General features: G+C 42.0%; 1 protein-coding gene across 7 annotated transcripts; it reads left to right on the forward strand.

Annotated features, from left to right (window-relative positions):
• Positions 1-7828: 7828 nt before the first annotated feature.
• On the forward strand, positions 7829-29024 carry PEX5 (peroxisomal biogenesis factor 5). 7 transcript variants are annotated; one of them, XM_041736622.1, is made up of 17 exons: positions 8063-8392; positions 8425-8457; positions 8614-8776; positions 9106-9141; positions 9425-9557; positions 9768-9899; positions 15737-15842; positions 16401-16491; positions 16836-16946; positions 17193-17285; positions 17675-17770; positions 25402-25545; positions 25753-25823; positions 26216-26428; positions 26769-26934; positions 27265-27422; positions 27596-29024. In XM_041736622.1, exons 3-17 carry the CDS (start codon positions 8630-8632, stop codon positions 27795-27797), a joined length of 1899 nt encoding a protein of 632 aa, XP_041592556.1. In that variant the 5' UTR covers positions 8063-8392; positions 8425-8457; positions 8614-8629; the 3' UTR covers positions 27798-29024. The 7 variants fall into 7 exon arrangements, with proteins under 7 accessions (XP_041592554.1, XP_041592556.1, XP_041592558.1 ...); XM_041736619.1 differs by having other exon boundaries at positions 8065-8392; positions 17651-17770; XM_041736621.1 differs by having other exon boundaries at positions 8065-8364; positions 8429-8457; positions 17651-17770.
• The last annotated feature ends 26881 nt before the right edge of the window (positions 29025-55905 follow it).

Consider the following 55905-nt stretch of genomic DNA (forward strand, 5'->3'; position numbering starts at 1 on the left):
TTTTAAACTATTTTTCCTTTTTTAAAAATATTTTATTTATTTATTCATGAGAAACACACAGAGAGAGAGGCAGAGACACAGACAGAAGGAGAAGCAGGCCCCATTCAGGGAGCCCGACGTGGGACTCGATTCTGGGTCTCCAGGATCAGGCCCTGGGCCGAAGGTAGGCGCCAAACCGCTGAGCCACCCAGGAATCCCCTAAATTATTTTTCTTTTTAAATTTCATTTTTTCCATCACCAAACAATATTTCATTGTATGACTGTATCATAGCTTATCCATTCACCTACTAAAAGAATCTTGTTTTTTTCCAAATTTTGGCGATTATGCATAAAGCCACTATAAACATTCATGTACAGGGTTTTGTGTGGACAAAAGTTTTTGGGTCATTTGGTTGAAATCCAAGGATTACTATTGCTGGATTGTATGGCAAAAGTATGAGTTTTATAAGGAACTTCCAAACTGAGTTCTTTCTAAATTTTGGCCACCATTTTTTTTTAATCAAGTACATGTTTTGCGAAAATTTTCTCCTAGTCTGTGACTTCTTCTAATTTTCTTGAAGTAATACTTTTTAGAATCAATAAATATAGAAGAGGTCTCAGTGGAAGTCAGGTTGGGAAGATGGGTGGCATAGAATTCTCCTAAGGGCAGGAAATGTATGTGTGTGGTGGTGGAAGAGGGGTAGGTAAACTTAAATCCGGGAGGGGATTTAAAGGTAAAGTAAGTATCATGGTAAATACCTAGTACCAGTGTCAATAATAAGGAATTAAGGAATTAGCATAAGGATTTGAGCTCAATACCTACTTGCTGAATTAATTGACTGGCTTTTATACTGGACATTTGATACTACTCACTGCATGATAGTCACAGATTTTAGAGATGGAAATCTTTTAAGAGATGTAGTGAATCCTATCCTCCCTGGTTGTAAATGAGAAAATAAGGTGTCAGGCCAAAGTTAGTGTAATTCATAGATGGTAAATATAACTAACTAGTGGGAGGCTGTGATTCAAATTCCAGGTTTCATGCCTTTACCTAATGCTTATTTCACAAAACTAAGAAGATATAACATTGCTTCAACTATCAAACATATTTTAGAAAACTCAAGCAAATTGTATTTGCCCATATTTTTGCTTACTGCTATTTCTTTTTTCATGATGTTGCAGGTTTTAAAATTTTGTTGTTTCCCTTCTGCTCAAAGAACTTCCTTTAGCCATTCATTTAGGGAAAGTCTGCTGGTGACACAGTCTCTTCATTTTCCCCCATTGAGAATGTCTTGATTTCCCCTTCATTCCTGAAGGATATTTTCATGGGGTAAGTTGCAGAATAATGTTCCCCAAAAGATGTCCATGTCATAATCCCCAGAACCTGTGATTATTTTAGGCAAAATGAAAGTAAGGTTGTAGATGAATTAAGATTGCTAGTCAGCTGAATTTAAAATTATCTGAGTGAGACCAATATAATCACAAAGGTCCTTACGAGGACCTTTAGAAGAAGGAGGCATAAGTGAGAGAACTAGAGGACTGGCAGGGTGACAGGAATTTGGCCCAACTTTGCTGGCTGAAGATGGAGGAAGGAGGCCATGAGCCAAAGAACGTGAGTAGCCTCTAGAATCTGGAAAGACAAGGAAACAGATTTTTCCCTAGAGCGTCCAGAAGGAATATAGTTCTACTGACACCTCAGTTATAGCCTGATGAGACCAGTTTTGGACTTCTGACCTCAAAGATTAATAATAAATCTGTGTTGTTTTAAGCTACCAAATAAGCGATGATTTGTTATAGCGACAATAGAAAACTAGAGTTAATGTATCCTAATATCACAGTATTCTGGGTCAATAGTTCTTTTCTTTGAATATTTGAAACACATTGTTCTGCTTCTTTCTGGCCTTCTTGGTTTCTGATGAGAAATCTGCTATCATTTGTTGTTTTTTCCTCTATGGGTAGGTTTCATTTTTCTCTGGCTCATCTCAAGCTTTTTCATTTGTTTTTAGTTTTCAAAAGTTTAATTATGATGCATGTTAGTGTATATTTCTCTGGGTTAATTCTGTGTGGGGTTTTCTCAGCTTCTTGAATCTGTAGGATTATATCTCCTGCCAAATTTGGGGAAATTTTGACTACTTTTTCTTTAAGTTCTTTTTCAGCCCTTCCCCTCTTTCTTCTTCTGGGACTTTGATTACACAATGTTAGATCTTTTGTTATAGTTCTACAGACCCCTGAGGCTCTGTTCTTTCTTTCCTTCTTTCTTCTTCTTCTTCTGGTCTACTTTTTCCTTTGTTGTTCAGATGGGGTAATTTCTACTGTCCTATCTTCCAGTTCACTGATAGCTTTTGCCCCACCCCACCATCCTATCCATTCTCATGTTGAGTTCATCCACTGAGCCTTTTATTTTAGTTATTGTATTTTTCAGTTTTAAAATTTCCATTTGGTTCTTTGTGATAGCTTTTATTTCTTTGCTGAGGCTCTCACTACATTTCATTTGTTTCAAGTGTGGTTGTAATTGCTTGTGTATTTATCATGTCTGCTTAAAAGTAATTCTAATATTTCTATCTTGGTGGTAAGGCATTTATTGGTTGACATTTTTAAAAAAGATTTATTTACTTTAAAGGGAGAGCATAAGTGGGAAGGACAGAGGGAGAAGGAAGGAGACCCTTAAGCAGACTCCATGCTGAGCTTGACTCAGACTCCAGACTTAACCCCTTGACACCGAGATCATGACCTGAGCAAAAACCAAGAGTTGGATACTCAACTGACTGTACCACCCAGGCACCCTTAGTTGACATTTTTTTTTAGTTGACATTTTCCATTCAGTTTGAGATCTTCTTGATTCTTGGTATAATGAGTGATTTTGTATTGGAACCAAGACATTTTTGCATTATGTTATGGAATCTGAATCTTATTGAAGACTTCTATTTTATCTGAATTTTTTTTTGGACACCACTCCTACAGAGAAAGAAAGTACAGCATATCACGACTGCCATGTGGAAGTAGAAGACCAGGTTTTCCATTTGGTCTCTACTGACCCATGAGAGGCTAAGGCCTCTCTTAACTGATGGACTGGGTAGGGGTACTAGTTCCCACTCCCCACGTGGTGTCCATTGACACTGCAGGGGGATGGGGGAGAGCCTCATTACTGGCCTGTGGGAATGTGCTCCTTATCTGGCCTTCTTTGACCACCCCATAGTAGGCATTGGGATATCTTGTTACAGCCTCATGAGGGTGGAGGTTTCAGCTTCCCCTCTTGGCCTTTGCTGCTTTGAGTGTGAATGGAGCCACAATTTTTTATTTAGTGTTTTGCTGGAGCAGAGTGGTTGTCTAGAGGATTCTTTCCAGGCTACCTCTTTCCTAGTCTTTTGGCCAGAAAGAGCAGGGCTTTTACAGGGCTTTTACTGGAGCTTGTGTGTGTGTGTGTGTGTGTGTGTGTGTGTGTGTGTGTGTTGGTATTTCTAGGTTGCTGACCTTTCTAGCAAAAAAGAAAACTGTAAAACTCACTACCATTTTGTTTCTTGGGTATTGAGGTCCTTACATAGTCTGCTTTCTTTTTTCCACCTTTTGGAATCTCCTTATGTTTATTTTGCATACAATGTACAGGGTTTTTAGTTGTCCTTGGTGGAAGAAATAGAGAAAAGTACATCTACTCAATTTCTCTGAGAGCAGAAGTCTTCCTGAAAATTAACATACTGCGTATCTATGTAAGCTATGGATATTTGGGGGACAATTCCTGAAGAAGGAGCAAAACTCATTTGGGGAAAGACTCTCAGGTCAAAAACCTTGACTTGTTTTTTCTTTCTTCTTTCCATTCTTTGAGGGAGAGAAGATCAAAAGGTCCCAATTGGGTTTTGGCAAGGGTGACATATTCTGAAACTTCTCTGGACTTCTAAGGAAAATCTGATAAAATTCTGCTATAAGCTGGGGTAAGAGGAAATATGTACTATAATCCTTGTTGCTATCTGGGGAATTCCCTGCTGTATGTTCAGGAAATGGAATTAGGTACTTTGCACCTAAAGCTAGGTTGGTAGTACTGGATACGCCTAGGTATATCTAGACCTCACTATTCTGAACACTTAAAGCAAATTAAGATTTTTGTTCAGGTATATTTAGATGCACCCAGCTTTGGGATTTGCTGTGCCTCACTACACATATAGCTTTCTTCCTCTGCTGAGTTATCTTTCAATTATATCTCAGTTATCTCTTCCTCTGCCAGTTATGGTACTGAGGCTGAAAGAAGGATGGATAAATCATACCCAACAAGCCCTGCCAAACGTACAAGGATAAAGACTGTAACTTGATTTGCAATTTCCAGAGCATGGACAGTTCCATAACTCTACATCTTATGTCATTAAAAAGCTAAAGAATCCAACTAAATGAGGTGGTTCCCCATTTCCAACTACTTCCCCAACAAAAAGAAATATAGACTTCAACCCTTCTACAATAATTTGTTTGCTCAGTGAAGTTGAGAAAAGAAATTAGTTGCACCTGAGCCAACAAAAATTAGGCAAAATTGTAACCTGTGAGTCAGGTATCATAATAGTTGAAGGAAATGGCCTTAGGGACTACGATACAGCAGACATAACTCATCTCTAAAATTGGGCTGAGAATGTTTGCTTGTTATTCAGATAGCACTGTCTTGGGAATATGTAGCTTCTAAGTCTTGTGCCTTGGTCTCTAATCTATGACTTTTAAGGACCTTTACTGTGGTTCCAAATTTAGCCTAGGAATCTTGACCTACCTGAGTCAGTAAATTTACTTTCCAGAGGTATAAGTGACTTTATGAATTAAAATATTTGATGTTTAAGAGAATCCAATGTATTAGCCTTCAGTTTGGGAAGTAAAATTTTAGACTTGAGAGTTTAAGAGGACTAAGGGAATTTGATAAGTATTTATAAGTTTGATTTATTAGATGTACAGGGTTTAATAAATTTAGAAAGGTTTGGCCTGATAGGGTTGTTTGTCAAGGCTTTCAAAATACTTAAAATACATGTATATTAAATGCCACATAGTTAAAAATATTTAAAGAAATTTAATTTTTATTTGTAAAGAGGGGAAGTCTAGCATAATGTTTAAGAGCATGGACTCTGGAACCAGATTATGTAGGTCAAGGGTCAGCAAACTATGGCCTGCTGCCTGTTTCTGTACAGTCTGCAAGCTAAGGATGATTTTGACATTTTTAAGTGGTTAAAGAAAAGTCGAAAGAATTCTTTTAAGATGTGTGAAAATTATATAAAATTCATATCTCAGTGTCCATAAAAATATTAATGGAACATGACCATGCTTGTTCATTTGTGTATTATCTTTGGCAGCTTTCATGCCACAAGAACATTGCTGAGTGGTTGTGACAGAGACTGTGTGACCTGAAAAGATAATATTTACTGTTTGGCTCTTTATAGATAAAGTTTGATGACCCTGGCATAGGTTCCAATCACAGCTTTGTTATTTATTAGAATGAGCTTGGGCCAGTCATTTAACCTCTCTGTGTCTCGGGTTTCTCTTCTGCAAAACGGGGAGAATTATAGCTGCTATAATGAAGTTATTGTGAGGATGAAATAAATTGATATTTGAAAAATTCTTAGAACAAAGCCCGGAACACAGTAAATGTAGTCTATATCTAAAGATTGGAGGACTTTAACCTGTTAAACTTGAGTTAATCAAACATTAAAGAATAATTAGAATTAAACATTAAAATGTGAAGTGAGGGTAGCCCTGGTGGCGCAGCGGTTTAGCGCCGCCTGCAGCCCAGGGCGTGATCCTGGAGACCCTGGATGGAGTCCCATGTCGGGCTCTCTGCGTGGAGCCTGCTTCTCCCTCTGCCTGTGTCTCTGCCTCTCTCTCTGTCTCTATGAATAAATAAAATCTTTAAAAAAAAGTGAAGTGAAATTTTCGTTTTATTAAATTATTTTTATGAACAGAATAAGAATTTAAAGTTGAACCTAGTACTTTTAAGTCTAGAACTTCAATAAATTAAGTGTTAAACACCCAAATAGCTTTATTAGTTCTTCCTTAGTCCCTGAATCCCTTTTGGGCCAGGTTCTGTGCAGAATTCTATGGCCTGGGAGACAAAGCTCTCTGGGACTTATGAACCCGGCTTCTCTAAGACTGAGAGGCAGTGTTGCATAATGGTTAGGTATTTGGAGTTATGTCTGGATTGAATTTTGACTTCCTAGCTGTGTGATTTTGGGTAAGACTCATCTGCAAAGTGGGGCTGGTAATACCTATTTCATAGGGGGTATTATGAAGATTAAAAGCACTAGAGCCCATAAAATATTTAGTGTAATGCCTGGGTTTTAGTAAGCATTAGATAAACATCAGTTACAATCATTATTATCATCTCCTAGGAGGCAGGCACTTCATGAGTTATTGATAATCAGTTACTAAACTCCTAGCAAAGCAGGTGGCTATGTGTGTGGTATGGTTTGAATGGTACTGGGAAGTTCTTTCTGGTTGCCTGGACTTTCTAAAATTCTACTATATCATATACTTTCAGTTAGACATTGCCCTCTTCAGGGATCCTTTATGCTTTACAGAGAGCATCCCTTCCTCTCTGGCATGGTTTAGTTTATTAGGTACTAGGTACTAGGTATTTTCTTTACAGTGGCAGTCTGAGAACAGTGAACATGCAAGGGCTGGGATTTATGTTCTCCAGGGTACACGGGCAGTGGGGGGGGGGGCAGATGGTGAAAAGGTAAGAAAAGGAGAAATTCTGCACAATTTTCAGGTCTGCCCTGTCATTCTGTTCTCCTGCCGTGTCAGAGCAGCTTCTTTACTTTCCCTGGGAGGAGTTTACAGAACCAAGCTCCTCTGATCCCCTGGGATCACATTTCCTTAGAAATGTGCGGGACAATCAGGAAACAAGCCTGGCCCACGGCGCCACCTGCTGTCTGTCTTCCCTCCTGCACCCTGGGCTGGGAGAGTGCTTCAGTCTTGGTACTAACGCATCCTTGCTCAATTACCAGCAGCCCTGAGCAGCTTCTGCCCTTCTTGGTGGCACCAGGTCTCCCTTGGTCTGGGAGTCAGGTATCAGGGTTTATGCCCTTGAAGTCTGACCTCAGAGCCAATGGCTGTGGCAGATGGTGGGGCCTGAGGCCTGTGATCATTTCTTGCACCATGTCTGTGCTTTCCCAGTCTGGAGCAGTGGGAATATGACCACCACAATGACCTTGACCAGTGGGGAGAGAGGAAGGAGAGACTAGTGATTCACTGTGCACCTTCCCTGTATGTTACCAGCTTGAGAGGACTCAGGATGCGTCGTCGTATCCTATTTTAGTCTCCGGAATTTGTCATCATCCAGCGCTATATTCCCCACCACGCAGAAGCGGCAGAGGGATTGGGGGCAGGCCTCTGTCTCCAAGGAGACTGTGACGATGTCCCACTTGGGGCAGTTTGGAAGTGGACATCACTAGAAGGCTGAGGAAGGCCTTGGATTTGACCCCTGCAACACCTGTGTTAGGGCCTTCCTCTTACCTGCTTCAGAGCTTAGGAAGACTAGCCAGCCCCTTTATAGGAGGGGAAACTGAGGCCCAGAAAGGGCAGGGAAATCCCCTTGGGTCACAATGTGCCGCAGAGTAAGAGTCAGCTGAATCCAGGATCACGGTCCCGCGGATTTCCCCCCAGAGCTCAGGCAGCCCCTCCTAGCTCCATCCTTCTTTGAGCTTCCCATCAAACCAGTCCTAGTGCGGGTCAGCCTTTGTAACGCTCTCGGGTCGCCGCTCTAAGACTTCGCCTTTAAGGCGCTCTTCGCCTTTAAGATTCACGGCTCCAACCGTCACGCGGCGTCGCAGCCTTAAGGCCCCGCCCCTACAAACAGCTTTCCGCAGGGCAGCGTAGGCTGCGCGGCCGCCACGGCCCCTTTAAGCCCGAGCCCCGCCCCTGGCTCCCCGCCCCGCCCCTCCCCTCCCCTCCCCCCTCAGCCCGCACCAGGTGCCCCGGCGGGTCGTGCGGCGCGGCGCGCGACGGTGAGCGCCGGGTCCCGAGGGGGCGCGAGGACGCGTTCCGGGTCTTCCTCCGGCCCGGCCTGGTCCTCGCGGGGCCCGGGGGCGGGGCTGGAGCTGCGTCTGGGGCGGGGGAAATGGGTGGTCCGGAGCGCGGGAGGGGTGGGCCGGGACCCGCCGAATGGGGGGAGGGGCTCAGGTGACTCGTGGTGGGCAAGGAATGGCTCCCCGCGGAGCTCGCCGGGCGGCGGGGCTGGGGCGGAGTGGGCTTGCGCTCTGGCGGCCCTACCACTCTTCTTCGCGCGTCCAGTGCCCCGGCACAGCCCGACTGTGGGATCCTCCTCCTCAGCCCCCTGGGGCCCAGGCCCCTGTGTGGGGGGCGGTGCCGACCGGCCCGGCCGCCTGAGACCGCAGTCGTGGAGGCCGCTCGAGAGGCCCGGGCTGAAAGCCGTGGCCTTGGCGGGGGGCGGCAGCAGGGCACCGTGGCCTTGGCGGGGGGCGGCAGCAGGGCACCGGCCCCCGTCTCGGATCCCTGGCTGAGGTGGGGGCCGTAGCGAAAGGCACAGCGGTGGAGGGTGGCGAGTGGCTCACAACCCGGGACCGACGTCTGCCCGCCTCCCCCTGACACGGGCTGAGTTGTGGGTTGGAGGAGGATCTGGCAGCGGGACCTCAGTTCCAAACCTTCTCTGCCCATCAGTGAGCTGGCGGTCACCATGGCAATGCGGGAGCTGGTGGAGGCCGAATGCGGGGGTGCCAACCCGCTGATGAAGCTGGCCGGGCATTTCACCCAGGACAAGGCCCTTCGGCAGGAGGGCTTGAGGCCTGGCCCTTGGCCCCCAGGAGCCCCGGCCTCTGAGGCGGTGAGTGTTCCTGAGGTGGAAAACTCAAGTCGTGGCTCCGGATGGAGGGGCCACATGGACAGACAGTTTGGGATAACTGCTTTCTCTGCTGGGTTGCAAATAGGGGTAGTTACCACTACTAATGAGTGTTTACTCAACACCGTGCTAAGCATTGTGCATCTTTATACAGATCAAGGCAGTCATAGGTGAAGAAGCGGGGGCTCAGGGAAGTTCTGTGACTTGCCCAAGGTCACTCTAGATGCTAGAGGCATTTTAACCTCTGCCGAGCCGGGTTGTGTGTGTGGACTTCATCACTGTACCGTATTGCCTCCCTTTCTTTTCTGTCTTAGGTCTCTAAGCCTTTGGGAGTAGCGTCTGAAGATGAGGTAAACGTGCCGGTCTGTTCAGTGCACTTTTTCTTTTGCCCATCGTGTTTTTACTTTAAACCCGGCTCACCTATATTTCACCCTTTGGGCCTTCCTGACCAAGTGAGATTTGCCTTATTTCTTCTGCTTGTTTTTTTTTTTTTTTTTTTTTTTTTAATGTATTATTTGAGTATTTCCAAATTTGTAGTTTTTGGGTTTCTCTTTCCTTGTGTTTGATGTTATAGTCCCTCATTCACTGGGCCCTGTCTCTTGCTGAGTTCTTTTATCATCTTTCTTCTGGCAGTTGGTGGCCGAATTTCTCCAGGACCAGAATGCACCACTTGTATCCCGTGCCCCTCAGACCTTCAAGATGGATGACCTCCTGGCAGAGATGCAGGAGATTGAACAGTCAAACTTCCGCCAGGCACCCCAGAGAGGTGGGTCCAGAGTCTGGTGGGGGGGAGATCACCATTTTCCGTTCAAGTAGGACCGAGGGGGTTCCATATCTGGATGCTGCTGGCATTGAGGAACTGAGCTGCAGAAGGAGACAAAAGGGCCAGAGTGTTTTCATGTGCACTCAGGATTCCTGAGGCATGATGCATAGAATGATATGCATTTCTTCTTTTTTTCTCTTTCTTTCTCTTAAGCTCCTGGTGTGGCTGACTTGGCCTTGTCTGAGAACTGGGCCCAGGAGTTTCTTGCTGCTGGAGATGCTGTGGATGTAACTCAGGATTATAATGAGACTGACTGGTCCCAAGAATTCATATCTGAAGTAACAGGTAAGGATGGTCGTGGGTAAACCTAAAAGTGGTTCATAGTGGGGCAGAGTTCTGTTCTGTTCCCCCAGTTCATCTTAGGATATAGACTGACTTCAGTTTCTATGACTTTCCTGGACTCTTGATTCATTTCTCTAGGGCACTGAGCCTGATCTCCCTTAGGTGATAATAGGGAGTTATTGAAACTTACATGAAATGGGACTGAATTGGAACTCAGTAAGAGATTTTGGAGAGTATATGTATCTCTTTGTGTCTCTCTATATAAAGAGAGAATAGGAGAGAGAACCCTTTGTTATCTGGACCTTTATTACTGTAGTTTGGTGGTGAAGACCCACAGATTGGATGGATGGCAGTATTGCCCAGGAAGAAATACTAAGCACAGCCCGTAGGATTCCGGCATTTAGGCATCTTAAACAGAGTTGAGGCCTTGGAAAGTGGAATTGTTTTCAAGGGCCTGACATATAAGGTTTTAGAGGGCAAAGACCATATCCTGATGACAGTAATAAATATAACAATAGCTAATGTGTACTTATCATATTCTAGGCTTTGTATTAATTGGTTTCAGTGTATTATCTCTTCGATCTTCATCAAAACTCTTGAGGTAGTTACTGTTTTTATTCTTAGCATGTAAATAAGAAAAGAGGCTTTGAGATGAAGTGATTTGCCCAAGGTGATACAGTTTTGTAAGAGGTGGAGTTGGGACTTGACTCTGGGTTTGAATGATTCCAGACCCTGTGGGCTGAACCACGGTACTCTTCTGCCAGGCCTGCACCCTAAGTTTTTCAGGGTCCCAGCCTAGTTCTCCATCTTTGAGAGTGTCCATGCTCATTATATCCCTTGGGGTTGATTCTTCTGCCTCAAGCCTGTCTGATTAAAGGCATGGGGAAGGGCATTCTTTTTAGCTTTCCTCTTCCTCATTGTTTTCAAGGAGAAGCACTTGTTAGTTTTTTTTTCCAATTTAAGAAATTCAGAATGATAAAAGATACAAATGGAGAAAGTTACAAAGATTCTAGACTCTCAGGGCATTCCCATCTTCCTAGTTCTTAAACATTCCTGAGATCTCTTTTTTTTTTATTTTCATTCCTGAGATCATTAATGACACCTAATTGTTTTCTCCCTCCATCGTTTTTATGTTCTAAAAATAGAGCTTTCTGTCTTTAGGAAAAAAACCCAAATCTTACAAAAATCCGTCTTTAATAAAAGCTGTTGGTCTCTTTAATCATGACTCCCTTTCCCACCCTTACGTTGGCGTTTAAGGTAGAACAATAGGTATTCTTGGTTTCATTAATAGTACTTTGCCCTTTATAATCTCCAATTCATTTGGTCTTCACAGTTACACTTACCTTGTATATATTCCTTCTCCACTTTATAGATGAGGAAACAGATTCGGAAAGGTTAAATACTTTGTTCAAAGTCATTCAGTAACAGAGATAACATTCAAACTCCTCTTTCTGAGTCTAGACTCCATACCTAGAGCTGTTACCCTATCATTGACAATCTTCTTCGGGGAATTGCCTCAAGTGAAAATCTGAGTTGTAACAAACCCCCTCATCAGACTTAAGCTTTTCATACAAACCTCATACTTAAGTTATCTGTTATCCTAGAGAGACTTCTCTTGTAATGTGGGGGTATCTGTCATTTTGGTAACTCAGAAAAGAAAGTCATTGCTACTATAAACATTGCGATTGATGAGATTTTTGTTATAATTACTGGAATTGCTTGCAACCAGTGAAACCTTCCTTAACCTGTAAGTGAAAAACAACTTTGGGAAATTTGTTGGACCTGACTTGTTAAGTCCTCTTTGGGAGATTTCTTCTGTTTTATACATTCTTTTGGGACTGTGCCTGCTTCTGCTTCATGGAGGCAGGGAGATGGAAAGCTGGAAAGGGAAGTTGAGCTATTTGAGGTCTGCCTTCATAAAAATGCCAGTTTCACTAGTATATTGCTTTGTAGGCAGTGGACCTTCAATATTTATTGAACAAATGAATTGATACCTGGGAAAAAGCTAAATAAAATTAATTTTCTGGCAATTCATTTTTTGTTATCTTCATAACATTTGTGGCTATTATATTGCTGATATAGGTTACGTATTGCTTTATGGATAAGTAGACTTCAAGATGAAAGGAGGTTGTATTCTTTAAATCCTTATTATTTTCAAATCCCTATTGTTAAGGTTCAAGACTCAAGTTTATGACAATTTTTTTTTAAAGATTTTATTTATTTATTCATGAGAGACAGAGAGGCAGAGACATAGGCAGAGGGAGAAGCGGGCTCCTCGCAGGGAGACTGTCATGGGTGGGACTCGATCCAGACCCCAGGATCATGCCCTGAGTTGAAGGCAGACGCTCAACTGCTGAGCAGCCAGGCATCCCAAGATTCAAGTTTAAAAGAAATCTTGATGTTCATTTTTTTCTGGTTTTAATGTCTTATTTGGAAATCATACTTTCACTGGAACTTGCCAAAAAATGTAGAGGAAAGTTCTGGTATCTTTCACTCTGGTTTCCCCAGTGATAGTATTTTGCATAACTGTTAGTTGTGTACAGTATCAAAATCACGCAATTGCCATTGGTACAATCCACAGAGTTTATTAACTTGCACCAGTTTTACATGCCTTTGTGTGTGTGTGTTTTGGTTTTATGCAGTTTTATTGCGTGTATAAATTCGTGTAATTACCACCGCAGTCCATTTACAGAATTATTCCATTACCACATGAAGCTAATTTTTGAGTCTGCTGTATTTCGTGGTGCAATCCACCCCCAACCCTGCCCCTAAATCTTCTGGGCCAACTAATTCTCCATCTTGTGACTCATCTGTGGGGATGGGATACATCTTTAAGGGGTTTTGAATTTAGACAGCCTCAGCTAACATGGTGTGTGAGTTCCTGTGCTAATCATGAGAAATAAACCTGCGCTTTCACAGGGAAGGTGGTAGGCAGCAGTAGCAGGTGATGAGTGCAACAGATCTCCCCCCCCCCCCCCCCCCCCCCCGCCCCATGGCAGTGGAAGAGGCTGTGGAAGAAAAAGGAGTAACAGTCGCATTGTGATGTTTTCTGCTTTCATTATGGGTTTGCTGTGAGTGGTGATAATAATAGCTAGCATATGTTACCTTGTGCTTTACATATACATCATCTCACTTGGTCTTTACAACAATCCCTATGAGATAGTTATTGTTATCTATTTTTTAGATAAGGAAATGGAACCTTAAGGTTAAGTACCTTGCACAGTGAATAAGTAGTGGCTAGGATTTGAGTGCCTGGTAGGCTGATCTAGAACCTACATTATTTGCCTCTGAATTTAGCAAACTCAGAAACATTTATGGATAAGGGTGGGAAGTTCTGAGTTTTTGACTTTGGAGCTTGGGCTAGTTGTGCCTAGGTGGAAGAACACTCAATGAGAAACTAAGGTGAACATTCTGAATTGGATATTTGGCATCTAGGTTTTTGGTTCTAACTCTACTAATTTGCATGACCCGGCATAGTCCCTTCCCCTCTGTAGGCCTTAAATCCTTCAATCTCAGATACCCAGGCGGATCTGATTTTCTGTAAGAATTTCTCAAAAAATAATGTGAAGGCCAAATAGAATTCTTTTGGTCATTTCATTTTGACTCCTTTGTTGGAGCAGGTTCCCAATGCCCGAAGATTCTGAGTCTTATGGCTAATATGGTCAAATACCAAATTATGGCTATTTGAGGATGACTTTTCATGTCTCTGGGACTTTTTTCTAACCTGCCTCATGTTTCTCTTAAAGCCCAAATGCTTTTTGTTTTTTCTGTTGCTTCTTGTCCTTGAAAGGAGCACTTCACATAAACAGTATTCTCTATAATTTGAGGAGCACTTGTGGCCAGAATAGGCTTCTGCAAAATCCTCTAGTTGAGAGTAAGGAGTGAGTGGAGAGTAAGGAGGAAGGGTGGCTAGTTTTCAACAGAATAGGACAAAGGGACCGGGAGGCATTGTAAAGTCTACTTAAGTATTAAGTATCTCCTTATTAGGTCTCCACTCTTGAGCCAACAGTCTAGTTGGGGCAAAGGAAAGAGAAATGTTGCCTGTAAGAACTAGTGAGGGAATCTGGATAAAAAAGTTGAGAGGCCTTGAAATTAAAAGATTGTATGATAAAAATCATCAACATATTTATTTATAATTAGGTGTATTTTGAGAGTCTGGATCCTTTTTTGTTTTTTGTTTTTCAGGTTTTGACTTTACTTTTTCAGATGTTCAGATTATTTTGTTAAAATTGTTCACAAAAGTCTCAGTTAAATAGAACAGATAACTCTGTTACACATTTCATACTGTTACATGTTTAATACATATGTAATACTGAGGCCATGAATCTGCCTTCTCAGTGTTAAAAGTAATGACAGAGCTTTAAACTGAGAACAAAGATAAGATGACCATTTCAGTGTTGATGTGGAAAGGTATGGATGCTGAGCAGAAGGAAAGCATACTGCAGGCTCTTGCCTTTTCTGTATTTACTCATTTTCTAGTGCCTCTTTGAATAATGTCGTAATGCTTTTGTTTTAGTTTAGTTTTTCTTCCTGGCCCCAGAATAATACAGGACAAAGTTCTGGGGGTTGAGAAAGAAGAGTTCAGTGCCCTCATTTGATCTATCACATTGGTATGTTTATTATAATGTTGCAGTGGCACTCCTTGTCACTAGAGCTTCTGAGACAATTTCTAGAATTACACTTAAAAACGTAGCTCTCGGGATCCCTGGGTGGCGCAGCGGTTTGGCGCCTGCCTTTGGCCCAGGGCGCGATCCTGGAGACCTGGGATCGAATCCCACACCGGGCTCCCGGTGCATGGAGCCTGCTTCTTCCTCTGCCTGTGTCTCTGCCTCTCTCTCTCTCTCTGTGACTATCATAAATAAGTAAATTGAAAAAAAACAAAACAAAACATAGCTCTTGGGACACCTGGGTGGCTCAGCGATGGCTCTGCCTTTGGCTTAGGTCATGATCCTGGGGTCCTGAGATGGAGTCCCACATTGGGCCCCCTCTAGGGAGCCTGCTTCTCCCTCTGCCTGTGTCTCTGCCTCTGTCTCTATGTGTCTGTCATGAAAATAAAAACAAAAAAACATAGCTCTCAAAATGAATCAGAAGTGACAAGTCAGACTAGTGGCTCTTCCTGGGGGAGGGGCAGTCTCAGGGAGCCTGTGAGAGAGCTATAAACCTTCTGTGCCTTGATCTGGGTGATGATCTGAGTGTATTCATGTGTAGGAGTTAATAAAGCAGCATACTTACATTTGGTACACTGTATGTACTTTCATCTTTGCATGTTACATCTCAATTAAAAAAAATGGAACAGGCATCCAATGGGAGGAGTGGACCAATGTATTTTTAAATTCTAGCCCAGCATTCTGCTTCTCAGATTCTCTAGGTAGTTATATTAAGATGAAATATGAGGCTTGTTTTCTTGGGAGAGGGTGAAGTCTGTTGATGGAGAACGGACCAGAGGTTTGGTTAAGGAGCAGAGTCTCTTCTGTGCTCCCTTAGCTCCTTACAGTTGCCTGTAAGACCTTGGAGGAAGGTCGAGGCCCTAAGTGCCTGCAATTTCTTACTGAGAATACTCTGGCACTTCATGCAAAAGGGTTGGTCTGTACTCCTTTCCTGAGTCTCCTCATTTGTTCTCTTATTTCTAACTCTGTAAACTTCCACCCCAGGCCCCTTGGGAGTGGGCTGCATATTGAGAATTCAGTAGTGTTTTGGTTTGATCAGGAGTCTCTGAGGGATTTAGTAGGATCTCATCTGCTTTGGCTTGGGTAGAGGGTCAGTTGAGTATGTGTAGTACTCTCCTTTTCTCTGATCCCTCACTTAGCCCTGTGTGATTTCTCTCCCTCTGCTCCTTGTAGATCCTTTGTCTGTGTCCCCTGCCCGCTGGGCGGAGGAATATCTGGAACAGTCAGAGGAGAAGCTGTGGCTAGGAGAGCCTGAGGGAACAGCTGCCACTGATCGCTGGTGAGTCCATTCAGCTACTTCTTCCTGGATGGATCCCTGCGAAAGGAGTACTAGAGAGTTTTCCCAGCTTCCCTCACCACTCTCCATTCACATTCTCAAACCCACATGCAGTCCCCTCATTTTCTATGTTAAGGTTCCCACTTGTATTATTACCCCTAGAAATTTACGTCTCAAATATAATCAAGTCAAGATCCTAAGTGTCCTAACCAGAAGTTTGTAACTTTGCTTTGTGCAAAAGGCATTACCCTATTCCCTCTTTACTTTGGAGGCTGCTACTGTATTCTTTCTCTCTACAAATGTATTTGGGAATGGAAAGGAGAAAAGAATGTAGCACTAGCTACATTAGCGACTACTAGTACACTTTGCCACTTCTGTCCAAAGTGTCCTTTTTAAATGTAAATTGGAATTTGTAGGTCCTCACAAGAGAATAGTGTCACCACCCTTCTCCCCTCCACTTCCCCTCAGAACTGTAATTGCCATGGGCTGGGAGTAGGGAATAGCATGGGGAAGGTGGTGGCAGATTAGTGTGTGGAACTAGTTTGTCTTCACATGTTCCAGGTATGATGAATATCATCCCGAGGAGGATCTGCAGCACACAGCCAGTGACTTTGTGGCCAAGGTGGATGACCCCAAATTGGCTAACTCTGAGGTGAGACACATCGCACTGCTGCTTTGCTTAGCAGAGCTGGTCTTGGAAGTCAGGAGTCTAGCTTCTGGAGAACAGAGACTTAGGATCCTGTCTCTTCCCTCCAGCATTTTTTCCCCTCATTTCCTTAGATACTAACCCTTTTGCTTTTCTGTGTCTTCTCAAATCTTTAAAGTCAGAAATCCCTTTCTTTTTGCTTTTGACATTTTTCAGGGTCTTTAGCAAATCTTGTCTACAGCTAGAGATGGACAGGGGGAGGGGTAAGTTCAGGCTTCTTTTGGGCATGGTTGAGAGTGCACACCTGGGAGTCCTCTTCCAAGTGGCCTATGTGTGTCTCTATGCCCCAGTTCCTGAAATTCGTGCGGCAGATTGGCGAGGGGCAGGTGTCCCTGGAGTCCGGTGCAGGGTCGGGCCGAGCTCAGGCAGAACAGTGGGCAGCAGAGTTTATACAGCAGCAGGTAGGACATTGTCACTTTCCAGTCCCAATTCAGAGCCGCCTGGTGCCCCATGCCTTGGGTTCAGTGTTCAATGGTCCCAGATGGGGAAGGGATCTTATTGCCAGCTTGTCTTAGTAGTATCTAGGTCTTAAGTGGGTGGGAAAGAGATCCTGAGAATGTTCTCAGAAGTGTCCAAGTTGCTGGTCTTCAGTGGGTGTTCAGTCAGTAGAACGTTGGTGGTGGTATGACCATCCTTCTTTGTCACAGGGTACATCAGAGGCCTGGGTTGACCAGTTCACAAGACCAGTAAACACAGCTGCCCTTGATATGGAGTTTGAACGAGCCAAGTCAGCTATAGAGGTGAGAGCAGATAGTATAGGAGCAGACACTTCAAAGGAACACATTCCATTGGAGAGTTGGTGTTTTAACATCACAGATGATGAACATTGTATGCCATAGTGTTCCTGGACCCTCTGTGTCAGAACTTCTTGGAGCAGGGTGGGTAACTATCAAAAATGCAAATCCCAGGGCATTGCTTCACACTGTGGAATTAGACTCTGGGGATAGGATCTAGGAATCTGCATTTAAAAAAGCTCTTCAGAGGTTCTTGGATGCATTGAAATTTAAGAATTACTGCCTTAGGGAATCCATCCTAATGGTGCTGAGGGTAGGGTGGGGTACTTGTGATGGATCTCCTTTTTCTACCTGCCTTCCCTTCCTTACAGTCTGATGTCGATTTCTGGGACAAGTTGCAGGCAGAGTTGGAGGAGATGGCGAAACGGGATGCTGAGGCTCACCCCTGGCTTTCTGACTATGATGACCTCACATCTGCTTCCTACGATAAGGTAAGAACTTGGTTCTCAGGGGATCCCTGGGTGGCTCAGTGGTTTAGCGCCTGCCTTTGGCCCAGGGCGTGATCCTGGAGTTTCAGGATCGAGTGCCGCGTCAGGCTCCTGGCATGGAGCCTGCTTCTCCCTCTGCCCGTGTCTCTCCCTCTCTCTCTCTCTCTCTATCATCTCTATCTCTAACATCTAAAAAAAAAAAAAAAAAATCAAAAACAAAAAACTCGGTTTTCAGATTGTAGGCTTTCCTTGTTTTGTTTTTTAATTAACTGTCTTCTTCTGCTGGGGGTGGGGTCCATTTGCTGCTTTTTCTCTAGTTCCTTTATGTGTAAGGTGAGCTTTTGTATTTGAGCTCTTTCCAGTTTTTGAATGGATGCTTGTATTGCGATGTATTTCCCCCTCAGGACTGCTTTTGCTGCATCCCAAAGATTTTGAATGGTTGTATCTTCATTCTCATTAGTTTCCATGAATCTTTTTAATTCTTCCTTAATTTCCTGGTTGACCCTTTCATCTTTTAGCAGGATGGTCCTTAACCTCCACGTGTTTGTGGTCCTTCCAAACTTCTTGTTGTGATTAAGTTCTAATTTCAAGGCATTATGGTCTGAGAATATACAGGGGACTATCCCGATCTTTTGGTATTGGTTCAGACCCGATTTGTGACCCAGTATGTGGTCTATTCTGGAGAAAGTTCCATGTGCACTTGAGAAGAATGTGTATTCATTTGAGTTTGGATGTAAAGTTCTGTAGATATCTGTGAAATCCATCTGGTCCAGTGTATCATTTAAAGCTCTCGTTTCTTTGGAGATGTTGTGCTTAGAAGACCTATCTAGTGTAGAAAGAGCTAGATTGAAGTCACCAAGTATAAGTGTATTATTATCAAAGTATTTCTTCAGTTTGGTTATTAATTGGTTTAAATATTTGGCAGCTCCCACATTCAGGGCATATATATTGAGGATTGTTAAGTCCTCTTGTTGGATAGATCCTTTGAGTATGAGATAGTGTCCCTCTTCATCTCTCACTATAGTCTTCGGGGTAAATTTTAATTTATCTGATATGAGGATGGCTACCCCTGCTTTCTTTTGAGGACCATTTGAATGGTAAATGGTTCTCCAACCTTTTATTTTCAGGTTGTAGGTGTCCTTCTGTCTAAAATGAGTCTCTTGTAGACAGCAAATAGATGGGTCCTGCTTTTTTATCCAGTCTGAAACCCTGAGCCTTTTGATGGGGTCATTAAGCCCGTTCATGTTCAGAGTGACTATTGACAGATATGAGTTTAGTGTCATCATGATATCTATTCAGTCCTTGTTTTTGTGGATTGTTCCACTGAACTTCTTCTTAAAGGGGAATTTTAAGAGTCCCCCTTAAAATTTCTTGCAGAGCTGGTTTGGAGGTCACATATTCTTTCAGTTCCTGCCTGTCTTGGAAGCTCTTTATCTCTCCTTCCATTTTGAATGAGAGCCTTGCTGGATAGAGTATTCTTGGTTGCATGTTCTTCTCATTTAGGACCCTGAATATATCCTGCCAGCCCTTTCTGGCCTGCTAGGTCTCTGTGGAGAGGTCTGCTGTTACCCTAATATTCCTCCCCATAAAAGTCAGGGACTTTTTTTCTCTTGCTGCTTTAAGGATCTTCTCCTTATCTTTGGAATTTGCAAGCTTCACTATTAAATGTCGAGGTGTTGAGCGGTTTTTATTGATTTTAGGGGGGAATCTCTCTATTTCCTGGATCTGAATGCCTGTTTCCCTTCCCAGATTCGGAAAGTTTTCAGCTAGGATTTGTTCAAATACATATTCTGGCCCTCTGTCCCTTTCGGCGCCCTCGGGAACCCCAATTAAACGTAGGTTTTTCTTCCTCAGGCTGTCATTTATTTCCTTTAATCTATCCTCATGGTCTTTTAATTGCCTGTCTCTTTTTTCCTCAGTTTCCCTCTTTGCCATCAACTTGTCTTCTATGTCACTCACTCGTTCTTCCACCTCGTCAAGCCTCGTCGTTAGGACTTCTAGCTTGGATTGCATCTCATTTAATTGATTTTTAATTTCTGCCTGATTGGATCTAAATTCTGCAGTCATGAAGTCTCTTGAGTCCTTTATGTTTTTTTCTAGAGCCACCAGTAGCTGTATAATAGTGCTTCTGAATTGGCTTTCTGACATTGAATTGTAATCCAGATTTTGTAACTCTGTGGGAGAGAGGACTGTTTCTGATTCTTTTTTTTTGAGGTCAGGTTTTCCTTCTAGTCATTTTGCTCAGTGCAGAGTGGCCAAAAACAAGTTGTATTGGGAAAAGGAGAAAAAGAGAGAGAAGGAAAGAAAAGAGAAAAAGAAAAAGAAAAAAGAGAAAGAAGAAAAAAAGGAAAAAAGAGAAGAAAAAGAGAAAGAAAAAGAAAGAAAAAAAGGGGGGTGGGGTGGGGGAAGCAATCAGAAATCAAAAAGAAAGAAAAAAAACACAAAACAAAACAAAAACAAAAAACACGGGGGAGTATCTTCTGATTCTGTGTACTTTAAGCCCCTTGACTTCCTCTGGAACTGGTCCGTCTCGCTGGTCTTATGGGGGGAGGGGCCTGCTGTGCTGATTTTCAGGTGTTAGCACTTGGGGGAGCTGCTCTGCTCCCTGCCTGGTGCAGGGCTCAGTGGGGGTTGTTCACCCCTGAGGCCCCAGGAGGAACAGCCACAGTGGTGGGGGGAAACTCTGGAAACCTGGAGTCAGCTCCCGCAGTAGCTCCGGGGCTCTCCGTCTGCAGGGCCTGGGGGCTCTGGGGCGGGGCCGCTGATCTGCTCAGCTCCAGGCAGGAGCGTCCTTGCGGTCCTGGGCCCTCCCGGCCTCTGCCTGTCTCGGGGGAGGCCGCATCCTGGGCTGTGTCCCGGCGCCCTGTGCTCCGGGGCCTGCGCTGTTGGATTCGCTCTCCCTCTGCGGAGCCGCCGCCCGAGTCCCTCCAAGCTGCTCCCCCAGCCGCGCCGCCCCCTCCGCGCGAAGCCTCTTCCTCTGCCCGAGCCACCGCCGCCCAGCTGCTCCCGGAGCTGCGCAGCCCCCTCCGCGGAGCCGCCCCTCCGAGCTGCTCCGGGTCCCGCCGTGCCGGCTGCAGCCCTTAGGGAGCTTGTGGCACTCTTCTGCGCGCCGCAGGTGCCTGTTAGTGTCCCAGGGAGCCTGAGGGCATCCCTGCCCTCCTGGGTCCTGCTCTAACTCCCTGCGGGCGCCTTTCCGTGGGGAAGGTTGGTGCAGCTCCTGCTTCTCCGGACGGAACGGGACGGGGCTCTCCTGTCCTGGGGACACTCGCCCCGGCCTCAGCCCGGCTCCTCACGGGGCCCCTCCCCCTTGGAGGCCTTTTGTTTCTTTATTTCTTTTCCCCCATCTTCCTACCTTGATAGAAGTGCGAACTCTTCTCACTGCAGCATTCCAGCTGTTCTCTCTTTAAATCTCAGGCCGAATTCGTAGATTTTCAGGATGATTTGAAGGTTATCTAGGTAATTTGTTGGGGACAGGTGATTTGGGGACCCTACTCTTCCGCCATCTTGCCCCTCCTCCCCCTTGTTTTGTTTTTTGTTGTTTCTTTTCTAATCCTGAATTTGGGAAGTACTTACTTTCAAGTAATTACTTCCTTGAGCCCCTTCCTGTGAAAGGAAGTCTGAATCATTCCCTGTCATACTCTTCCCTAGTAATTGAAGTTATGCTTTATTCTTAGGACATAAAGATTAATAATAATAGACCATCCTTGTCAACACTAAGACAATGACATAATACCTGTGCAGAGATTTGCCTATGATGCATTCAGAGCACAGTGAAGGAGCTCTGCTTTGAAGGTTGATTGAGAACATTTTTACCCCTAGGTGGCTCAGTCAGTTAAGCATCTGCCTTCTGGCTCAGGTCTTGATCCCAGGGTCCTGGGACTGAGTGCTCCAGGACCTCCCCTCCACTCCCCCTTCCCTCTGCTTATATGTGTGTGTTCCCTCTCTCTTTCTCTCTCACTTGTACTCTTTCCCTCTCAAATAAGAAGAAAAAGAATCTTTAAAAAAAAGTAAGGCTAGCATTTGAAAGCCAATGAAAAACTTAGTACAGGGAAAAATAAGATTTTGTTTACTGTTGCAGTCTGATTTTTTATGAGCTATACTGTTAAGTAATAGAAAACAGCTTCCGTCTTGGACCCTTCACTACATTTTGCCACAATAAGAGTTTCTTCTATAGAATTCTGAGGAGGAAGAACTGAAGGAAATACCTGAAGATAATACATTTATTAATTTGTTTTAGCAGTTTGATAGTTGCATAGGTTCCATCAACTTACAAATGGCAAATTATAAATTTGAGATAAAAATTTCTATGCTTTTGATAAACATAGATGTAGTACTGATGTTGTATGAGTAGCATTTTTTACTCTCGTGTTAATGACTTGTTAGGTGGAATAAAATGTTTTTTGAATAAAGTTTTTTTTTTTTTTTTTTTTAAATTTATTTATGATAGTCACAGAGAGAGAGAGAGAGAGGCAGAGACACAGGCGGAGGGAGAAGCAGGCTCCATGCACCGGGAGCCTGATGTGGGATTCGATCCCGGGTCTCCAGGATCGCGCCCTGGGCCAAAGGCAGGCGCCAAACCGCTGCGCCACCCAGGGATCCCTGAATAAAGTTTTAATTCAAAACTTAAAAATAATGTTTTTAGATTCTTAAACCCTATTTGATATAATTAATTCATTGAGATATTGCAGATTTAGGATGAGGAACATTTGCATTAATGTTCCACAGAAATGTGCTATACTTCGTTACTAATAATGAAAAATTCAGATTTTATCTGGCTTTATGCTATTACTGAATTATTTGTCAATAGTGCTCTTTTTGTTTTTAAATCTGAATCTGACTCTGTCATATAAATTCATGGATCTCTGAAAATACTATTTTTTACTGGATGGTCCTTAAATTTTCAAGATAACATGTCTATCTCAAGCAGATGTTATATCCTTTAGGATAAAGGAGAAGTTTCTGTGATGGGACAGACTTACTTTTTTTTTATTTTTAAAGATTTTATTTATTTATTCATGAGTGACACAGAGAGAGAGGGTGGGGGGCAGAGACAAAGGCAGAGAGAGAAGCAGGCTCCACACAGGGAGCCCGAAGTGGGACTCCAGGATCACGCCCTGGGCCAAAGGCAGGTACTAAACTTTTGAGCCACTCAGGGATCCCGATGGGACAGACTCTTAATAGTGATCCTCTTTTTGCAGTGTGATCCTGTGAGATTTCAAAGTAGACCAGACAGTGAATCAGACTTAATGACTGGCTCAGACTTGACTTTTTAGGTTGCAACAACAGTCATAAGCTCATGTGACTGTTGAAGCTTCCTCCGGGCAAGTTCTTTGGTCTGGTGAAGCTTCCTCCAACATATTTTTTTTCCCATTTCTGCAAATACTCTAATTGTGAAAAATTCCTCTCTGGTCAGCAATTGATAAAACTTCAAGGAGGCTAGACAACATGGATGAGAGGGCACTTAGAGAGCCCTTGTGATTGCAACCTGATGGCATTGACTTGTTATAGTGTCTTTTGAGGATAATACTTCTTTTATAAAAAATATTTTATGCTTTTTGAATATAAGACTTGGGTGAATATTCTCATTTTCTGCTCTCAATAGATTTGAGGCAGAAATTAATTTTTTTAGGAAATTGTGTTATAGGTGACAGTGATCTCTGTTTTCTGTAGGGTGGCTTAAAACACAGATCGATGATAGACAGTAGTTGAGGTTGAATGTGGAGGGATTTATTTTGTGGAAACTGATAGTCTGGGGGGGAGGTGGTGTCAGCAAACTATAGCCTGCAAGTAAGTCTGGCTTGCCACCTATTTTTGCCTAGCCTGTGAGCGGATAGTTTTTTGAACATTTTTAAGTGGTTGAAATAAATGAAAAATAGTATTTTGTGAAATGTGCAAATTACATAAAATTCAAGTTTCAGTGTCCATAAGTAAAGTTTTATTGGAACATAGTCATGTTTGTGTGCTTACCTGTCTGTGGCTCCTTTCTATCCCCAACGGTGGAGTTGATTGGTTGTGACAAAATATTTATTATCTGGCCCTTTTCAGAAAAGGCTTGCTGATTCCTGGTGTAAGGTCATTTTCAACCTTCTAAGTTTTCATATTGTACAGAGATATCCCAAGAACATTACTTGTTCTCAACATAAATGTACTTTCTTTTTAAAAAGATTTTATGTATTTATTCATGAGAGACAGAGAGGGAGAGAGAGAGAGAGAGAGAGAGAGAGAGAGGCAGAGACACAGGCAGAGGGAGAAGCTGGCTCTCTGCAGGAGACCGATGTGGGACTTGATCTTGGACCCTGAGATCATGCCCTGAGCCAAAGGCAGACGCTCAACTGCTGAGCCACCCAGGCATCCCGATGAATATACTTTTAGTACATTTATTTCTAATCCATTTCCTATAATATTTCTTGCTTCTTAGAAGATTTCCATTGTAATTATTTTTGTTTGTCACAAATAATTTGTGTCTGACTTATCATGGTTTAGAACTTAGCTGGTAAGATTTAAGTGTTTCCAGTTCTTTAACAATTCCACAGTAATAGTGAAAAAGGCCTTGCTCAGGTCTTTATTATGTATGGTTTCATTCTTATGTGTCCTTAGCTACATTTAGATGGGTTCTGCCTGGTATTTTGCATCTTGTTTTCATCCTGGTATATTGTTCTGTGATGGTAACTATTTACTCCCCAAAAAGGAACATTTTATTTGCTTGTACCAAGTCATGAGTCTTACTAGTGACCCATTTTATCTTATTACCTCCTTGTCTAACATGAAATACCAGTAGATGAAGCTTTGCACGCAGCATTGTAATTCTTTCCTTAACTGAGAAATCCTCAGCTAGACGAAAAGTGTCTTTCTGAAGCATTTTCTGCCATTAGGCATTTGGGATCTTTGATTTACTATCAGATACAGATTAATATTAGTAACATTTAAAAATGAAATCAGGGAACAACTAAAATTTTCAAAGGGTTTGAGCACACAGTGTTATCCAGTCAATGTACACAATAATTCTATGAGCTAGGCATTTGAGTGGTATGGCCTCTGACTACAAATTCCATTTTTTAAAAAAATTTTTATTTATTTATGATAGAGAGAGAGAGGCAGAGACACAGGCAGAGGGAGAAGCAGGCTCCATGCACCGGGAGCCCGACGTGGGATTCGATCCCGGGTCTCCAGGATCGCGCCCTGGGCCAAAGACAGGCACTAAACCGCTGTGCCACCCAGGGATCCCACAAATTCCATTTCTATTATTCATTTTCACACTGTTGCAGGAAAACAAGAAATGCCCTTTGAATAGCTAAGGAGAGCCTATATCATTAGTATACGTGGATCCTGTAAGAAATGTGTTCTGTCCAGTGGTGAGAATCAAGGATGTGGAAATACAGGCCTTTAAGGACTTCCTAAAATTAACTTATTCCCAGGATGGATCAGAGTTTGTAGACTTGCTTAGCTTTGAACAGGAGGTAGAAGCATGAGCATGATGCTGAATGGTTTTATTGTAGGCTTAGATGATCTCCTTTCTAGGATGGAAAATTTGTCAGCACCTTTTTGGTCCCTCTTTCTTAGGTTTTCATTTGGCTTTCTTAGATAGGTTTTCACTTGGCTTTCTTAGGTTTTCACTTGGCTTTCTTTCCCTCTAGGGGTACCAGTTTGAGGAGGAGAACCCCCTGCGTGACCACCCCCAGCCTTTTGAGGAAGGACTCCGGAGACTTCAGGAGGGGGACCTGCCAAATGCTGTGCTGCTTTTTGAGGCGGCTGTACAACAGGATCCTAAGCACATGGAAGTGAGTGACTCATTATTCTGACTTCATGTTAGAGACTACTTCCATCAGTTTTGAAGAAGCCCCACAGAGTAGTACAGATGGATGAGGGCCTGGGTGATGGTCTGGGGTGGAGGAGATTAAGAATGAGATGGTGAATGGGGGAAGCCAGAGGACGGGAGGATGGAAAGGTGAATATAGGAGTAATGGAATCTGTCACCTTCTCCCTAGGCTTGGCAGTATCTGGGTACCACCCAGGCAGAGAATGAACAAGAACTATTAGCCATCAGTGCCCTGCGGAAGTGAGTACATTAAGAGGGGGAATGAGGTGGTTCTAGAACTCTACAAATAGCCTTTAGAATGATAAGATTCCAGATCCATATCCTTGTCTTCTTTCTGATCACTAACAAGTGTTTTCTTATGGTGAAAATGTAAGGTTTAGAGTGAATTGGAGATATCTGGTTCCATTTTTTCATCAGTTTTTAATTTTATATGTGGGACTCTCACCGGTTCCTTGGCTGCTAAAGCATTCCTCTTCTCATATCTATTTGTTCTTTTCAATAACTCATCATGTACAGGATTCCTCTGTATCTTAATATGAGGGAGTTGGCAGGTGAGGCCGTCATGACTGCATTCCATTACTACATTCCAGTGTCACTCTGTATACCAGCTCTGCCCACCTCTGTCCAAATAGGTGTCTGGAGCTAAAGCCAGATAACCGGACAGCACTGATGGCACTGGCTGTGAGCTTCACCAATGAGTCCCTGCAGCGACAGGCCTGTGAAACCCTGCGAGACTGGCTGCGCTACACACCGGCCTATGCCCATCTGGTCGTGCGTGGTGAAGAAGGGGCTGGGGGGCCAGGACAGGGCCCCAGCAAGCGCATCCTTGGGTCTCTGTTGTCAGAGTGAGTGAAGGATTCCTGGGATGACAGATGGTAACCTGAGTCCCAGTGGGAGGAGGGGCCTTGATTTTGGAAGCTTGAATGAATCGAGAGTCACGGGTCTAAGAGTGGTATGGGAAACCCAGGAAATACTTGAAGGAGGTCTACATTCTACGGTGCCATGCTGGAATGAAGCAAAAAAATGTTTCTAAAGTAGAATTTGAGAGTAGGAGGATGATTGATTGATTGATGAATCTTGGGGATATGAGTGACTAAGGAATTATTTTGGAAGGGTAGGAATATAGACACATCCATCCACCTTTTTTTGTGTTTTTTTTTGTTTTTTTTTTCCCTACTTATCCAGCTCCCTATTTCTTGAAGTGAAAGAGCTCTTCCTGGCTGCTGTGCGCCTAGACCCTACATCCATTGACCCTGATGTGCAGTGTGGCTTGGGAGTCCTTTTCAACCTGAGCGGGGAGTATGATAAGGCAGTAGACTGTTTCACAGCTGCCCTCAGTGTTCGACCCAATGTGAGCCTCTGGGGAGGAATAGGATAGACATGACTACATCTTATCGAAGAATCATTTGTTGGGACTTTCAGAATCATGGGAGCTTTCGTTCCATATACTGATTGCCTTGGGAGAATTGGGCAAAGGTGGCTGGGAGTACAGGGTCATCTGGATGTCCGGGAGTCTACATGAGATAAGAGCAGTTACACTGTGTCACTCAATGAACTATGGAGGAGAAGGGAAGGGGTAGTCACATGGACTAGCTAAACAAAATGGTGACCTGAGGAGGAATGGGCAGAATTGGATCTGAGCCTTGCTCTTGTCTCTAATCCTTCTCCATCCCTCTTCCAGGACTATTTGCTGTGGAATAAGCTAGGGGCCACCCTGGCCAACGGAAACCAGAGTGAAGAAGCAGTAGCTGCATACCGTCGGGCCCTAGAGCTACAGCCTGGCTATATACGGTCCCGCTATAACCTGGGCATCAGCTGCATCAACCTTGGAGCTCACCGGTGAGAGCATCTATTAAAGAATTGAGTGAACTCTTTCTTCCTGCCTTTGACCCTGCCTCCTCATTCTCTGATCCTCTAGTTGGCTAACCAGCCCCAGCTTTCTCTCCATGCCAGCTGACCTGCCTCCCTCCAGTAATGTTTTGCTCACCAGCTCTCATTCTTCTTTCCTATAGGGAGGCCGTGGAACACTTTTTGGAGGCCCTGAACATGCAAAGGAAAAGCCGGGGCCCTAGGGGAGAAGGGGGCGCCATGTCGGAGAATATCTGGAGCACTCTGCGTTTGGCATTGTCTATGTTAGGCCAGAGTGATGCCTATGGAGCAGCTGATGCCCGGGATTTGCCGACCCTCCTAGCTATGTTTGGCCTGCCCCAGTGACAGTGGGACGGGCTGCCTTGTGAGTGTCTGCTTGGAGGGGTCCCTGCTCTAGATGTGACTCCCTCTCCCCAAATGGGCCTACCAAGGGGGTGGGCTGATGACCACAAGCAGTGTGGCCTCTCAGGAGCTGCCTCAACGTAGGGGGGGGAGTCTGTGTTCTTCCTACATGACTGTAGGAAACTGAGCTGTATTGTCTCTGAGTCCCTTGGTAATTCAAGGGTTGTACATCCAGCTACAGATCTCTCTGCTCATCATGCCTGCCCTTTCTTGGTGCTGCTTTTTTGGGTAGGACCCAAAGATATAGGGTAACTTTTGTCATCAGCTGCCATTTCTGATAGGGTCTACTACATTTGTAATGTCTGTCCTTTCCCCCACTTAATGGGAACTGATAATCGTACAGCTTTCTTGGGCAGTTGGGTGCAGCAGGTTCTTCTGCTGTGCACCTCTGTGATGACCATACCTGGGATGGGGTGTCAGGAGTTGGCCTATTGATTGAAGTGTTGCTTTGGCTCAGCAGAGCTGAGTTTTCATAGGGGTGCTCATAGTTCTGTTGCTCCTAGACCTCTCCTGGCTGTGGTTCAGATTCTCTGGCATGCAGTAATGCTGTAAGCATCACTGAGACGTCCTCAGGAGTTGCTGGTGGCATTTGTACAGAGAATGTTTGGGGGGTAAGAGGATGGCTTATTTGTGGAATGAACCTAGAAAGGACCACATGGGATCAGATGAAGAGCTCTGTTTGGGGCCTTTGGTGGGAGGACAGAGCAGAGAGCTGAAGGGTGTGGTGAGCACAGCAAGCTCTCCTTTTAGAAAGGCCTGCGAGTAGGAATTGAGCTAGCTCTTTTAGAAGGTTAGTTCAGAAATGACAGTCTTGCCAAATTCCTAGTGAAGAAGCAGTTCAGTGTTACCATATGCCTCTTGTACTTCTTGAAATGTTTGTAGGGGAAAGCATTGAAAAACCCCCTTCCCCCATGTCTCCTCTACAAGTGAAGATTGAGGGAGCAGCTTTGATTCTTCTCAACTGTCCCCTGCATGGGGAGATACACTAACCCCCAGAAATGACCGCTAAGCCTCTTGCCTTGTCTTCAGTAGCTAATGATCAGAGAGATTTTTTTTTTTTAAATTACCATGATCCCAAGGTTCCATCCTGAAATTTATTTTTCTTTGTATGAATATGTGTAAATGATTTAAAAATAAAACTGTATGAATAAAGTTTGTATGAAGAATAAATGGAACTGACATGGGTGTGAGTTCTACTGCCAGACGTGAAGTGGGTATGGGAGGTAAGTTGGTGCTACCAATTACTCATACCAATTTGGACGATTGGTATTTAACAGTTTTTCTCTTCTCTGTCTCTCAAATTCTCATTGGTGTATTGATTACTTATCCATCCATCCTGTAATATTGAGCACTTAATATATACCCATTACTGTGAATAAGATGGAAAAGGTCCCTGCATTCATGGGACTTAGAGTTTAGCAGGAGAGACCACTGGTTAACAATCATGTATTTTTTCATATTTGTGATAATACTATAAAGGGAAATATGGGGTGTGATATAATTGGTATTGTTTTCATTCTCAATTGCATGGCAAGATTTTGATAGTTTTTCCAATGCTTATGCTTTCTAAAGGTTTTCATCTGGCTCTCCCTGGTTTTATTTGGAACTGTATCAAAGCCATGTAAAGATGGGTGTTGATTCTGGGGATTTTTTTTTTTCTTTTTTGAGAGCGAGAGAGTGAGAGACAAAGAGGGAGCACAAGCAGGAGGGACGAGCAGAGGGAGAGAGACGATCTTAAGCAGACTCCATGCTAAGTGTGGAGCCTGACATGTGGCTTGATGTCACAACCCTGAGATCATGACCTGAGCCAAAATCAAGAGGTGGATGCTTAACCAACTGAGCCACTGGGTGCCCCTATTCTGGGGAAAATTTTTAAAATATAAAAAGTATTTATATTTGGAGATAAATGTCCACAGCCATGTTAGAATGGAATAAAAAAAAAATGTCTAAAAGAGAATTGGTTCAGTAAATTATCCAGACAGTGAAATGTTATTTAGCTATTTAATTCTATTTATGGAACAATTTCCAATGACAATAAATGCAAACATAATGAGAAAAGGTTAGGAAGCTATTTACAGGTTATCTGAAAAACATGCATTGAAAAGAGACTAGGAAACTATCCCATTATGCTGAAAGTATGATCATGAATGATTTTTTTTTTTTTTTTTTTGATGAACGATTCTTCTCTTGCTTTGTCATACTTCTCTGAAGTTGTCAGTTTTTCTTCGTGCATGGGTAATACTTTCATAGAAAAACCCAACAAAACACCATTGGGGGAAAGGAGGGGCATCTGTTGTGGCCACCTGGGTGATCTCGGGACAGCTGATATCCTGGTCTCTGAAGGGCAGGCAGGCAAAGCCATAGGCCTGGCAGCAACTTTTATAATATTGTAGATACAAGGAGAAACTCCTGACTTGAAAGTCCATCTAGCTTCTGGTTTAACTGAAGTCTCCAGGTTTACCTGCTTTGCCTGCCTTTGGAGGCATGAAGGTGTCCAAGAGGATGCTCTTCCTGCATGGCCAGGGCTAAGGCAGCTCTTGAACCTAAATCAAATCCAGCCAGTGGTTATTGAGTGCCTATCATTGCCAGATGCTGTTCAGGCACCAGGGATACAATTCACAAGGCAGACAAGATCCCTGTTCTCATGGCTTACCTACTACTGGACTGAGAGAATATACAAGTTAATAAGAAAATACCAGTTTTATGTGCCATGAAGAAAACAAAATGGAGAAAGTAAAGGGGAAGGCTTGTGGGGCAATGCTGTGTGGTCAGGAAAGGCGGTTCCCATGAGGTAATCTGAGTGGGAGGAGCCAGTGCCATGGTGGAAGCATGGCCCAGGTCCCAGGGGGCAAATATTGATGGCTGTGATCTGAGGTTTGTAAAAGAGCTTAAGTGCACCCCAACAGAAAGGAGGCTGCAGCATAGAGAAAAGGAGCAGTAGCAGGAGAGAGGGTAGATGGGTGGTCAGGAGCCTGGCAGGAAGGCTATTTTCCATTATGGTGAAGAGTCTGAATTTTATTCTAAGTTCCTGAGGAAATCACTGGAGAGTTTAAACAGAAAAGCGTGATGTAATTTCGTTTTAAAAGACCATTCTGGCTGCAGAGTAAAGAATGGATCATGGTGTAGGAGGCTGGGGTAGCTTGGAGCTGAAGCTGGCAGACCAGTTGGGCCGCTAAGCCCACTGAGAGATGTTGGTGGCTTAGTCTAAGGTGGAGACGGAGTGCAGGGGAGAGTGGATGGATGGATAGCATGCAGTTGGGGGAAGTTGTACAAATTTAGTATGTATTTTGTAGGTACAACTGTAGGACTTGCTGCTGGATTGGATGGACTTAGAGGGTGAGGGAAAGAGATAAAGGATGACTCCTAGGTTTTGGGCCTAAGCACTGACAAGAACGGTGATGCTCTTCACTGAGAAGGGGAAACAGTGGGTGGAGCAAGATTGGGAAGGCAAATGTGAAACTCTATACTGAACACATTAGATTGGAGATCAAGATCAACAAAAATAGATATCAAATAGACAAAGTGGATATATAAGTCTCAGGGAGAGAAGTCAGGGCTAGATGCATAAATTTGAGAGTCTTGTTTATATAGACAGCACTTAAAGCCATGGGACTGGACAGGTTTACCTAAAGGGAGAATGTAAACAAGGGGGGTTGGGTCGATGGCTGCAGGAGGCACCTATTACCAGGCATGCAGGATCCCTTGAAGCAGCTGTTTGTTCTGCCTTATACAAATCTGTTAGGGGTGATCTTGTTAAAACACAAAAACAAAGACTTGGAGATCTATGACTTTAAAGAAACAGTTTAACTTTTAATCCAGATTTTGCTATTTCCAGAGAGAAGTGTAACTCCAGATGATCTGTGTGTTCATTTCAGTAGGACCAGGGCATTCTCCCTCTCTAAGTAAACTGATAGGAGCTGAAGGATTAAAAGCCTTCTTGGTGAGTGAGGAAAATTATTTGAGCTAATGGCCTCAGAGCCTTGTTGCTGATGCGCCAACTCCACAATCTTGCCCAGTAAGGCGACAAGCATGGGAGGCCAGGCACCCTCCACTTTAACTAGAGTTTGCATGGGCATTAAGGGCCTCTGTGAGGTTACTGTATATTTTCTTTCTTTTTTAATTAAAAAATACTTTTAATTTTTAGTTTAAATTTAAAACATTTTAGAGCAGTTTTGGGTCAACAAAATTGATAGGAAGGTGCAGCGATTTCCCACATACCTTCTGCTCCCCGACAGGCACAGCCTGCCCCATTAACTGTATCACCCACCAGAGTGGGACTTTTTTTTTTCTTTTTTACCAAGGATGAACTTATGTTGACACATCTAATAACCCAAAGTCCATAGTTTACCTTAGGGTTCACTCTTTGTATTATACATTCTATGGGTTAGGATAAATGCATAATGATTATATCCATCATTATTGTATTATACAGAGTATTTTCACTGTGCTAGAAATTCTCTGTTCTCTGCCCATTTATGTTACACCCCCGTCCCAGAGCTGACCTTTTAATTGTCTCCATAATTTTGTCTTTTCCAGAATGTCATACAGTTGGACAGTTGAAATCATACCATATGCAGCCTTTTCAGATAGGCTTCTTTCACTTAGCAATATGCAGTTAAGGTTCTTCATGTCTTCTTTATACTTTATGGCTTGATAGGTCTTTCTCTCTCTCTTGGGGATAAGTCTTTCTCTCTCTCTTTTTTTAAGTGCTGAACAATTTATCCATTCACTACTGAAGTGCATCTTGGTTGCTCCCAAGATTTGTCAATTACGAATAAAGCTGCTATAAACATTCATGTGCAGGGTTTGGGTGGACAAAGTTTTCATGATCTTTGGGTAAATACCAAGAGGCATGATTACTGAATTGTATGGCAAACGTGTGTTTCTTTTTTATAAGGAACTTCCAAATGGGCTTCCATAGAGGCTCTAACCATTTTACATTCCCACCAGCAGCAAGTGATAGTTCCTGTTGCTCTACATCCTCACTGGCATTTGAGGTTGTCAGTGTCTCAAATTTCGGCCATTGTAATAGGTGTGTGGTGGTATCTCATTGTTTTAACTGGCATCTCCCCAATGACAGGTGATGTGTAGCACCTTTTTGTATGCTTATTTGCCATCTGTATATCTTTTTGGGTGAGGTGTACTTTCTGCTTTCTTGGCTGCAGTCTCTCTTCCTAATGATTTTATCTTTAGACACCTATCTTTTTAGACATTATTTTTAAGTAATCTCTATACCCAGCGTGGGGCTTTTTTTTTTTTTTTTGGAAGCCCTGAAGAGTTTATTGACACTGATTAAAGCTGGTGTGCCCCTCTCAGCTGCTGGGCCCGTCGTGGGTTCAAGTATCCATAACCTGTCCATGCTTGGGCGGGCATCACGGTGCAGGAGGAGGTAGCAGCCCTGACAGAATCTGGGGAGGTCAGGGCCCAGCCCAGTGCATGAGAGCTACCATGACCGCTGCTTTCTCGGGAACCAGCCAGTGCCAGAAACACATCTCAGACCCGGGATCAAGAGTTGCATGCTCTACCAACTGAGCCAGTCAAGTGCTCCTAAGCACTTACTTTAAAAATATAAGTTTTAGGTTATTCTTTCTGCCTAGGAATGATTAAATTCCCTCTTTGTACTTAGAGTCCTTACTTGGCAGATTTCTACTTGGCAACTCCCTCTCTTTTCTCTCAGCAGAGATCCTAGAAGGTCATCAGGAAAACACTGTATGAATATTCTCACTTGCCCCCTATAAGTTCATCTCCACTCGCATCTGTGAGGTCCTTCCTCCTGCCCTACTACATTTCAGGGTAACAACTATCATCCTCCTCTTCAAGGATAACCGCTTATTCTGGTTTTCAACTTTCAGTCTTGGCAGAATTGCTTACCTGTGCTTTATCTTTAATTTCTCCCTCCCAACTGGCCCTTTCCCTTCGTTAAGTAATGATGCTCAACTATTTCCCATCCTAAATAAAATAAAAATCTAACTGATCCACTGATCACTCAAACAAACGAAATAACCCTTTCTCAGCATGAACCCCCCCTTGCTAGTGTCTTCCTCGTTTCTCATAGCCAAGCTTCTTCAGGGAGTTGGTCACACTTGCTGCCTCCAGGTCCATTCCATTCATGTCCTTCTCTACTCTTTCCTGCTCTCACCACAACCACTGAAATGCTTTGCTCAGGTCACCAGTGACTTACATTTATTGTCAAAGCTAATGGACATATCTGATCTTATTTGACCTGTGGCATTTGATCCCAAGGCAACACTGCCACATCTGGTTGTGCAGGTGGTACACTGCATAATTCTTGGGGGCACCATAAATGTCCATGTGGTCCACTGCTAGCCAGTGCTGTGCAGTGCACAATCTATATGACTGTACTCAGTGGCTTACATTGATGATGATTAAATCCTCTCCCCTGTTTCTCTCTTTTTTTTTCTCTTCTAAGAGTCTTTTTTTAAGATTTTATTTACTTATTCATGAGAGAGAGGCAGAGACAGGAGAAGCAGGCTCCAGCAAGAAGCCTGATATGGGGCTTGATCCCAGGACCCCGGGATCATGCCCTGAGCTGAAGGCAGAAGTTCAACCACTGAGCCACCCAGGCGTCCCAGATTCTACTTCTTTTCAGTCTCTTTTATGGTTTCTGTGTCTGCTCCTTGAATGTTCTTTACCTGCTTTTCTGGCTTTATAGGATTCTTTGTTGGCTTCATCTACCCCTCTGGCTATAACTACCATTTAAATGTCAATGATAATTTAACCTAGGTCTCATCCTGGGCCTTAGATACACTGTACACTTATATTCTATCTCCTCCATTTGGACGTCCCCCAGCTACCTTACATTCAATACTTTTGGAATTTTCTTCCAAAAATTGCTCCTCATATTGTATACTCCTAGGGATGTCATGGGAGAAACAGTGAGTGAATCTGGATGACTATTTTCTTTTTTTCTTTTCTTTTTTTTTTTTTTTTTTTTAATGATAGTCACACAGAGAGAGAGAGAGAGAGGCAGAGACACAGGCAGAGGGAGAAGCAGGCTCCATGCACCGGGAGCCCGATGTGGGATTCGATCCCGGGTCTCCGGGATCGCGCGCTGGGCCAAAGGCAGGCGCCAAACCGCTGCACCACCCAGGGATCCCTGGATGACTATTTTCCTGTAATATTTCTATAGTCACCCAGTCCCACAGTGTCTCCCTCCTCAATATGGCTCACAAGGGTCCTCTGGTTTCTGTATTTTTGCTATTACTTTTGTTTACGAGCATATCATGTCTCTTGGATTACTGTAATAGCTTTGTGTTTGTGTGTGTAAGTTTCTCATTTCATTTGTTTACAACACTTTATCACTGAAACAAATGTTTGTCCTTCCTTCCTTCCTTCCTTCCTTCCTTCCTTCCTTCCTTCCTTCCTTCCATTTATTTATTTTTATTTATTTATTTATTTATTTATTTATTTATTTATAGTAGGGAGCAAGAGGGGCAGAGGGGGAGAGAGAAAATTCCAAGCAGGCTCCATGCCCTGAACAGAGCCAATGCAGAGCTTGATGTGGGACTTGATCCCATGACCCTGAGATCGTGACCTGAGCTGAAATCAAGTGTTGAGTGCTCAAGTACCTGAGCCAACCAGCCACCCCAAGTGTACTTTCTTAGACAGGATATGCTGTCTCTTAACTTCTGACTTCTCACGGTTGTGCATGACATAGAAGTTTAATCGATGCTTGTTGAAACACCTGAATACATACCCCATACTGGTAATGTGGGCTGAGTGAGAATTAGGAAATTCCAAAGGAGTCAAACACATATGGAGATAAATGTTATGATCCACTGGAGAAGATGAATTGAAATCCTTGGTCACTGTGCCTTCCCCACTGTGCCTCAGTCAAGAGAACATATCCCGAGGCAAGGCTATGGGACAGACACTTTTCTGGAGGGTTCTGCTAAAGGAGATACACTTTTTAAATTTTTATTATTTTTTATTTTTCTAGAGAGAGACAGTGAGTGTGTGTGAGCAGGGTGTGGAGAGGAGGAGCAGTGGGAGAGGGAGAGAGAAACCCAAGCAGACTCTACACTCAGTGCAGAGCCCAACATGGGGTTCAATCCCAGCCAGGCTCCTGAGATGATCTGAGCTGAAACCAAGAGTCAACTTAACTGACTGAGCCACCCAGGTACCCCTGAAGGAGAGACTCTTAAGGGTATATTCTCTTTTAGAACAAAGCCATGGAGTGAGTGAGCCAGAGACCTTATTCAGCTGCTTTTTTTTTTTTTTGCAACAGATTTTATTTATTTGATAGAGAAAGAGAATGAGAGAGGAAACAAGCATGGAGAGAGGGAGCAAAAGAGGGAGAAGCAGACACCCCGCTGAGCAGGGAGCCAGACGTGGGGCTTGATCCCAGGACCCTGGGATCATGACCTGAGCCAAAGATAGAGGCTTAACTGACTGAGCCATCCAGGTGCCCCAGCTGCTTTTGTTATAGAAGGGAGAACACAGCTCCTGGATTGGGACCTCTGCAGGGAATGGGAAATGTGTCTTGCACAGAGGCTCTTTAGTGCCAGGGGTTGGGTGTCAGCAGTTGTGCAGTATGCGAAAGAGCTCTTTGCAAGCTGCAGCTTGGCAAGAGAGGTTATAAGCATATAGTGAGGGGCCCCTGACACTCTGTGTCATAGGAGAGAAGCACAATACAGTGACAGTGGCATGGAACCACACTGACTATGACTGAGCAGTGATTGACTTGACCACTAATAGCACTGCAGAGGCCATTGTATCTGGATGAACTGTTTTCTGGTGCCTGGGGTGCTGCACTAGTGTTGGTCCTACTTTCACTTACACAGGGTGGGGAGGAGGAGAGTATTGGGGGTTGAACTCAACCATAGCCCATGGCCAAATGATAAAGAGAATTAGAAGAGAACCTCAGCACCCCCCCCCCCGCCCGCCAGGAATTCTCAAGAAAATGCCCATAGAGCACAAAAAGGACTTTCTAGAGCCGATAGACATGATTATCTAAGGAAAAATGCAATAGGGAAACAGAAACAGAGGATGATCACTGCTGAGACCTAAACTAATGGTCTGAAAATACAGAAAAATTATAGATACCTATAAAAACATAGAAATAAAAATGAGGGAAAGACAAGGTTAGGAGAACAGATCTAGGAAATCTAATATACAGAACTTAGACCACTTCCAAAAGAAGAAAAAATTCAAATAAATGAATAATAGAAAATGTCCCTGGGCTCAAGACTTGATTAAAAAGCTATACTGAGTCCTGTATAAGACTAGGTTCTCTAGTGTCAGTAGGATGATAGGATTCTAGAGCAGCAGAGGCTGTAGGGAAGCAGTTAGGCATGAGAGCAAGGTGGCTATAACTACCATAGTGGATGGTAAGGTTGGAATGGGAATTAGGGGACCCTGACCCCTAGGAAACTGTGGTGAAGGTTAATAGTCCATGGTATTCCTAAGAGTAAGAGGTGGGTAGCCAGTAAAAGTATTGCAGAGGACTCATGTCAGCTGGTACAGTGGAAAATCATGATCCTTTGCCCAGGTTCCAGATCTGTGTCAGTTAGTAGTTGAAAGAGATGGTAGTTCCCTTTAAAAAAAGGAAACTTGCTATGCTGCCAAAAGTATACTCAATAAATATTCTCAAATCCTTTCTAAAGGGACCCATGGCCATATACTAGAGTAATTGTACACTAGGGAAAGAATACCCCGATTTTCAGGGGATATAAATGCTGTTAGGACCTTGGTTGATATACTGGGGAGTGAATGGAAGCCAGAAGTAAATGGAGTCTGGCCCAAGTCCTTCTCATAAAGGGTCTAATGTGATGTTTTTTTCAACATTTAGCTTTTCCTGACTAATGCAATGAGTTATTATTATGAAAACCATCATCCCCTTTCAGTTCCCCACACTGGGCACCTTAGTTCCCAACTCCCCCTCACTCCCACATTCCACCAGTTACTAAGTTGTAACTGAACCTTTCTTGATCATTGTTTCAAATCATTTATTATATAACTTTTGATACAAAGAACACATTTAGCATGTAGTTTACAAAGCACAATAATGAAAGTCATTCCCTTCAACTTTGCAACCAGAATATTATCGGTAACCTTGAAACTGTGCTTCTCCTCTGTTTTCTCTCCTTGCCATTTCCTCAGAAGTAACCACTATGCTGCTGTTTACAAAAATACTTTTTATCACACATGCATGCTTCTCTAAACAATACTACATTTATTTTCAAGTTTTCTAAAAATAGTATCATTCTGTTGTAGTTTCCTGGGATCTGCTTTTATTCATATAACAGTAGTATTTCAGACTCATTCATAATTCAGTATACAGCTGCAGTTTACAAATATACCACAAATTATTTGTTCATTCTTGTGTTGATTAACAGGTTGTTTCTACTTTTGGCTATACTGAACAATCATTGTTTAAGTATTCTTGTAGCTATCTCCTCGTGCACATGTGCAAAGGATTTTTGGTTATATGCCCATGTGCAAGTGATTTTTTGGGTATATGCCAAGGAGTAGAATTGTGAATGTCTAATTTATAAATTGTTTATAAATTACTTTATTAATGCTGAATTGTTTCAAAAGTGAGTGTGCCAATTTCCATTCTATCGTATACACCTGTCCATGTGTATAAGAATTCCTGTTGACCTACATCACTCCCACACCTAGTATTGTTGGATTCCAACTTGTTCTCTAAATTGGTATTGTTAGACATTAATTTTTACATTACAGTGATTTTGAAATGGCATTGCGTTGTGATTTTACTTTGTATTTTTCTGATAATAAAGAGATTGAGCATCCTTCCATGCTTACTGGCCATTCATATTTCCCCTTCTGTGAAATGCCTAATTTATGTTTATTACACATTTTCCCATTGGGTTATCTTTTTTTGAGGGTGTTATCTTTTTATTTCTGATTTTTAAGAAGATCTTTATATGTTCTAGAGACTAATCCATATGTATTACAAAAAACTTTTCCTAGTCTGTAGTTTGTCTTTTCACTAAATTTATGGTATTTTTTGATTAACAGAAATTCTTAAATTTTAATGTAGCTGAATTTCTCACTCTTTTATGAAAATGAGTAGTGCTTTTTGTGTGTAAATTTAAAAAGTCCTTGCCTACCTCAAGGTCTAGAAATATCCTATATATTATTCTGTAAGTTTTAATTCTTTGATTTTTACACTTAAAACTTTAACTCATCTCAAGTTGATTTTTACATATTATGTGAGGTAAAGACCCAATTAATTTTTTCCCTATTTGGATAATTAATTACCCCAGCACCATACAATGAACGACTTCTTTTTCTGGTGATTTACAATGCTGCCTTTAGTCATCTATCCAGAGCCTATATACATGTGGATCTATTTCTGCCTATTTGGCTTCATTTATCTTTTTGTGTATCCTTGTGCCAAGACCGCTTGCCTTCATTATCTTTGTCATAGTCTTTATTGCTTTCAGAGAGTGTCTTTTCTCAGTTTATTCATTTTAAGTTTTTAAAAACAAATTCTTGAGACTTTGCTCATAAATATATATATTTATATGTATGTATATATATATAAATGTATATATATGTAAATACATATTTATAAATATGAGTTTACGAAGTTCCATGAGAAAGTCCATTGAGATTTTAATTGGGATGACATTTAATTTGTAGATCAATTTTGGGAGAGCTGACATCTTTACAATGATTCTTCTGTGAAACTTGTAGAAATATCTTTCAGTTTTACTTAAATCTTTGTTATTGTTTTAATGTAAGGTTTTAGAATTGTAAGATTTGTTTCTAGGTACTTGAGATTCTTATTGTTACTACTACTGTCCTTATTAAGTTATATGTTAAAATTGTCTATTTCTGGTTATGAAAATGCAATTGATTTTTTTTGTATGATGATTTTATATCCAATTGTCAAAATCTCATATGAATTCAGCAGGTTTAGTTAATCTGACAGTATTAGATTTTTAACAAACCTAGACAATCATGTCATATAAAATCAATGACCTTTTAATTTCTTTCTCTTTAATCCTTGTAACTACTCTGTTCTTATCATACTGTGCCACCTAGAGACTCTAATAGAATATTTAATAAAAGAGTTTGTTCTTGGGGCACCTGGCTGGCTCAGTCAGTAGATCATGTGACTCTTTGGGGTTGTTCAGTTCAAGCCTCACATTGGGTGTAGAGATAACTTTAAAAAAAAAAGCTTAAAAATGAATGCTCAGTACATTCAGTGCTTCCTACTTTTCACAGATAAGAATGATTTTGCTATAATTTTTGTGGTAAAAACAATTTATCAGTTTACAGAAGCTTCTCTATTTGCCAAGAGCTTTTTTTTTTTTTTTTTTTTAAGATTTGTTTATTTATTTATTCAGAGAGAGTGAAAGAGAGGCAGAGACACAGGCAGAGAGAGAAGCAGGCTCCATGCAGGGAGCCCGACGTGGGACTCTATCCTGGGTCTCCAGGATCACACCCCGGGCTGCAGGCGGCACTAAACAGCTGCGCCACGGGGCTGCCCAAGAGCTTTTTTTTTAAATTGTAAATGTTACATTTAAAAAACATGAATAGGTACATTAATGTCTTTAGGAATTTTCTTTTTTTTTATTTTTTATTTTTTATTATTTTTTTAGAAATTTTCAAATGAATACAGACTATTAACTATTATCATATTGTATTATTCCAAAGTTCTAAAGTAATTTGGGATTTTAGATTTATATTGAAGCTAGCTTCAGTGATCAATTACTATTGATACTTTGAATTTATCAGAGAAATGTGGCAGCTTAAAATTTTGCTCAGATTGTGGATATAGGGTAACTTTGCAGTTTACATAATTTGTCTGCTAATGACTAAGATTAAGAAAACTTTTATAAAGATACTAATTATTTCAATTATTAAATTTAAATATTTATTACATAAAATTGTTTAAACACTCATTTGCACATATATATACATTTACATGCTGTTAAATAATAGTAAAGGTAACAACTTATATTTATCTCTAAGGCAAATCTAAGTAATTTAGTAGGTTTCGTTTAGCCTTTTAGAAAATCCAAAGTCTCACATAAACTGTAATGCTACATTTGCTGTTTTATATTATACTGTGGGAAAAATTGGAGGAATGTATATAGAAATCTTGTATATCTAAAAAAAAAAAAAGAAATCTTGTATATCTGAAATTCGCACTTCAGTTACTGTAACCCAAGGTAACTTGCATTAAAATTTAATTCTCATTTATTTTTGCCATCATAACTTCCTATTTTTGAGTTTCAAGATCCTAGAAATCCCAACAGAAGGTTTTCAATAAAATATCTTTCAATTTATAATAGTATATTTGACAGGAATTTATTTTTATTTTATTTTATTTTATTTTATTTATTTTTTTAGGAGTTGACAGGAATTTAGACCTGGAATCTCCAAAGTTTCTTTTGGCTGGGTCTATTCAATTTACCCATTTCTTTCCTCTAGAAATAGACAGCAGACACTGCTTCAGAATCCAAAGGCTGAGGTTCGTTCCCTTGGGGTCCTGAAATCATCTTGGGTTCTTTGCTCAACATCTTTCAGTTTTCTTGGGCACTCATATGGGAAAGCAAACCTTTACTTGTTCAAACAAAAGATGACAATTATCGAAGTAGGGTAACTCTAGATTTTCGTAATATGCTTATATTTCAAAGAAAGGAAAAGAAAAGAAATAATTGAATCGGGGGTAAACCCTATCCACATTCTCAGAATAAAACACCTAAAACAGCTTGTTCTAGGATTTCCAGTAACCACACGTTTTTTCTGTTCTCTAAGCAGCAGGTCCCTTGTCTTGATGAAGGGCTGCCACTGGGGCGATTCTTTTTGTTCTCCTCTAAGCTCTACTGTAGCCAATGTCTTCTGGTAGCCTGGGAACTCATCTCCTGGTCCCTGCTGAATGGCTATTATCTCCAATGTCACCAAGAAAGAACCTGTTTGTTTCAAGTTGGGTTAGTATCTTATCTAAATTGATAAAATTTTCAAATAATTTACAAAATTTCCAAGAGGAGAGTTTAAAAATTTATTTAGTTATTAGGGGAGAGGGGCAGACAGAGACAGAAAGGGAGAAAGAATCTCCGGCAGAGTCCTCACTGAGCGAGGAGCCTACTACAGAACTCCATCTCATGGTCCTAAAACCATAACTTGAGCCAAAACCAAGAGATGCTTAACCGACTGAACCACCCAGGCACCCTCAAGAGGACATAATTTTAAAAACCACTTTTCCTTTAAGTTTCCCTATACAGACTTTATCAGTTAAAATTCCTGTGTTGACTCCACTAACAACATCTGGCAGCCACTACTAGGCGGCAAAAACTCCTACTACCACCATTTTATATTTGAAATTCTCTTACTTTCTGCTGGTTCTCAGGTCAAGTTACCCTAAGTTGTTTGGATCATGTTAGAAGAAAGCACAAATCATACCCAAGACTCAAAGGGAGGTGAACTCATCCTGGAGGCCTCATTCTCTGCTATTTGCTTCTTCTCAGTTTAAACAGCTAGTTCAAGGTACCACTTTTTTTTTTTTTAGTTTAAAAAAGAACCAAATAATCTCTATCTCTTTGAATAAATGATCCAACAGAAGAACAAAATATATGCAGATTTTCCAATAATAATAAGAAAAAACATCAGCTGTGTAGGGAATCCAAACCATTTGGGATTGCCAACCCTGGACCAACAGCAGGTGGTGCCAAAGGACTTTCCATGATCTTAACCATCTCATTCACAGATCTTCCTTCTTTCTCCTTTGAGGAATACAACTTTCTTTTAAAAATGTACTTTGGGGCAGCCGGGTAGCTCAGCAGTGTAGCGCCGCCTTCAGCCCAGGGTGTGATCCTGGAGACCCAAGATTGAGTCCCACGTCGTGCTCCCTGCATGGAGCCTGCTTCTCCCTCTGTCTGTGTCTCTGCCTCTCTCTCTCCCTCTCTGTGTCTCTCATGAATAAATAAAATAAATAAATAAATAAAAATGTACTTTGTGTGATGTATTTCAATGGGTTTTCTCCTCTACTGTTTCTAAAGGGGAAAATTCCTGAAGGAATCACTCCAATAAATTCATATAATAAATGGTTCTGGGTCTCTAGTTGGATTCTAGAAACTGCTTTGTTTTGTGTCCCAATATCTTCATCTTTTCTTCATCCATGCAATTCCTTTTCTCTAATAATTTACTTTTCGCACCATAATTATTTGTACTGAATCTCCTTGACACTCCTCCCTCCCCACCAAGTACCATTTTGCTAACAGTTTGGGTGGCATGATGGTGTATTCTTTGGTATTTTCTATTGAGTGTTTTGACCAAGTAAGCTGCTATGTTGATATATACAAATATATAAATTTATATACATCATTAATATTTCAGTTTACCCATCTTGGAAAAGCCAACATAGAAAAGCCAGCATGCCTTTTAGCATTTGGAAAGCCATGCAACACTTCATTTTCAAAAAGGACTCAAATTTCTTATAATTTTTCATGAGCAACGATGACATCCAGAGAATGCAACAGGAGGTGATCTATTAATTTTTCTACACTGTTGCCTTTTTCTCTACAGAGTCTTACTCAGATGAGTGCATAAAAGTCCCTATTTCTTGGTCTTCTTCCATACTTTCTTTTGATTTCTTTTCCTCCCTTCTTACTGTTAAGGGGATATCCTGCTACATTACTGGAGCTGATGGGGTAATATGTAGTAACAGGTTTACAGATGACCATTTAATTTCATTTTTGAATGATTTCTTTCCACTTCAGGACAGCAGTTGTAAGTTTTAGGGCAGGGAGGATCAGACTTTTGGAGCCACTGAATCTCCTGGGAAATTCCTCATAAAAATCTGTTAGACACATACATCTACTCCTGCAGTCTGACCTTCTGGCTCCTCTTCTATTTGTTGTTACTCCTACTGGTAATTTACTGTGTAGAACAATTTAGTTGTCTCGGTCTTTACAGTATCCTTCAAGATCAGCTCAAGAGGATTCTCCTTTCAAGATGTGAAAGACTAATTACCCTGTTTTCTTAAGCAAAAGAATTCTTTCTGTACCTCATCTCCACCTTATGTCATATAAACAGAATTGCAGAACCTTTTAAGTAATATTCTTTTCTTCCTGTTATATTCCTGTGTGGTTTTACTTGAAAAGCAGCCAAATGATAAATATATACACATATAAATATCCTATCTCTTCTTTACTAAGTTTCCAGCTGTTCGTATATTGTGGTTTGTCCTGTGTATCTTTGGAGACAGATTGGCAGCATTTGCTGCTGCTGCTACATTCGTGAGTGGTAAGCTCCTTCTGTTCTTAAAAAATGGATTTTACTTTATTAATTGCTCAAATCTTATGTCCTTGAAGCTAAAATATTAATCATCTAAGTAATGTTCTTGAAAATAGTTCTTTCTACACAAGATCATTTCTCTTAAAAGTTCAGCACAGTGTTATTCATTCAATAAACATTAATTGAGCATCTAGTAAGTTTTAGACATTGGAAATACAGAGCCGCTCCCCTCAAAATCTAATTTAGGAGATTAAGTGGCACATATATAAATGAGTTTAAAATTTCAAGCACTCTGGTAGCAGTACCTAGGAGATAAAATGGGGCATAAAGCAGGTATAGGCTTTATCCCACGCTATGGCCCTGCAGGGCCTCAGCAGTCTGTAGCCTGCAGGGGTCTTAGTAAGCATGCCCAGATAGGGAAGGATTCAATGATAAGGAAAAGAGAAACTGTTTACAGACTTTTTAGATGTTAAAAGGAAGAACACACTTGGCTATATTTTCAGGGTTTCCAAGCAGGTCTGCATGCAGGACGTTAAGGTACATCAAAGCTCCATGTGCAACAGAGCACCAATGTGGGAGCATGTAGCTTTGAAGTCTGAGTGCCAGCCGTACATGGCTCAGATGCCCAGATTCTGCTTTCCTTTTATTTTGAACTGTCTTCTGGGTCAGAGAACAAACGGTGCTAGCAATAACCTTGGATTTAAGTCTAAGAATCACTACCTACAAGAACTCAAATTGCTCTGGAATTGTTAATTACATCAGCTCCCACCAGAGGTGGATTAATCAAAGCTAAGAAGCCTGACTTTATGGCCTCGCACTGCATGGGGCCCTTACAAGGTCCTGGCAGGGGACCCAACACTGTGCTCATTTGTTTTGAATGTGCCATTTTCTTAAGTTGAGGAAAAGGAGTAATTCAGGGAAATTATTTTTTACCCAAAGGCCAAGAAGGTAATGAAAGCCTAAGCATGGAGCCCTAAATCCAGGAATCAGGTTTGCTCAGGAAACCAAGAAGGAATTGAAGAGGTTGAAAAGCATGGGAATGTGGAAGGATGAAAATAAAGTCAAAGGTGATGGAATGACTAACCCAGAAGACAGGAGAGATGGCTAAGGATTAAGGTCAAGATGCTAAGAGACAAAAGCAGGGAAATGGGAGTGTGACTTTTGGCATAGACTGTGCTAAAAGGAGATGTAAAAGGATAGAGATGTGTCCAGGTCCAGTTGCTCTTAAAAGGGTTTTTAATCTAGTTGTCAGTTAATCAGAACTGGTAACTGGAAACCAACAAGTCCAATAGAGGAAGCATGCTAAGATCTGAGAGGGCAGCTTGGGATGAATACACAGGAGGAATTCTGGATGCAGGAAACTATGAAGAAGCACCTTCTTCATGTGGCAGATTCCACCTTCTTTCTAAATCTTTTTTTCTCCTTGGCATCAGTCAGAATAGACTACCTTATGTGGCTGGAAGAAATGAACACAAAAATCTCAGTAGTTCACACACACACACACACACACACACCAGACTTATCACTGTGCTACAAATCTACTGTGGTCAGTGGAGGGCGCTGCTCTCCTCAGTAAATCAGGGGCCCAGGCTGACTGAAGGCTCTGCCATCTTGTTGATATACCATCTGGAACATATAGCTTCTGGGGGAAGAAAGTGAGAGACTAGAAGGTGGTACTTGGGCTTCCCATTGCCTCCACTGGGAAGAAACATATGGGACACCTACTTGCACTTCATTGGCCAGAACTAGTCATTAGCGCCTAGCAAAAGAGATCTTTGATGGGAATCTTACTGTCTATGTCATATTCTTCAATCAAACTTTTGATAACAATGATGTCAGTTTTTTCTTGGAGAAGCTTGTGAGGTACAGCTTTGTGTAGAAATTGAAGATCCTTTGAACTTTCCCCGGAGTAGGTACTGAAGTCATTTTATATTTGATTCCTCTGACTGATAGGATCTCGAACTTCTTACCTCTACTTTAGTCTGTGCTGAATGTGATTTCTCAGATTTGTGGTCTTCCCTGGTTCCTAGCTCCCATGAACCCCAGTAGTTACAAACTGTAGGGTTTTTTTTCATCCTTTGTTCATACATCCATTTCTTTATTCAATATATATTAAGTTCTTACTATGCACCCTTACTTGGCCCTAAAGAGACACTGAAGAATAAGACACAGTCCCTTCTCTAAAAAAGTTTCCAATTTGGAGACAGTAAGCATGTTTGTGCGGATTAAGTAGTCACAGCAGTGATTTCTGGCTGGAAGAATCAGAAAGTGCTTCACAGAGATGATGGCTTGGAGCATTTATAAATTCAGGAAAGACCTAAATGTGAGACCTAAACCAGAAAAATCCTTGCAGAGAGCACAGGCAGTAATCTCTCTCACATTGGCCATCCAACAATTTTCTAGATATGCCTTCTGAGGCAAAAGAAATGAAAGCAAATATAAACTGTTGGGACTACATCAAAATAAAAAGTTTCTGCAAATGAAGGAAACAATCAACAAAACTAAAAGGCAACCTATGGAATGGGGGAAGATATTGCAAATGATATTGTTATCATAAGGGATTAGAATCCAAAATACATAATGAACTGATACAACTTAATACCCTCAAAACAAGTAATCCAATTAAAAATGGGCATAAGATATGAATAGATATTTCTCTAAAGAGGACATATAACCAGCAGACAGGCAAAAAGATGCTCAGCATCACGCATCATCAGGGAAATGCAAATCAAAACTACAGTGACAGGGATACCTGGATGGCTTAGTGGGTAAGTCATGTGATACTTGACTTGTGAGTTCAAGCCCCATGTTGGATATAAAGCTTACTTTAAAAAAAAAAAAAAACCTACCAAAAAAAAAACTGTAATGAGATATTACCTCATACCTATCAGAATGGCTAAAATAAAAAAACACAAGGAACAACAAGTGTTGACAAGGATGTGGAGAAAAAGGATCCTTCATGCACTGTTGGTGGGAATGTGGACTGGTGCAGTCACTGTGGAAAACAGGATAGTTTCCTCAAAAAATTAAAAATAGAGCTAGCCTTTGACCAGGAATCACACTATTGGGCATCTTTCCCCTAAATACAAAAACACGAATTCAAAGGGAAACATGCACCCCTGTGTTTATCACAGCATTATTTACAATAGCCAAATTATGGAAGCAGCCCAAGTGCCCATTGATAGATGAATGGATAAAGAAAGTGTGGTATATATACACAGTGGAATATTACTCAGCCATAATAACAATGAAATTTTGCCATTTGCAACAACATGAATAGAGCTAGAGAGTATATTGCTATTTGAAATATATCGGTCAGGGAACTCCAAGCAAATACCATATGATCTCATGTGAAATTTCAGAAACAAGATAAATGAACAAAGGGAAAGGGAGAGAGAGAGAGAGAGAGAGACAGAGAGAGAGAGAGAAACCAAGAAATAGACTCTGAACTATAGAGATCACACTGCTGGTTACCAGAGGGAGGTGTGGGGGTGGAGGGAAGTGGGGGAAGTAGAGAAGTGGGGGAAATAGAGGATGGGGTTAAAGAGTACACTTATCATGATGAAAGAATATACAAAATGAAAAAAATCTCAGTAAGATTTGGGAATTATATATCTTTAATGGACTTGAGAACGTCCTCTAGGACTCAAATATACACAAATGTAGTGTTTTCTATTTTTGTAATTGATTTCATCTTGCTCACTGGCAAGGGGGGTTTGTGTCGATTAAAAATTTCCATATAGTCCACTCATACTCTCTCATTTAAAATGTGTTCTTGAAGTTCACTCAGAGTCAGGGCAATAAATACTTTGCTGATTCTATTTTTTTTTTTTTTTATTTTTTTTTTTATTTTTTTTTTTTTTAATTTTTTTATTTATTTATGATAGTCGCACAGAGAGAGAGAGAGAGAGGCAGAGACACAGGCAGAGGGAGAAGCAGGCTCCATGCACCGGGAGCCTGACGTGGGATTCGATCCCGGGTCTCCAGGATCGCGCCCTGGGCCAAAGGCAGGCGCCAAACCACTGCGCCACCCAGGGATCCCTACTTTGCTGATTCTAGATTGAGATCCTTGATTGGAGTTGGTTTTCTTTTTTCAGGAAGAATTTCCTGTTTCTCCTTCCAAAGGCGGTATCTGGGACCAGAGGGCGTCTCCTCCTCCTCCTCCTCCTCCTCCTCCTCCTCCTCCTCCTCCTCCTCCTCCTCCTCCTCCTCCTCCTTCTCCTTCTCTTCTTCTTCTTCTTCTTCTTCTTCTTCTTCTTCTTCTTCTTCTTCTTCTTCTTCTTCTTCTTCTTCTTCTTCTTCTCCTTCTTCGATTTTATTTATTTATTCATGAGAGACAGAGAGAGGCAGAGACATAGACAGAGGGAGAAGTAGGCTCCCTGCAGGGAGCCCAATGCAGGACTTGATCCTAGGACTCCAGGATCACAACCTGAGCTGAAGGCAGATGCTCAACTGCTAAGCTATCCAGGTGTCCCCCAGGAGGCTTCTTACCCTAATGGCAGTGGAGAAAGGGTCGTTGTTCTCCACTTTATGTCTGCTTGTCTTCAATTTAACAGATTTGATCTGATTTAGTTTCTGTGCATCAGGAACTGGATTTGTGGAGAAATGCATGAGACCCATTCAGTGCTAAGCTCTTTGCTAGATGTTGCTGCCCATAGACTGTGAAATGCTGAATAATCATGGACTGGACCTGAGCCCGCTCATGCCTTTGTCCCTTGAAACAAAATGGGTTTGCTAAAGCAGCCTTACCTAAATCCTGGCACCACCCACATAAGGAGCACAGAATGGGTGAGATGGAGCTCTAATGCTTGGGTGAAACAATTCAATTGATAATTTCTTTTTAATGTTGCATAGATATTTTTTAACTCATAAGGAACATTTTATTATTGTTTTTCATAAGGAATATTTTATATCTTAGTTGGAATATTTTGCATCTTGGTCACTCTGATAGCTCTTGATGAACTATCTCTCATGCAAGAAAGTTTAATTATTAACTTTTCAGAAGAGATTACTTAACCTCTTAAGCCACTTTCTCATGGGTAAGTTAGGAGTAGTAACACTATGTTACAATACTATTGTAACATACTGCATTATCTTATGATCCAAAAGGCCAAATTGGTATCCTAAGTAGAAAAACAAAATTCTTTCTGCTCTTTACTTCTATATTTGTGTTCCATATAGAAGATGTTGAATTAATAGTTTTTGTAACAAAATTTTCTTCCTGTTACAATCGTGTGGTTTTAATTGGAAATGTGCCAAGTGATAAATATGTAACATCCTGCTAACTTAGCCATATCTGATTAAGGCTAGGTTAAGAGGCTTCAAGTCTTCACCTGTCAATACATTGTGGTTTGTCTTCTGTATTTTGGGGTACACAAAGAGACCTGCAGCATCTGTGTGTTTTTAAAACTGGCAGTCTTATCACTGCTCTGGGAATGGGGCTGCTTTGGTTTCTGGAATTTGGGATTTACTGTATTCATTGCAGGAACATTGTATGTTTTCTTTAAAAACATACAATTTTCTTTAATTTTTAAAGATTTTATTTATTTATTCATGAGAGACACAGAGAGATGCAGAAACACAGGCAGAGGGAGAAGCGTACTTCCTGTGGGGAACCCAATGCAGGACTCGATCCTGGAAGTCCAGGAGCCAAAGGAAGACGCTCAACTGCTAAACCACCCAGGTGTCCCCACTGTGTTGTTTTGAACCCTCACTCATACCATTTAATGGTATTATATGAAATATATTAATAGAATAGCACTTAATGCTACTGCGATGAGCATTTGCATTGCAATGGGAAGCTCTTATGACATGGAATTGAATGATATTCTTGAAATAGTTCTTTTTAGTTGAGATGGTTTGTGAAAAACACCTGCTTGAGTGCCATTTTATTTATGCATTCATTTAATATAATTTACTAAATATAACGGGATTTTTTAATAGCCAGGCATTGAGAATATAGAGGTAAATTAGATATAGAGCTTTTATAGCACACTGGAACTTATTTTTTTTTAATTTTTATTTATTTATGATAGTCACACAGAGAGAGAGAGAGGCAGAGACACAGGCAGAGGGAGAAGCAGGCTCCATGCACCGGGAGCCCGACGTGGGATTCGATCCCGGGTCTACAGGATCGCGCCCCGGGCCAAAGGCAGGCGCCAAACCGCTGCACCACCCAGGGATCCCCACACTGGAACTTATGAAGCAAAATGGGCAGATAAATTAATGAAAGGCTGTAGATACTAAGGTACAATTGCGTGATCAGTAGAACAGGAACAGAGAGGAGAGGGGCAACTGCAGAAGGCACGCATCTGAGTGGAAACAATTCTCATCACACCATTGAGCCACCAGTGTGGTTCCATGATGGATTTCTGATAGGCTAGGGGTAAAAGAATTTAGTTGCACATTCTAAAGTCCTGTGATTCCTGGGATGGGATGTAGAAAGATGCCCTAATACTACCTTTCCACTACTTTTGTGTACTACTATGAACTAGCACTTATAATATCATTTACTTTTTTTTTTTAAAGATTTATTTACGAGAAAGAGAGAGAGACAGAGAGAGACAGAGAGAGCGCACAAGCAGGGGGAGATGGAGCAGGAGAGAGAGAAGTAGGCTCCCTGCTGAGTAAGGAGCCTTACATGAGACTCAATCCCAGGACCCTGGGGTCATGACCAAGTTGACACAGACACTTAACTGACTGAGCCACCCAGGCACCCCATAATATCATTTACTAATGCCAACTCATTTCATCCTCACCAAAACTCTCTTCTCCAGGCATATTGGTTACCCTCTTACCATAGAAGGGGCAAGCAAGGCACAGAGAGTTTAAGAAATCCATTCAAGGTGTTAAAAAACCTAGTAAATTTGAAGACTGAATTGGCTTTATTAGATGATTCATGAATCAGCGGCATCCCATCTAGCAAGCAGAGAGGAGCTCCAAGGAATTGAGCGAAATGGAAGGTTTTTATAGGAAGGAGGGTGAGACAGGAAAGTTACTAGCAAAAGGAAAGCATTGTTCCAGGCAAGGTAGCTTTCCCTTAGGGGGATGAGCAGGGGGCTTTAGGCAGATTTCCTCATTTTTGGGATGGAGAGAGCCTGGGTGGCCGACTCATTGGTCTGGATCAGAATATTCCTGGCTGATTGGCTAAAACTACATTTCTGGGGAGATTGAGATTGCAATTAGATAAGCTATTAAGATGCAGTTTGGGAACTCAGCCAAAGGGATGCCATTTTGGGCCTGTGGTTTTCTTTTTAACAAAGATTACACATAGAGTATGTGGCAGAGCTGTGAGTCAAGACCTGATGGTCTAGCTCTTGGGTCTGTTCTCTTGACTACCGTGTTGTTCTCTGTCACGTTCATTGTGAGCCCCAGCCGGATTGGTAGCCTCTCAAATTTTCCTCCTTTTCATCTTTGATAAGATTGTACACTGGTATTTCCTCAAGTGTCAAAGAAGATTTTTATCGGGGGTTGGGGGGAGGGCAAGTAGGCTAATGTAGACTCTGTACCCTCAGCTCTGGAGTACAGGGTGCTACCTGGAGATGGCCTGCCAGCCCTGAGTTGAGCAACGCCTTTCCAGCCCATCATTCCCTATAACAGGGTCTGGAGCCCACAACAGTGTCTTCTCTATGAGATCTCAGTCCTGAGAGAAGTGAGACCCAATGAAACTGGTTATACTAAATGCATGCTTACGTCATCCTGTCGGAAGGGATGCCTGGACTGCAGCAAGCATATCTTGTGTTCTAGGTGCCTGGGTGAATGGTTTGTAGTGATGATGTAGAGTCTCAAACTGGGGAAGGAATGGGCCTCAGATGAAGGAAAGCATTGACTCTGGGTGACCAGATCCTATCTTAGCTGTGGCACCTGAGATCGAATCCCATTTCTGAGATTTATAATCAGTTATTGTCATTAATTTGTTAAGATTACAGATATAGAAGGAGACAGGGCTCATGGACAGCCATGGGACTTAGGAATGGGAGATACAGACAAGTAGGTGATTCTTGGGAAATTAATAAGTAACTATTCGAATATTTAGGGAGAGAAATACATGTGTTCAATTGCTTTTTTCTCCCTTATAATTTACTCAGGTCTCCAGGACAAAAAAAATGGGCATGGGAGGGACAGAGAACCTGTATTTGCTGACCTGGATGAGGTGGATCCTTCTAGTGGAGTATGTGACAAGGCTGTGGACTGACTCATAGCTGCCCTCCGTGTTTGTCCCACTGAGAACTTCCTGTGTAGGATGGGGTGAGGCATGAAGCTGTCTCTGAGCTTGAGAGGTGGGGGGAGGGTGACCCTGGGGAATGAGGATGCCACAGAATGCATCATTCCATATCTGTGTGCTTAAATGTTGAGGGCCAAGGTGAAGGGGGGCCAGGGTGGGTTTATGTGCACTGCAGGGGTGCAGTATGAGAACCTGAGCTTAAGGGGGTGTGAAGAATGCAGTGGTAGTGTGTGTTAGCAAGGCTGAATTTTGAAGTGGGAGGCTCTGTCTTGTATTTTCCTGCTGCCCTTCTCACTCTATACCTCCCTTAGGGCTGCTCTCTGGGGGAACCTCTGAGAACATCTCTGATCAATTGAAGCTACAGAGTAAGGCAGCAATGACTAAAATGGGCACAAGTCCTCTCTGTTTTGGCTTTCCCCTCAATCCATCTGGGCTTTCATTCTTGCCCCCTCTTGGCCTTAGGTCTAAGAAGGTATGTGTGTCGGGTCACTGGTTGTTTCAGGCAGCATCTGCCCCCTTCTTTTTGTTGTTCCACATGCTTCTCCTTTGACCTTTACCCTCTGCAGCCACCCTCCCTAGCAAAGGACTTTCTCATTTCCCTTTCTGTCTCGGGCAGTTTCCTTAAATTATATTTTGTGTCTTCTTTAGCTGTGGTTTATAATACCACTATGTGTTCTGAGTCCTACCAAACCAAATTCTTAATATACAAAGGGGAAACATTTGAAGTTTAGGAAAACATGGTTTTCTGAAACTATTTATTTTCTTCTTGGCATCTAAAAATCTTATTTTGGAGGGCTAGAGTTGAACATTGACTCCTTCTTCCTCTATTTGCTGTAGTAATAGTCTCTTTCTCACCTGAAGATCATTTGGTGACTTGCTGAAAGGGATAGTTCACATAAAATGAAATGCAATAAAAGGAAAGGGTAGTGTAATTAAAAAGCCCCTTATGTTTAGATGTTGTATGTATGCATGTATATATCTATGCATTTACCATCAACACCATCATCAATCATACCATATGATTGATGACCATAACCCATTTCTTTAGTGTCTATATTTCTATCTTCATTAATTTATTTCAGAGTTCAAATAATGGAGCTTTGATATCTTAGTCAACAGACCATTCTAGGACACTTGAGTATGAAATAGATATTGTGATCTTTTTTATTTCTTTTTTTTAAAAGATTTTATTTATTTATTCATGATAGAGAGAGAGAGAGAGAGAGGCAGAGACACAGGTGGAGGGAGAAGAAGGCTCCATGCCGGGAGCCCAACGCGGGACTTGATCCCGGGTCTCCAGAATCACGTCCTGGACCAAAGACAGGCGCCAAACCATTGAGCCACCCAGGGATTCCCCTATTTCTATTTTTTTACTTTTGTATATTTTTTTTTTATTGGAGTTTGATTTGCCAACGTATAGTATAACACCCAGGGCAAATGATGACTTTTGACTTGGCTCTATCTGCTTCCAGGAACTCATCTTCCCAGCTCTGCCATCTTGTGATCCTGTAACTGGCATACTTGGAACCAGGAATCTTCACACCCGTGTAGAGGCTCATGTTCTCCCACGTTGGACAAGTATACTCATACAAGGAGTGGATTACAGTTAGACTCGAACATTTCTTTGTAAAAAGGAACCATTTAAATATTTGGAACTCAGAAACCCAGAACCCGACAAAGGCTATGGAAAGATTCCATGTGTAGGGTGATGGTAGGGTGGACAGTGAGCCTTGGGGGTTCAGGGGGAGTCATCAACATTGTGCCTGAAATACTCCCCACTCCAGCCACTCTTAGAAGAGATAGTGACTTAGATGTAGTGTGGGATGAAGGAGATATATTTATTTTTTCTTTCTCTTCTTTCAAGAAGGTTGGGTGATTCAGAGGAGAATGGAAGTATTTCCAGGTACCTCAATGGAAATCTGATACAAAACAATATTTTTGCCATTTAAATAATAATAAATTGCTCTTCTGCAAATAGAATAATAATAATAATAATAATAACTCCCTTTCTGGGCATTACTATAGATAAATAATCTGAGATGTGGACAAATCTATGTGAAACGATTTTTATGGTAACATTAATTAGATGAAAATGAACATGTGGAATTTTCTTTTCCATGTTCCTCCTTATCCTCACTCTTTTCTTCTTTTTCCTTGCTTATCAATAATTATTGATAAATTATTACCATTAAGAGACCCAACTGTAAATGTGTCTTTATTTTCAAGAAGATATGTCTACTGACTGCAACTTTTCAGAAAATAATTTAAAATTGAAATGAGAATACCATTTTTATTAATTTACATTGGGAATTGCACCTGTCAGATTAGCCAGATGTTACCTGAATATGACCAAAGCATCTTGTGATGGTAACCTCCAGGGTGGGGGAGGGGTTGGAATGAGATGATCAAAAACCTAGTTAATGAACAAGGGAAGCTGGATATTTAGTTGGAAAGTTTAATGGCCTCAAGCTCTGCAAGCTGATAAACCCATCTTTCCAACAAAAATGGATAGCACTTCCATTCCAACAAGATAATGTCAGATGCCTATCAGGAGACCAGACCATCTTTTTGGCCAGTAAGGGCACCCTCTAGCTTCAATGATCCCTGCATAGGCATAGCCACTGTTTGTTTTCGGTAGCTCTCGTACACTTCTGGAGTAGAATGTTAAAATGGAAATCGCCACCAAGACATCAAAATGTAATAAATAGGAAATTCTGAAGCCAGACAGCTAAATACAGAATTTGCAAAGGTAATATATTAGATTTGGTTCCATGGCACTTGGCCCCATTAAGCAGATTACGGATATTGAAGAGATCATAGTGTCAAGAGAGGAGGGTTTTTTGAAGATGGATTTGGATACCTTTTGTGCTTGAGTGCAGAAGCCAGATATTTTTCCTTAGTTCAGGGCAGGCATCTTTTGCCCAAAAGGTACTGAGGACTCCTATCCCCTCAGAGAAACCTGAGGTTGGAAGGCTAGGATTAGAACATGGCCTTGTGGGGAGACTCAGCCTAAGGCCTGTCTTCCTGCTCTTCTAATTCCCACATGTCCACACAACAAGAGGCCTGGCCTGTGAGCAAGTGTGCTCAGTCCAATCTATATGTCCCTGCTCCATATAACCTGGGGCTCATGAATCTTGATGTGCATAAGAATAATCTGGAAAGTTTGTGACAAGCAGACTCTGATTTAGTAGGTTTGGGTGTGACCTGAGAATTTTCATTTCTAATCAGCTCTCAGGTGATGCTGATACAGCCTGTGGGTAGCCCATATTTTGAGAAGCCCTGGTCTAAATTGCACCCCTACCTCCACAGCAAACACCAGGCCTTCTCAGGGCCAGGATTCTTACTTTTTGTCCACTTTTGGGGGGATGGGTTGGGAAAAGGTCAATGCAGGTCTGAGAGTAGGCTGGAATCCATTTGAGCAGGGATTTCCTGGTTCTGAGAACCCAGAGGAGATCTAGAGGGGGATGGCATGGACTCTGTCTTGATGGGGATGTCCACTTTGCCCGTAGACTCTCCTCCTTGCAGAAAGGGGTTGGCTAGGGGACAGCCAGAGCAGTGTCCTATAAAGTGCAGGATCCTCCGGGGTGAGTC

This window comes from Vulpes lagopus, chromosome 21 (genome assembly GCF_018345385.1).
Source record: "Vulpes lagopus strain Blue_001 chromosome 21, ASM1834538v1, whole genome shotgun sequence".
Lineage (NCBI taxonomy): Eukaryota > Metazoa > Chordata > Mammalia > Carnivora > Canidae > Vulpes > Vulpes lagopus.

Excerpts from the sequence above, each read along its gene's own strand:
- PEX5 (XM_041736620.1), top strand. The coding sequence starts at position 8,630 with ATGGCAATGCGGGAGCTGGTGGAGGCCGAATGCGGGGGTGCCAACCCG. Across the intron at positions 9,558-9,767 it reads CCGCCAGGCACCCCAGAGAG|CTCCTGGTGTGGCTGACTTG; the intron begins GTGGGTCCAGAG and ends CTTTCTCTTAAG. Across the intron at positions 17,771-25,401 it reads CATCTGCTTCCTACGATAAG|GGGTACCAGTTTGAGGAGGA; the intron begins GTAAGAACTTGG and ends CTTTCCCTCTAG.